Below are 70588 nucleotides of genomic sequence, written 5' to 3' on the forward strand. Positions count from 1 at the left end.
TGATGGAGGGGTTGAAGCACTTATACCCCTTTTGTTTGAGTGAAGACCCCAATGATACACTTCTCCAATTTTGGATCAAGCTTTTGCCGCTTTTCATCGGGAATGTGTACAAACGCGATCAACAGAATATCATGACGTGGGATAGATCCGACTTCTTCCCATAGAACTTCTCGCGGGGGGTGATATTGTGCACCACAGATGTTGTGCATCAATTCATCAAATAGACGATCGTGTTCACCTCTTCAGCACGGTATGATTTTGGCAGAATTTTCTCATTCATCATTACCCTTGCCGCCTCAAGGATATGCCAATCTCCTTCTCGGTAAAGGTTGGGAGTTCAATGACGACTCCTTTCGATTGCATTCCTTTGAGCTTCTAGAGATTAATGTGGCCAATTCTTTTGTGTCATAGCTCTATGTCGGCATTGGCTTTATGGCCCTTGGCAAACATTGTTGTTTTCATCTCGTGAGAATCAAGAATGAACATTCGGCCTTCTCTTTGTCCACGATCGATAATTCAACATTCTTTTTCGATGAAGCACCCTTTGTTGTTGAACCGAACTTGCATGCCTTGTTCCACAATCTGGCCGACCGAGACCAGATTCTTTGTTATTGTTGGAACATGCAGGATGTTCTTGATGTAGGTTTGGTTGCTCTCTTCTCCAAATGGGACATTGTCGACATGCTGAATGGGGTGAATTGTGTCATCCCATGTTTCCACATAGTTGGGTCGTTCGGGCTTTTGAAGCTCTCGAAACCAATCTTTATGAAACGTCATGTGATTGGATGCACCTAATTGGACAAACCTTACATCTTTTGAGTTAGAGGTGTTGGTTGGGTTGGAGGTCGACATTGAGTTCGCTCTGTGCCTAATTACAAACATTCCGCCACGATCGTCTTAGTTGGAGTTTGAGGCATAGTTGGTGAGTTGTTGGCCTGTGGAGGCCGACTCACTCTTCTTTTTGAGATACTCTGCATCGTAGTGGCCGAATTTGCCACAATACCCGCACTAGGCGGAATTGTTTTGTCGGTTTAGTCCGGCATGATTGCTCCCCCTTCTACTAAACGCTCTGCCTCACGCGTTTGAAACGTCTTGCCGATAGTACAAGTTGTGTTCTTGGGGTTGTTCTTGGTTGTGTCAGCCTTGGCCAAATCAACCTCTTCTTCCACGACTTTGTCCCCTTCCTCTATCCAAGTTTGAATTGAGCATTGTAGAAAGTAGCGTGCGGAAGCAAGTATGAAGACAGAACAGAGGAAGGAAACTCAGGTTCAATGGAGAGCTTAGGCTTACACGGTATACGCGGGAGAGACAGAGAGAGAAACACAAAAAACTATATTCAACAATAATACTCAATCTCTGTACATAAGACATGCTCAGTGAGCACTTTTATACAAGTCCTAGAAGGACTGACCGAAGTACTGACAGTACTTCAATGCTCATCAAGAGCCCCTACACTAACTCCCAAATATATTCCTCACGGAATATCTTTCCTAACGACCTCCCGGTTTATGTACTCGGCCTAACCGATCGGTCCCAACCGATCCGGTCCTCGGCTTCTTTGTTAACTCTTAGGGCCGGACAATGTCCTAACACAGGGTGTCTACGGAAGACACTTCCCCAAAGGGTGTTACGGCAACCGGATTAGACTTCAACGCTTAATCCTACTTGATTAAGTTACTTATTATGATCGTCTTTCAATATAACAATTAAGACAGAATGGCAATTAACACAGAGAGATAACAACGCTTAAGCTTTCATTAATTAACCGCTCCTGATTACATTGTATCCGGACTCCTTTGCCGGCCAGTAACACATGGCACGCCCGTGGGACAGTACCTTGTACGTCGAATCCACAACCGACCCTTGCTATTCTTCGTCCAAAATGTCCAGAATGCTTTGTTCGAGAGGCTCCAATGGTTCATTTGGAAGTGGTTGTTGTTGTTGTTGCTGCTCTGTTGATGTCTGCTGCGGCGGGTCCGTTGGTGCTTGTTGCGGCTGCTCCTCCGTTTGTGGCTCTGACACCAGCGTCTCCATCGTTGCTCCCTGCGTCGTAGTGGTCTCCGGTTGACTGGTTCCCAGCTGGCCCTCAGCCGGCGATGGTTCCTCATCACTAAGGTTAACCGTTGCCGCTTCCCATGCTTTTTCTTCCCGAACCCGGGACCGCTCGTAGCTTTCAAACTGGATTTGAGCGTCCAACCTATCATTGTCTAGCTGAGCTACGAGCTGCCTGACCTGCGCCAGTTGTTCATCTACCAAGACTTGGAAGTCGTCGGCCAGCTCGTCCCGTATGGCGGTGAAGTCCTCGGAAGTCAATGTATAACAATCATCTCCTTCCTTCCGCCGGTTTGCCACATCTGCCCGTAGCAACTGGAGTTCCGCCGCGTTTTGTGCCCACTTTGTCCACCATTTTACGGAGCTTTCATCAATTAAGTGTTTTGTCTGATTCAGCCATGCCCAGAGGATGGACTGAATCCGGCTCGTTCCCAATTGCGATTTGGTTTCCGCCGCTTTGCCGTTCCTCCTTCAGTTGTTTGATGATTTTGACGTTGTCCTCCGCCTGCGCCTTGTAATGCGTCAATTGCCTTTGATATGTGCTTTGTAATTTCTGCAATACTGTTGACGCTCTCTCTTTGTCTTCCTGCTGCTGCCTCTGGAGCTCCATCCGGACCTTCTCCACCTGGTCCAAGCGTCTTGTATTTTCCGCCCGTTCGTCGGCAATCGCCGTCGCGGCCCGATCAACTGCTTGCTGGAGCTCGACCATCCGTTCTTTATGCTCCGTTTCCAACCGTTTCTAGTCCTGGTGCAGGTGCTCAAAATCATCCGTCTTTTGCTTGAGCCGTGCGTTGATCTGACGACAGGCCCGGTCCTCGCGGTCCTTCTGCTAGCGGAGCTCTTCCTTTAGCCGTTCAATCTCTGTTTCCGCCGTTTTCCGCAGCTTGTCCTTTTCCTGCAGCACTTTGTCTTTCTCCTCCTTTAGCCGGTCGTACGCTTGATGGCCTTTCCGGAGGTTCTCAGCAGTCTTCTTTAATTCGGCTTCGGCCGCCGTCTTCAATTCTCGTTCACGGCTCCTTAGCGCTTCTTGTGCGACAAGTTCATCTCTCAATTCCGCAAGCTCCTGGGCTTGCGCCGCATCTCTCGCCGGAACGGTTTCCGTTGCCGGGGTCTTATTGCTATGTACAAGTCGTTCCGTTTCTTTATTCTGTACACTTACCGGAGTCACCGGTGATTGGATCCGTATTTTGGCCATCTCTGTCGTGACCTGATCCAAGTCTTTTTCAAGGCACCGGATGCTGGACCGGGCCGTCTCTAGTTGTTCGGTTGTGACGAGCAACCGTTCACTTTGCGCTCTTTCTTCCGCCTCAATATACCCCACTGCTTCGGCTATCTGTTCGCCTATCCACCGGAGCCACAGGCTACCGGTGCCTTGTTGTGCTTTCACGGAGGTTTGACAGATGGGCTCACTTATAGAGGGGTGGTCCCGCCTGGTTGCGCCGAGTTGCAGTTCCGTTTCTGCCCGTGGACCACCCTGCTGTCCTGGTTCCCCTTGCGCTTCTTCTTGGATGACCGAGGGAGGCTGCATTGACCTTTCCGACTCTGGCAGGATGGGACTTGCCGGTGTTGCCGGTGGTGCCGGGGCTTCTGTTTCCGGTGCCATATGCACCGGTTCCGGTTCCTTCCTTGGCGTGGGAGTCTCATTAAGGGGAGCCGGTGTTCCCTCCATCTGAGGGTCCGAACGTTTCCCGACTGTCTCAACGGTCCTTGCCGACGACCGTCGCTGGAGGTGCTCTGTGGGCTACTCCTCTATTTCCTCCTCCTGAACTCCGGCATTGAGTTTTGCCGCCAAGGGGTCCGCTTCTCTGTTCACCGGTCGGCGGAGTGTGACCTTTACGGGCCGTGCCGGTGGTTCCTCCTGCGTCTCCGTTGGGGGCTTCCGGCTGCCGCTTCCTGCTGCCGCCTATTCTGCATCCGCCGCCTTTCCCTTAGTGGCCTTAGAGGCCAACAGCTGTTGCCGTTTGGAAGCCGTCCTTGGGGTGCCGTCCGCCACTCTTCCTCGCTTCTTGGGCTGAACGGGCTGGACGGGTGGCACAAGCAAGGTGAGCCACTGCGTTACGGTGTGCCATATCCTCCGTCCGTCTTGGCCTTCTTTGCCGTCTTTGCCTCTGACGATCTCGATCGCCGCACACAACCCATCTGCGATCAATACCGGCCAATCCACCTTGATCCCTTCATAGGTGGCGATGATCATCCCTGCCCGGTTCTGCGGCATGACAGGGGGTCTAGGGTACACGTGGCCGTATTCATGGAGCACACGAGCAATTTCGCGGAACAGCATATCTCCGCCGCCCTGTGTCCGGTAGCCCTTGCTAGCTAGAGCCATATCCTCCGTCCGTCTTGGCCTTCTTTGCCATATCCTCCGTCCGTCTTGGCCTTCTTTGCCGTCTTTGCCTCTGACGATCTCGATCGCCGCACACAACCCATCTGCGATCAATACCGGCCAATCCACCTTGATCCCTTCATAGGTGGCGATGATCATCCCTGCCCGGTTCTGCGGCATGACAGGGGGTCTAGGGTACACGTGGCCGTATTCATGGAGCACACGAGCAATTTCGCGGAACAGCATATCTCCGCCGCCCTGTGTCCGGTAGCCCTTCTTTGCCGTCTTTGCCTCTGACGATCTCGATCGCCGCACACAACCCATCTGCGATCAATACCGGCCAATCCACCTTGATCCCTTCATAGGTGGCGATGATCATCCCTGCCCGGTTCTGCGGCATGATAGGGGGTCTAGGGTACACGTGTCCGTATTCATGGAGCACACGAGCAATTTCGCGGAACAGCATATCTCCGCCGCCCTGTGTCCGGTAGCCCTTGCTAGCTAGAGAGTACTCACCAAAATACCTGATGAGTTGCTTCGGGGTTGGATTGTCGATCGTGAGTATGCCTCCCTCCGGAAGGCCTGTTAACGCTCGAATCGCCTCTGCCGTTATGACCTCTGTATCAATTTCCTTGATCACTTTGTCGGCTTCTTTGTGTGGCGGTACTTTCATCATCATCAAGAAGCCCTCGAGCCTGTGTTGCTTCAGCCATGTCTTGGCGGCTTCTAACAGCGTTTGCGGGTCCATGTCTGTGTCGAGGTCGGATGGCGGTGGCGAGGTTGGATGGTGATGAGAGTGAGGTTGAGAAAGAGAGAGATCAGAAGGCGGGGGTTCTCTGTGCGTAGGTTCTCATCTGATGATCTTGCAGCGTCTTGGTGCTTCTGTGCTCCTTGGTTCGCGAAAGTAGAGGGTCTCTACGCGCAGTGGTTTTTGTTTGTGCATTCTGGCGCCTTTTTCGAGTGTGTGCATGTCGTGTACTAAAATAGCATTATGTCTTGTGGTGGCGCTTTAATGGCCCACTACGTACCTTTTCGCTCCTCGCTCTTTCATCCATTCATTCCTCGCTTTTGCATGATTGTTTTTTTTTTTTTTTTTAGTTATTATTATTATTAGTGTGACGTCACTTGTCCGTTGGTCCTCTCGGACCCTTACCGGCCTCATTCTCCCCAGTTACCGGCTCGCCTTCTCTGCCGTCTTGGTGGTTGCCGTTTCCCTCACTGGTGTCGGTCCTTTGCTCAAATGGGTTCTTAGGCATCGGTCCTCTAATGCCTTCAACCGGAATCCGTTGACCCATTTGCCTAGCACTTCGCCGGCAAGTGTCCCTAACTAGTAGGACCCATTATACTCCCGTGTTAGCCAATACGGTCCGGTCCATCTAAACCGTAGTTTACCCGACATCTTGCCCATCCGGGTTTGGAATACTAACACCGGTTTGCCGATTGCGAACATTTTTTCGTTACCTTTCCTGTGCCGGTCGACAAATGCTTTCCGTCGCCGTTGCTCCAATTCTAAATGTAGGATGCTGGCCAGTCGTTGTTCCTCGAGCTCATACAGCGTTGTCAACCTTATTGCCTCCGACTCCTTCTCGTTCAGCCGTTCTCGTAGCTGGATCCGTAAGCTGGGTACTTGGAATTCTACCGGCATTACCGCCTCGAGTCCGAACGCTAACCGGAACGGTGTTGTTCGGATGCTCGTTTTGTATGTCGTCCGGTATGCCCAAAGCGCGCTATGTAGCTTTGTGTCCCAATCCGTCCGGTTTTCGTTGACGATCTTCCGGAGGATATTCTGGAGCGTCTTGTTTGTTGATTCCGCTAAACCGTTCGCCTGTGGATAGTAAGGTGTGCTTCGTTTGTGGACAACGGCATAGAATGTCGTCAGGCTTTCCACTACTTGGCCAAGAAAGTGCCCCCCTTGGTCACTTATTAATTCAATTGGGCATCCGTAACGGCACCAGATGTATTCATATAGAAACTTCATCGTTGACGCAACGGTGTTATCCCGTAAAGCTTTGGCCTCCACCCATTTCGTGCAGTAATCCGTAGCAACGATAACGTATCGATTACCCGTTCTCATTGCCGGTGGCTTGAAAGGTCCTACAAAGTCCAGCCCCCACTTCTGGAATGGCTCGAGTGGTAGTACCGGCTGGTGTGGCATACGAGCCTGCTCCGTTGGCTGGCCCATTCTCTGGCATAGGTCACATTCTTTTGCGTACCGTACTGCATCTCTTAATGTCGTTGGCCACCATAGGCCACTTTGCCATATTTTTCTGGCCGTCGCATCTCCGGCATAGTGACCGCCGGCAACTCCGCAGTGGTTTTCCCTCAGTATCAATTCCTTTTCATCGCTGCGCACCGCCCGTCTCCATATGCCGTCCGCGCCCTTGTGGTACAGTGTGTCTTGCAGTAAGCAGAAATGTCAGCTTTGCACCGCCAGGCGTTTCCGTTTGTCCCGGTTCATCTCTTCCGGAGGCAGTCCTGTGCTCAGAAACTAGTGCATATTTGTCAGCCATTTGTCTTCCTGTGCCACCGTCTCATCTGCTGCCGTCTCCGTAGTGACTCGAAACATCTCTGCATCCGGAAACTCATCCGCTACTCCGTCACCCGTCTCTCCGAACTCTAATCGGCTTAAGTAATCCGCCACGGCATGACAGTAAGGTCCACCGGGCCAATTTTCCGGTGAGTGACGCTTTGGACACCAGGTAAAGGAGTGCCGAATGATCTACATGGAAGGAAAACTCCCTTCCCAATAAGTAATGTTGAAACTTTGTCACACTGTAGATCATCCCTAGAGCTTCCCGTTCTGTAGTAGAGTAGTTCCGTTCTACTTGGGATAGCTTCCGGCTGGCATAGTACATTGGCCGGTACCACTTTGGTTCCGTAAGCTGCATTAGTACGCTTCCGATTGCGATGTCGGAGATGTCCACGAACACGTGAAATTCTTTACTCCAATCCGGAGGCTACACTACCGGTGCCTGCAACAATAGTACCTTGAGGGCCCTATATGCTCTATCCTCGGTGTCGGTCCACTGGAATGGTGTCCGATGTACGGCGGCATGCAACGGTGTAGCCAGGTCGGCCAAGTATTGGAGCATCCGGTTGTGCCACCGGATCTGGCCTAAGAACCGGCTTAATGCCTTTGCCGTTACCGGCGCCGGTGCTTCTAATATGGCTTTCACTTTGTCCGGGTCGACTGCGATACCTTCCTGGCTCACAATATGTCCTAATAGAGTTCCACTGGACACGCCAAATACACACTTTTCCGGATTCAAGCTTAGCTAGTACGCTCTACACTTTTCTAGACAAAGACGGAGATGCTAAAAATGGTCCTCCTCCCGGCTAGAGACAGCGAAATCGTCAAGGAAAACCTGCATAAAAGCCGGTATATATTCACCAAAGATTTCCATGATGATTCGTTGAAATTTTGCCGGTGCCGTTTTGAGTCCGAACATCATCACCACGGCCACAAACACCCCCCATTCGGTGACGAATGTCGTTTTCTCTTGGTCGTCGGGGTGCATCCGGATCTTATTATACCCGTTGAATCCGTCTAGGAAGCTATAGACCTCATGGCCGGCGACATCATCCAACACTCCATCTGTGAACGGAAGTGGAAACGCATCTGTTACCGTAGCCGCATTGAGTTTCCGGTAGTCCACGCAAACTCGAATTTTTCCGTTCTTCTTCGGTACGACTACGATCGGGCTCAGCCATGTCGCTTTCTTTACCGGACGGATAAAGCCAACTCTTATCAGTTTGTCGATTTCCTCCTTGACCTTGGCGGCATAATTGGGATTCATCCGGTACCGTCTTTGTGCCACTGGTTTTGCGTCCTTGCTCAAGTGCATCTGATGCTGGTATAACTGAGGGTCGAGTCCTCGCATATCTTCGTATGACCAGGCGAACACATCGCGGAATTCCGTGAGAAGTGTGATCATCGCCGTTTTGTCTTCGGATTTCATCTCCTTGGCAATGTGCACCGGTTTTGCTTCGTCTGTGGTGCCTAGGTTCACCTCTTCCAGTTGCGACGCTTTCACACGCTATGAAACGGCCATTTCCCGTTCCAACGCTTCCTGCGCTTGCCGTAACTCCTGGATTGCGTCTTTATCTGGTTCTGCTTCAGCCTCTTCCGGTTGCGGTAAGTATGGTGCTACTGCTTCGGCAATGTCAATTTCGAAGAGGGGTATGATCTTCGGGTTTTCCTGTAGGTACTGAGCTTCTTCTTCGTTCGCTAACCCTTCTAGCATGTTGACGCATTCCGCATACAACGGTGTACATTCCTTGCCAGTGCTCGTCCTTGGTTGTGTTGGTACCCGTACCTTGGCTTTTCCTCACCGGAAGGTAATTATATTTTTTCGCCAATTCTGTTTGATATGTGCCGTTTTCAACCATGGCCGCCCCAGCAATAGCGGGTATGCGCCTTGTGCCTGTAATTGTAGCACTACGGCCGAGATGTGAAATGTATGACCGCCGACGTTGACTTCTAATTTCTGTATTAATCCTGTCGGCCGCACTGAGCTTGTATCGGCCATCCACAACCAGAACGAACACGGCTCCCACTCGTGGATTCCTAGGTCATCACACGTCCGGAGGCTTATTACATTTACCCCAGAGCCTCCGTCTATAACTGTGCCGGGGAGTTCTTTCCCTTTTACAATGGTAGTGATTACCGGACTACTGGTGTCCACCACCGTTGGTCCCTCCTCCGGATTCGAGAAGAGTATCGGTGCCGGTGATGGTTCTCCTGCCGTCATGGCCGTCTTCAGTCCTTCTGTGAATCTTGGCACGAGTTGTAGGAGTCTTCCTAGTGGTAACGTAATCTAGCATTCTTGCAACGCCTGCCATGTCTCGTTCTCGGAGTGACTACCGCCGGCAAGCCCTGCGGTGTTCTCCTTTTGCCGTTGTAAGTCTATGACATTCTACTCGTTTGCTTTCTTTACCCATTCCGTTGCTTGTTTCCGGATGGTCTCCTATGTCTCCCATTCTTTGGCCATGCCCTTCGACCTTGTGGTCACCTGCTGCAGATCTGCCACCTCAGGGACTACCATATTTACCGCCGGTCGTTTTTCATAGCTCTTCACCGGGCATTGGTTACTATAATGGCCTTCCTGTCGGCAGTAGTAGCAGTAGGCCTTCCGGGTATTGCTAGATTCGGCATTGTCTGTTGTACCCGGGGCAGGTCCTACGGTACGGGCGAGGTTTTGTACCGGTTGGCTGCTTGGAGCTCCTTGTTCCGGATCCCGGGGGTAGCCGCCTTTTTTAAAATGTCGTTTTTTGTTATAGCTCTTCTTATTACGGTACTCTTGACGGGGTTGCCCGTTATATCTGCCGTATTCCTCCTGTTGCTGACGATGCTCGGGGGAGTGCTCCCGGTCGTAATGTTCGTATCGTCTATTGTAATCTTGGTACCGATCATGCCGGTCATAGTTATCCCGCCGATCACCATACCAGACATCATTTTCCCGTCGATCGCCATGCCGGACATCCTGTGTTGATCGGTCGCAATCCATTCGCCGCCAGCGTTCGTCTTCTTCATCCCGGCTGCTGCGTGGCTCAATTTGTCGGACGAGCGGTGCTTGCCGGTTCAACAGATTATACTCGCACCTATCCGTTGTATAGCTCTTGGATTGACAGATTACACATTGCGTCCTCATAGTGCATTCTAGAGCCGAGTGCCCGGCATTCAAGCAGGTTGTGCACTGTATTGCTTGCCGAAACCGAAGGTCTTCATCGAACGGTAACGCCCGTTGAAGTGCTCCCAGTGTGAGCCAGGAGCTTGTCTTTTTCATCTCTCTCACCCGGTCAATGACCTGGTCGATGGTACTTGTGCGGAAGTCAATTACCGTGCAAACCGTGCGTAGGGGTTCCCGGAGCGCGTTTAGGAATATAGTCCGTAATTCCTCCTCCAGGGGTGCGCGAGCAAGCTGACTATGCATCCATTGAAACTGGATGACAAATTGGGGAATGCTCTCCCCTGCCTCTTGCCGGATGGTATAAAATAAGCCTACCATTATGGTCTGATCCACCTCCTTTTGAAAAAAATGCAAGAATTTAGCTTTAAATCTGCAAAAGTGTTGATGGTAGACGGGTCCTGCGTCCGGCGCCATCTTGCTGCCGGTCCCTCCAATGTGACGCCAAATTCCGCTATCTTAGAGCGTTCTTCTTCCTCCGGGGTCAATCGCTGGGACACATGGTTGGCTTCCCATGTCTGTTCAAAGGCGTGCACATGAGCTTCCGCGTCCGGATCATCTCTATACTTGGAGTACTGGAACGGCATGTCGTCGTCCGGTATCGGTGCGCAGGCTGGTAGTGTTGGTGCTCGTTCCAGAATTTTTTCCGGCGTCGGTTGTTTTTCCTCTTCCTTTGGTGACGGAGGCCTCTCCTCTTCGACTTCCGGTGTCAGAGGTCGCTCTTCCTCTACTGGTTCCGGGGGTTCCCGCGTTAGCACTTCCGGTTCCAGTGTCGGTAAGGTATCCGATCCTTCGTCCTCCGGTCTGCCCGAGGTTTCGTTGCTGCTACGGTAGTTCGTGTGCACGCTGAATTCCCCTTTGGAGTCCGATTCATATGCTAAAAAGGCTTCTGCTTCGCCTTCTCCGTTTGCCAACGCGTGGATAAGGGATTCGGTTTCCCGGAGGCTGCTTAGGCTGTTGTCGTCGTCCGGGTGCGATGTTTGCTGTAACCAGAGGGAGTCCTCCACTACTCTCCGGATTACGTTGGAAAATGAGCGATCCGTTCTAATTTCCTGCGCCGCTTGCTGGAAAGCCTCGCGTCTCCTTTGCCTTTCGGCAAGGCGTCAAGTTTGATCTGTAACCAGGTTGTGCGTTGATCTAGACATCCATCTGTGCTGTCGTTCGCTGCAAAAACAGGAATCGTGGTCGCCAAAAACTGTGTTAACTCTTAGGGCCGGACAATGGCCTAACACAGGGTGTCTACGGAAGACACTTCCCCAAAGGGTGTTACGGCAACCAGATTAGACTTCAACGCTTAATCCTACTTGATTAAGTTACTTATTATGATCGTCTTTCATAACACATGCGTAAGATATAACAATTAAGACAGAACGGCAATTAACACAGAGAGATAACAACGCTTAAGCTTTCATTAATTAACCGCTCCTGATTACAGTGTATCCGGGCCTTTAAATAGGTTTCCGGTCTGTATTACAAAATGGTGCCATCCACACCTGTTCGGGATCGGTCCGGATCCGGAACGGCATACCGTTCCGGTCCGTCCGTCCACACTCATAGCTTAATTACAACCACATTCCTACTACTTAACTAACTCTCCGTTTCCCACTCTGAACTCCTTTGTCGGCCGGTAACATTCTTCAGCCGATCCGGCCGATGTTGAGCTTGTCTCTCAACACTCCCCCTCAAGCTCAACTTGAGGCTCTTCGGGATCTTCACAGCACCGGTTCCTCCTGGCTTCTCGCCTCGCTCACGCTCCTCGACCTGTTCGACTCCGCGCTGTCGGGGTTGCTACGCCCTTGCGTGTAGAAAGGAGGAGGGACCACGGGGGTCTTGAACCGAAGAGCAAGAGAGAGAGGAGTAAGAGAGAGAGAGACCCGATTACACAGAACCGAAGATCCGATTGCGCAGAACCGACGATTGCACAGGGACACGGCCCAACAAACAGAGATCACAAATAAACGCCGACGCAGATGGACGCAACAACGAAAGATATGTACTTATGAATGCAAGAAAATAACAGACTAAAGTATTACAACCCACGGTGGGGCACGAAATAGATACTAACGAAAACGAACAGGGCGGCGAACAGATGCCGACCCCTGTATGTCGCGACGCACAGGAAGGGAAAACAGGTCGGAGGTGCTGCAGGACGCACTCGGGGCGTTCCACGGAACAGCGCAAGCCTCCTCGAAACCTGCACAGGTACGCGATGGAGCAGAAGACAGAGAAAGCAGGAGTGAGAGAGAAGCTCCGAAATCGGTTCGGCAGCACTTCGTCCTCTCCGCGCGAGATATCCCACTTCTATTCTTCCTCTTTCTTTTATAGCCCGTCAAGAGGCCGTTTGGCATTAACTGCATACCAACCGAATCTACCCACCTAGGATCCTCGTATGTACCTACTTCGCCCTTAGGTACTTCTTGGCGCGTGTGTGCGTGTAGAGCCGTTTCCCCACGCCTTGTTCCTCCGATTTCTCTTGTGGGCGGTTTTCTTCACGACATCCGCCCCCACCTAACCGCGCATCCACCGGCATGCGCCAAATTAAGTTGGCACGGAGAAAACCGGCCCGCCTTTACTCTTCGCCTGCCGGCCCTCCCTCGGCCTCGGATCGGTCGTCGCTGCTGTCCAGGAGAATCGGGTCGGGTTCGTCGTCGTGCCGCTTCTTGAAAGCTTTGATCCTCTTCCCGGCCACGGGTACTGCTATTCCCGTACCGTCGAGTTCCGCCAGATGATACGTCCCGTTTTCGTTGGCGCTCTGTACCGTGTACGGCCCGAACCATCTCCGTGCGAACTTCCGCGTTGCTCGGTGCTGGTTGTCGAGGCTGCTGTCGTAGACGAGCACCCAGTCACCTTCTTCGATCTTCTTCGGTCGGAGTCGGTGCGTTCGGTCGAACCTGGCTTTGTTCTTTATCCTCGCCACTCGGATCCTTTCTGCAGCCGTCTCCACGTCCTCCGGTCTCCGTTCGAGTTGTCGTATACGCGCTGCCAACAACTCCTCCCGGCTCATCTCGTCCCTCCAGTCGACCGTCGCCCATGAGGAGATTGTTTGTTCCACCGGCATGATCGGCTTCTGGCCGAACATGAGCTCTGTCGGCATGTACCCGGTTACCGAACTGTGCGTAGTCCGGTCGGCCCACAAAGCATAAGGTAGAAGTCGCGGCCAGTTACCGACTTGGCCTCCGCATGCCCGAACCAGCGCCTTAACGATCGGCCCGTGTCCGCGCTCCACCTTTCCATTCGCCTCCGGGTTGTACGCAGTGGTGAGCGAGAGTTTGACTCCCAGCCGATCGAACAGCTCCGCGGCTTCCTCGGCGTCCAACTCCCCCCGGTCAGCCACGATCTTCCCGACGCACCCGTACCGGCATATCACGTCCTCGATCAGGAACCGACACACGGCCGCGGTCGTCTTGTTCTGAAGGGCTCGGCCTTCCACCTGGTTCGTCAGGTCTTCCCGCGCTAGGACCAGGTACCGCATCTGTCCTACCCCCATCGGCATCGTCACTAGATCTACCATCCATTTGAAGTGGATAGTCGGAGGGTACGTAGGGCGAAGCCCATCCCGGTGTCGGACTATCGAGTGCATCTGACAACTCTCGCAAGTCGACACGAACCGATGCACGTCCCGGTACAATCCCGGCCACCAGTACTTCCCCTTCAGCTTCTCAAATGTCGCCCACGTTCCACGGTGTCCAGCCCAAGGGCTGTCGTGGTAGGCCGTCAGCAGCTCCTCCTGTTCTTCCTTCATCGCCACCACCCGGAGCGGAGCGCCGTCCCTCTTCTTCGGGTGCTTCCATAGGTAGCCATCCCGGAGAAAGAATCGATATGCTTTCTTCCGAATCCGGTTGGCCTCGTCCTTCGTCCATGACGCATCAGGCGTCATTGTCTTCAAAAACCCGTCGATCTGCAGCCACTCCCCGTCGTACTTGCTCGCGTCGAACTCGTTAAGCGCCGGAGTGCTCATCCCGTCGGTCGTTATGTATGCCGCCTCGAAGAAATCCACGCCGACTTCTTCGTCTTCCGAAACCATGCCGTCCTCGTCGTCGAACCTCGCCCTCGAAAGCATGTCGGCCATGGCGTTGTCTTTCCCGGAAATGTGTCGTATTTCCGGGTCCAGGGACTTGATGTACGCTATCCACCTGAGCATCGCCAGGTCCGGAGTCGCGCATCCGGAAACCATACCGAGGATCGGCAGGCAATCCGTCTCGATGATCACTGCTGTCCCTATCAGGTAGTCTTTGTCGGCCTTAACCGCCGAAACAATACCCCAGAGTTCGCGTTTAACCTGGGCGTATCCTCGCTGCCGTTCACTGAGGACTTTCGCGCCGAATCGGATCGGAAACCGATTGCCGTCCTCGTCTTCCTGGTTCACGACCCATCCGATCCCGGTCGGACTGGTATCCACCGTTATGAATACCGGGGTACCCTTCCCGTATACCGCCTTCCGGAGTGCCGGTGCCGCTGCAAGGGCCTCTTTCAGCTTCCGGACCGATTCCGCGTGCTCGTCTAGCCATTCGAACCTTCGCCCCTTTTTCAGCAACCCGTACAGTGGCTCCGCGACGTGTGCGTAATGCGGGATCCATATGTGGTAGAACGCGCATGCCCCCAGGAATCTCCGTACTTCCGTGACCGAGCTGCAGTCGGGCTTCATCGCGGAGATGGCTTCTACCTTTGCCGGAGACGGTTTCCGGCCATACGGTCCGCACAGGTGTCCGACCACCATGATTTCCGACTGCCCGAATGCTGACTTCTCCCCCGAGAAGGTGAGTCTCGCATCCTCTAGCCTTCGCAGCACCTTCTCGCAGTCGTCGATGTGCGTCGCCACGAATCGCCGGCATCCGTCCGGCCCGATCGTCTCGTCCTTCTCTTCTACCGGGCATCCCTTGATCGGGATGTCGTCCAGAAACGGCATGGTGATGTCCGGGATACAGTCCCTCAGAACCTTGTTCATCGCATTCACCATGTGGGCCACCGAGTTGGTCCCTCCTTGCGGCAGTGTACACATCCGAACTAGGCCGAGGGGAGTTCGCATCGTCGTAATGTCTCTGCTCTCCACGGCTAGCTGGAACTGGTCGTACCCTGAGTATAGATCCCCGACCGAGTAAATTGACCTTCCGGCGAAGGCCTCCGCGAACTCGTCTACGGTCGGTCCGATCCCTGCGTTCCGAATGGTCACTCGATTGACCGGCTGCAGGTCCTGGATGAAGCGCAACGAACCGTTTTTCTTCGGTACGGTAAACCATCGATTCGAATATGGGGCGCTCGACGGCTCGAGAATTCCCATATCAACTTTCTGCCTCAGCAGCTCCATCAACTTCGGGATGTGAGCTCTCGGAACCGGGATTGGCTTGAGATTCCATGGTACATGCAGTACCGTGAATATCACCATCGGCTCCACGATCGTCGGGTCAACGCATCCGATTTCCTCCGGCGAGAATGCGAAGGCTTTCCCGTGCCTTCCGAGCATTCTCCGAAACCGATCTTCCTCCGCCGGCAGTAGGAACCCGCCCCCACCGATTTTGAGCTCTCGGAGCGTCTCGTCGGTGAAGGTGTGTCCTATGCAGGCCGGATCTCGTAGACTAGGGTCCGATGCAACCCCTTTGATTCTCGTCGCGCTGTCCTCCGGTAGGGGTGCCGCGACTGGCCTTACCTTCCGGTCCACAGTCTTGTACTTGGTGCTTACGTGGGCCGTCCGAACTGACTCGAGCCCTCGACCGAAGTCCGCGATGACTTCGTACATCTCCTCGGAACACACCGGTATCGTCCGGTCTTCGTTAAGGCCTTCTTCGACTACCTTTCCCAGCATTCCCAAGGTGTCGTCGAATGAGACCGCCTCCACGGCTCCGTTGATTTCCTCGTCCGGGCCGAGAACTCCGCACGCTCGAAGTCTCCCCTCCGCCTTCGTCTTCTCTCGGCCGCCGATGCCGACTATCGTACACGCTCCGCTGTCGGAGAACAAAAATCCCCTACCTATGGTACAAGGTTCCTTCGGTTTTATCGTACAGGTGTGGGGTTTTCCCGGGGTGTCCGGACTGTCGCGGCCCCACGCCTTGGCAGCCCTCTCTAAAAATCCTCTCGGTTATCGGAACCGAGGGAGTCGCGGTTACGCTCGTGGTTCGGCCTAACCGTCAAAAACTGGACCGAATGGCGCCCGTCCTGGCTCTTGACCCGCGCATAGGCCGAACCGTTGTCCAGCACCTTGGTCTCCATTCGAGCCGCCGTGATGTACGGCTCTCCCAGTATGACGGGGTGCGATGACGACTCCTGCACGAAGAAGTGCTGGTCTATCTCGACATCGCCGATCTTGACCCGTACATTCGGGCAGGCCCCGTGAAGTTCCTCGGTGGCGCGCGTCGCCGCCCTTATCTTCCACCCGTGCTTGGTGTTGATCGGCCATTTGCCCTTCTTATAGAAGTCCATGGACATCAGGTTGATTTCCGATCCGTGGTCCACCAAAGCTACTACCGGTTCCTGGACATCGCCGATCTTTACCGGGGTTTCCGTGGTCGCTCGGGCCCAGTGTGGCCGCGAATAGTGGCTCTCCGCCCACTCGTCTTCCAGCGCCATGTCGTCCAGGTGCGCCGTCCGCACCTCTACCGGTCTTTCCGGTTCCTCCTCCGTCGACAGCCTCTTCCGCTTGACCAAGTCCACGATGGAGTCGTGGAACTCTTTCTTCGCGATTCCGAGCACCTCCCGTAGCGACAGCTCCACCTTGCTGTCGAGGATCCGTTCCTCCAGGACCTTTCGTAAGTCCGTGGTTCTTTCTATCTCCGTCCCCAGACGGTACCCGCCCTTCTGGGGTTTATCTTGCGTACCGGCCCCGCCGGCTTCGTCCCGTCGTGGCCCGGACCGGGTCTCGTATCGTTGTGAGGGCCCGGTCGTCCCGGGTTTCCCCACCCGCTTCTCTTCTACCAGAGCCTCGTAGTTCCGGCAAGCGGCTTCCACGAAGCCCGTCTTCTCCTCGACCGGGTCGCTCCACCCGGTCATCTCCCGTACCCGTTTCTCCGCACGGTCCGATTCCTCCCTCTTCATCCTCGTATCGGCAAGGCCTTCCAGCACCGTCGGCCAGAATCCGGCTTTGCTTCCTCTTCGGGCCTCGTTGCCCCCGACTCGAATACCGGCCGACGCCGAGTAGTGGACGGTTTCCGCATGTCGGGCCGCCGCCTCTTCCATCAACCTCTTCATTCCGCCTCGCCCGTCGTTTCGGTTTAGGGCCCTTCTCGTGTCGTTGGCGTGAACCCGGCCTTCCCATAGGTACACCACCCGGTTCCTCAGCGCCTCTGCGAAATCGCCGCAGTCTTTTCGGATGTGGCCGACCCCGTCGCACCACATGCACCTGTTCCCTGCCGCCGGCCGTCGGTCACGAGCAGGTCCTCCGCCTTCTCTGCGGGCTTGTGCGATTTGGAGGTCTTTTATCGCCCTCGTCAGTTCCTCCAACGCAGCTCCTCCAGTCGAGCCTCTGATCACGTCGGTCGTAGCTGAACCGGATTCCAGCCACTCCCGAGTCTCTTCCCTTCGCACCGGCTGCGCCGGCTCGAGTTTCCTCGCCGCGACTGAGCCCGACCCGGTTGCTCTGTCATCCTCCCATTCTCGCCGTTTGTCGAAACGGCCGCAGGCTCTCTTGACCGCCGCCCAGTCGGCTGTCAGCCCGTCTTCGGTTTCTAGCAGGGCGCCCACGTGACTCCGATCCCTCTCGTCAACCGATTTGACGAACAGCAGGACCCGGCTTGTATCCAGGACCATCCTGTCAAGCGCCGAAAGGCGCGCGAAGTTCTCCTCGAACTCCCGGAGGAGTGCCGACGCGTTTCTTCCTTTCCCGGGAGACTCCACCCACTCCATGAAGCTTCGCTTCGAAAGCCGGAGCGCGTCGTCCAGTCCGTATTTTTCCAGGAGCCGACCTTCGAACTCCTCCCAGGTACGGCTCTCCGCCCGCACCTCGAGCACCTCCGCATGGATGCTCGGCATCGCCACTCGGGGAAAACCGGCAAGACGCCTGTCTTCCGGAATGTCCCGCATTAACATTTCCGCACCGTAGGACGCCAGATACTTCGTGGCATCCTTCCCATCGAACCGGCCGATCGTGCCGACGACCGCCTCAATAGCTCTGTCGAGGGCACCGGTGCCCTCGCGCGCGTTTACAATCCGATCCACGGCCGAAGCCATGGCCTCTGCGAGATCCGACCCCCTCATCTTCTGCTCTTCTGCCGCCTCTTTCACGTCGGGTTCACCAAGATGTCGGGGTTGCTACGCCCTTGCGTGTAGAAAGGAGGAGGGACCACGGGGGTCTTGAACCGAAGAGCAAGAGAGAGAGGAGTAAGAGAGAGAGAGACCCGATTACACAGAACCGAAGATCCGATTGCGCAGAACCGACGATTGCACAGGGACACGGCCCAACAAACAGAGATCACAAATAAACGCCGACGCAGATGGACGCAACAACGAAAGATATGTACTTATGAATGCAAGAAAATAACAGACTAAAGTATTACAACCCACGGTGGGGCACGAAATAGATACTAACGAAAACGAACAGGGCGGCGAACAGATGCCGACCCCTGTATGTCGCGACGCACAGGAAGGGAAAACAGGTCGGAGGTGCTGCAGGACGCACTCGGGGCGTTCCACGGAACAGCGCAAGCCTCCTCGAAACCTGCACAGGTACGCGATGGAGCAGAAGACAGAGAAAGCAGGAGTGAGAGAGAAGCTCCGAAATCGGTTCGGCAGCACTTCGTCCTCTCCGCGCGAGATATCCCACTTCTATTCTTCCTCTTTCTTTTATAGCCCGTCAAGAGGCCGTTTGGCATTAACTGCATACCAACCGAATCTACCCACCTAGGATCCTCGTATGTACCTACTTCGCCCTTAGGTACTTCTTGGCGCGTGTGTGCGTGTAGAGCCGTTTCCCCACGCCTTGTTCCTCCGATTTCTCTTGTGGGCGGTTTTCTTCACGACAGCGCGCTTCGACCCTTCCGGTCGGCTTGTCTGCTCATGTGGCCCTCATCAGCTCTTCTGTTGTTGCAGTGTTGACGCTTCTTCTGCTGCCTTTTCTTCCGCTTGGGCCTCGGTTGATTCAGCGTGTCTGAATCAAACATCCGAACCGACTCGGCTACCTCCGATCGGTTTTCGCTCTCGTCCGAGTTGGCTGTCTCCAACTCGTCTTCGGTCTTCTCGCCCTCGATGGCGTCATCTTCCCCATGCGTGGTTGGCTTCGGCTCTCTCCTTCGGTTGCTCCCCTTCTGTCCTCTTCCGAACTTTTCCACGGGTCCGCCCTCGGCTTCATCAGCCGATCCGAAGTCGCCCTCGGCTTCTTCAGCCGATCCGTCTTCAACCGAGTCAACAAACGAGTCAACTGACTCAGTGTCATGGTCACCGCTCCTTTCCTGCTGCCTTGCTTGGTCGTTCGGGACTGTTCTCCCCCTCAAGTTCGGCACGTCGAGGTGACGCAACCCGAGCGCACCTGAGAATTGCCGCAACTTGTCCAGACCAAGAGGCTTTGTGAAGATGTCGGCAGTCTGCCGATCCGTCGGAACGTACTGAAGTTCGACTTCACCGGAAAGGACACGCTCACGGAAGAAATGGTAATGCACCTCAATGTGCTTGGTCCGTGCGTGAAAGACGGGGTTCTTCGCAAGTTGGATGCTGCTGAGGTTGTTGCAGTAGATCGTCGTTGGATCGGACACCTCCTCTTGCAGGTCCTTAAGTAGCCGCTTCAACCATATGGCTTCGCATGTCGCGACAGCCGCTCCTCGGTACTCAGCTTCGGTGCTCGACAGTGCAACTGTCGGCTGCTTCTTACTGCTCCACGCGATCGCGGCACTCCCAAGGGAGAACGCGTATCCAGACGTGGATCGGCGATCGGCGGCGCTGCTAGCCCAATCAGCATCGGTGTAGCCGACTAACTGCGCAGCTGCACCGGTCCGATATAGCAGTCCCCGGTCCTTAGTGCCATTGACATACCGAAGTATGCGTTGCGCACACTGAAGGTGCTCCTCGGTAGGTTGCGCCATGAACTGACTGATCACCCCGACCGGATAACTGAGGTCGAGTCGGGTGATGGTCAAGTATATAAGGCTTCCGACAATTTGTCAGAACCTCGTCGGGTCGCATACCTTTCCCGTATCGGGACGAAACTTGACGGTTCTGTCCAGAGGAGTCGAGATAGACTTACAATCGGCCATCCCGAGTTTAAAGAGCATACTCAGCACGTAATGACGTTGGCTGATCAATATGCCTTCGGGGGTACGGATCACTTCGATCCCGAGGAAGTAATGAAGGTCCCCCAGATCCTTCATGTCGAACGATGCCGCAAGCTGGAGCTTCATGCGGTCGATTTCACCGAGGTCGGCGCCGGTGATGACCAAGTCATTAACATACAGTAAAATACTAACCGGTCCGAGTCAACCTTTCCGGATGAACAGGGAAGAGTCAGATTTTGACGTGACTAAGCCCATCCGACGCAGTTGTTGCGTGATCTTTGCGTTCCAGGCACGCGGGGCTTGCTTCAGTCCATAAAGGGACTTCTTCAGTCGGCATACTGCCGAGGAGTTCGTTCCGGAGTGAAAACCGGGGGGTTATACCATGTACACCTGTTCCTCAAGGTCACCTTGCAGGAACGCATTCTTTACATCCATCTGATGTAAGTGCCACCCCTTGGCCGCGGCTACTGCGAGCAAAACACGAACGATCGTCATTTTTGCGACCGGCGCAAACGTCTCATCGTAGTCGATGCCGTGTTTCTGCACGTAGCCCTTTGCCACTAGCCGAGCCTTGTACCGGTTGATCGAGCCATCGGTGTTGTACTTGACCTTGTACACCCACCTACACCCATCGGCTTCACACCCTTCGGTGCGTCAACCAGGTCCCAGGTCTCGTTCTCCGCCAATGCGTTGTCGGGGTTACTACGCCCTTGCGTGTAGAAAGGAGGAGGGACCACGGGGGTCTTGAACCGAAGAGCAAGAGAGAGAGGAGTAAGAGAGAGAGACCCGATTACACAGAACCGAAGATCCGATTGCGCAGAACCGACGATTGCACAGGGACACGGCCCAACAAACAGAGATCACAAATAAACGCCGACGCAGATGGACGCAACAACGAAAGATATGTACTTATGAATGCAAGAAAATAACAGACTAAAGTATTACAACCCACGGTGGGGCGCGGAATAGATACTAACGAAACCGAACAGGGCGGCGAACAGATGCCGACCCCTGTATGTCGCGACGCACAGGAAGGGAAAACAGGTCGGAGGTGCTGCAGGACGCACTCGGGGCGTTCCACGGAACAGCGCAAGCCTCCTCGAAACCTGCACTGGTACGCGATGGAGCAGAAGACAGAGAAAGCAGGAGTGAGAGAGAAGCTCCGAAATCGGTTCGGCAGCACTTCGTCCTCTCCGCGCGAGATACCCACTTCTATTCTTCCTCTTCCCTTTTATAGCCCGTCAAGAGGCCGTTTGGCATTAACTGCATACCAACCGAATCTACCCACCTAGGATCCTCGTATGTACCTACTTCGTCCTTAGGTACTTCTTGGGGCGCGTGTGTGCGTAGAGCCGTTTCCCACGCCTTGTTCCTCCGATTCCTCTTGTGGGCGGTTTTCTTCACGACATCCGCCCCCACCTAACCGCGCATCCACCGGCATGCGCCAAAATAAGTTGGCACGGAGAAAACCGGCCCGCCTTTACTCTTCGCCTGCCGGCCCTTCCTCGGCCTCGGATCGGTCGTCGCTGCTGTCCAGGAGAATCGGGTCGGGTTCGTCGTCGTGCCGCTTCTTGAAAGCTTTGATCCTCTTCCCGGCCACGGGTATCGCTATTCTCGTACCGTCGAGCTCCGCCAGATGATACGTCCCGTTGTCGTTGGCGCTCTGTACCGTGTACGGCCCGAACCATCTCCGTGCGAACTTCCGCGTTGATCGGTGCTGGTTGTCGAGGCTACTGTCGTAGACGAGCACCCAGTCACCTTGTTCGATCCTCTTCGGTCGGAGTCGGTGCGTTCGGTCGAACCTGGCCTTGTTCTTTATCCTCGCCACTCGGATCCTTTCTGCAGCCGTCTCCACGTCCTCCGGTCTCCGTTCGAGTTGTCGTATACGCGCTGCCAACAAGTCCTCCCGGCTCATCTCGTCCCTCCAGTCGACCGTCGCCCATGAGGAGATTGTTTGTTCCACCGGCATGATCGGCTTCTGGCCGAACATGAGCTCTGTCGGCATGTACCCGGTTACCGAACTGTGCGTAGTCCGGTCGGCCCACAAAGCATAAGGTAGAAGTCGCGGCCAGTTACCGACTTGGCCCCCGCATGCCCGAACCAGCGCTTTAACGATCGGCCCGTGTCCGCGCTCCACCTTTCCATTCGCCTCCGGGTTGTACGCAGTGGTGAGCGAGAGTTTGACTCCCAGCCGATCGAACAGCTCCGCGGCCTCCTCGGTGTCCAACTCCCCCCGGTCAGCCACGATCTTCCCGACGCACCCGTACCGGCATATCACGTCCTCGATCAGGAACCGACACACGGCCGCGGTCGTCTTGTTCTGAAGGGCTCGGCCTTCCACCTGGTTCGTCAGGTCTTCCCGCGCTAGGACCAGATACCGCATCTGTCCTACCCCCATCGGCATCGTCACTAGATCTACCATCCATTTGAAGTGGATAGTCGGAGGGTACGTAGGGCGAAGCCCATCCCGGTGTCGGACTATCGAGTGCATCTGACAACTCTCGCAAGTCGACACGAACCGATGCACGTCCCGGTACAATCCCGACCACCAGTACTTCCCCTTCAGCTTCTCAAATGTCGCCCACGTTCCACGGTGTCCAGCCCAAGGGCTGTCGTGGTAGGCCGTCAGCAGCTCCTCCTGTTCTTCCTTCATCGCCACCACCCGGAGCGGAGCGCCGTCCCTCTTCTTCGGGTGCTTCCATAGGTAGCCATCCCGGAGAAAGAATCGATATGCTTTCTTCCGGATCCGGTTGGCCTCGTCCTTCGTCCATGACGCATCAGGCGTCATTGTCTTCAAAAACCCGCCGATCTGCAGCCACTCCCCGTCGTACTTGCTCGCGTCGAACTCGTTAAGCGCCGGAGTGCTCATTCCGTCGGTCGTTATGTGTGCCGCCTCGAAGAAATCCACGCCGACTTCTTCGTCTTCCGAAACCATGCCGCCCTCGTCGTCGAACCTCGCCCTCGAAAGCATGTCGGCCATGGCGTTGTCTTTCCCGGAAATGTGTCGTATTTCCGGGTCCAGGGACTTGATGTACGCTATCCACCTGAGCATCGCCAGGTCCGGAGTCGCGCATCCGGAAACCATACCGAGAATCGGCAGGCAATCCGTCTCGATGATCACTTCTGTCCCTATCAGGTAGTCTTTGTCGGCCTTGACCGCCGAAACAATACCCCAGAGTTCGCGTTTAACCTGGGCGTATCCTCGCTGCCGTTCACTGAGGACTTTCGCGCCGAATCGGATCGGAAACCGATTGCCGTCCTCGTCTTCCTGGTTCACGACCCATCCGATCCCGGTCGGACTGGTATCCACCGTTATGAATACCGGGGTACCCTTCCCGTATACCGCCTTCCGGAGTGCCGGTGCCGCTGCAAGGGCCTCTTTCAGCTTCCGGACCGATTCCGCGTGCTCGTCTAGCCATTCGAACCTTCGCCCCTTTTTCAGCAACCCGTACAGTGGCTCCGCGACGTGTGCGTAATGCGGGATCCATATGTGGTAGAACGCGCATGCCCCCAGGAATCTCCGTACTTCCGTGACCGAGCTGCAGTCGGGCTTCATCGCGGAGATGGCTTCTACCTTTGCCGGAGACGGTTTCCGGCCATACGGTCCGCACAGGTGTCCGACCACCATGATTTCTGACTGCCCGAAGGCCGACTTCTCCCCGGAGAAGGTGAGTCTCGCATCCTCTAGCCTTCGCAGCACCTTCTCGCAGTCGTCGATGTGCGTCGCCACGAATCGCCGGCATCCGTCCGGCCCGATCGTCTCGTCCTTCTCTTCTACCGGGCATCCCTTGATCGGGATGTCGTCCAGAAACGGCATGGTGATGTCCGGGATACAGTCCCTCAGAACCTTGTTCATCGCATTCACCATGTGGGCCACCGAGTTGGTCCCTCCTTGCGGCAGTGTACACATCCGAACTAGGCCGAGGGGAGTTCGCATCGTCGTAATGTCTCTGCTCTCCACGGCTAGCTGGAACTGGTCGTACCCTGAGTATAGATCCCCGACCGAGTAAATTGACCTTCCGGCGAAGGCCTCCGCGAACTCGTCTACGGTCGGTCCGATCCCTGCGTTCCGAATGGTCACTCGATTGACCGGCTGCAGGTCCTGGATGAAGCGCAACGAACCGTTTTTCTTCGGTACGGTAAACCATCGATTCGAATATGGGGCGCTCGACGGCTCGAGAATTCCCATATCAACTTTCTGCCTCAGCAGCTCCATCAACTTCGGGATGTGAGCTCTCGGAACCGGGATTGGCTTGAGGTTCCATGGTACATGCGGTACCGTGAATATCACCATCGGCTCCACGATCGTCGGGTCAACGCACCCGATTTCCTCCGGCGAGAATGCGAAGGCTTTCCCGTGCCTTCCGAGCAGTCTCCGAAACCGGTCTTCCTCCGCCGGCAGTAGGAACCCGCCCCCACCGATTTTGAGCTCTCGGAGCGTCTCGTCGGTGAAGGTGTGCCCTATGCAGGCCGGATCTCGTAGACTAGGGTCCGATGCAACCCCTTTGATTCTCGACGCGCTGTCCTCCGGTAAGGGTGCCGCGACTGGCCTTACCTTCCGGTCCACAGTCTTGTACTTGGTGCTTACGCGGGCCGTCCGAACTGACTCGAGCCCTCGACCGAAGTCCGCGATGACTTCGTACATCTCCTCGGAACACACCGGTATCGTCCGGTCTTCGTTAAGGCCTTCTTCGACTACCTTTCCCAGCATTCCCAAGGTGTCGTCGAATGAGACCGCCTCCACGGCTCCGTTGATTTCCTCGTCAGGGCCGAGAACTCCGCACGCTCGAAGTCTCCCCTCCGCCTTTGTCTTCTCTCGGCCGCCGATGCCGACTATCGTACACGCTCCGCTGTCGGAGAACAAAAATCCCCTACCTATGGTACAAGGTTCCTTCGGTTTTATCGTACAGGTGTGGGGGTTTCCCGGGGTGTCCGGACTGTCGCGGCCCCACGCCTTGGCAGCCCTCTCTAAAAATCCTCTCGGTTATCGGAACCGAGGGAGTCGCGGTTACGCTCGTGGTTCGGCCTAACCGTCAAAAACTGGACCGAATGGCGCCCGTCCTGGCTCTTGACCCGCGCATAGGCCGAACCGTTGTCCAGCACCTTGGTCTCCATTCGAGCCGCCGTGATGTACGGCTCTCCCAGTATGACGGGGTGCGATGACGACTCCTGCACGAAGAAGTGCTGGTCTATCTCGACATCGCCGATCTTGACCCGTACATTCGGGCAGGCCCCGTGAAGTTCCTCGGTGGTGCGCGTCGCCGCCCTTATCTTCCACCCGTGCTTGGTGTTGATCGGCCATTTGCCCTTCTTATAGAAGTCCATGGACATCAGGTTGATTTCCGATCCGTGGTCCACCAAAGCTACTACCGGTTCCTGGACATCGCCGATCTTTACCGGGGTTTCCGTGGTCGCTCGGGCCCAGTGTGGCCGCGAATAGTGGCTCTCCGCCCACTCGTCTTCCAGCGCCATGTCGTCCAGGTGCGCCGTCCGCACCTCTACCGGTCTTTCCGGTTCCTCCTCCGTCGACAGCCTCTTCCGCTTGACCAAGTCCACGATGGAGTCGTGGAACTCTTTCTTCGCGATTCCGAGCACCTCCCGTAGCGACAGCTCCACCTTGCTGTCGAGGATCCGTTCCTCCAGGACCTTTCGTAAGTCCGTGGTTCTTTCTATCTCCGTCCCCAGACGGTACCCGCCCTTCTGGGGTTTATCTTGCGTACCGGCCCCGCCGGCTTCGTCCCGTCGTGGCCCGGACCGGGTCTCGTATCGTTGTGAGGGCCCGGTCGTCCCGGGTTTCCCCACCCGCTTCTCTTCTACCAGAGCCTCGTAGTTCCGGCAAGCGGCTTCCACGAAGCCCGTCTTCTCCTCGACCGGGTCGCTCCACCCGGTCATCTCCCGTACCCGTTTCTCCGCACGGTCCGATTCCTCCCTCTTCATCCTCGTATCGGCAAGGCCTTCCAGCACCGTCGGCCAGAATCCGGCTTTGCTTCCTCTTCGGGCCTCGTTGCCCCCGACTCGAATACCGGCCGACGCCGAGTAGTGGACGGTTTCCGCATGTCGGGCCGCCGCCTCTTCCATCAACCTCTTCATTCCGCCTCGCCCGTCGTTTCGGTTTAGGGCCCTTCTCGTGTCGTTGGCGTGAACCCGGCCTTCCCATAGGTACACCACCCGGTTCCTCAGCGCCTCTGCGAAATCGCCGCAGTCTTTTCGGATGTGGCCGACCCCGTCGCACCACATGCACCTGTTCCCTGCCGCCGGCCGTCGGTCACGAGCAGGTCCTCCGCCTTCTCTGCGGGCTTGTGCGATTTGGAGGTCTTTTATCGCCCTCGTCAGTTCCTCCAACGCAGCTCCTCCAGTCGAGCCTCTGATCACGTCGGTCGTAGCTGAACCGGATTCCAGCCACTCCCGAGTCTCTTCCCTTCGCACCGGCTGCGCCGGCTCGAGTTTCCTCGCCGCGACTGAGCCCGACCCGGTTGCTCTGTCATCCTCCCATTCTCGCCGTTTGTCGAAACGGCCGCAGGCTCTCTTGACCGCCGCCCAGTCGGCTGTCAGCCCGTCTTCGGTTTCTAGCAGGGCGCCCACGTGACTCCGATCCCTCTCGTCAACCGATTTGACGAACAGCAGGACCCGGCTTGTATCCAGGACCATCCTGTCAAGCGCCGAAAGGCGCGCGAAGTTCTCCTCGAACTCCCGGAGGAGTGCCGACGCGTTTCTTCCTTTCCCGGGAGACTCCACCCACTCCATGAAGCTTCGCTTCGAAAGCCGGAGCGCGTCGTCCAGTCCGTATTTTTCCAGGAGCCGACCTTCGAACTCCTCCCAGGTACGGCTCTCCGCCCGCACCTCGAGCACCTCCGCATGGATGCTCGGCATCGCCACTCGGGGAAAACCGGCAAGACGCCTGTCTTCCGGAATGTCCCGCATTAACATTTCCGCACCGTAGGACGCCAGATACTTCGTGGCATCCTTCCCATCGAACCGGCCGATCGTGCCGACGACCGCCTCAATAGCTCTGTCGAGGGCACCGGTGCCCTCGCGCGCGTTTACAATCCGATCCACGGCCGAAGCCATGGCCTCTGCGAGATCCGACCCCCTCATCTTCTGCTCTTCTGCCGCCTCTTTCACGTCGGGTTCACCAAGATGTCGGGGTTACTACGCCCTTGCGTGTAGAAAGGAGGAGGGACCACGGGGGTCTTGAACCGAAGAGCAAGAGAGAGAGGAGTAAGAGAGAGAGACCCGATTACACAGAACCGAAGATCCGATTGCGCAGAACCGACGATTGCACAGGGACACGGCCCAACAAACAGAGATCACAAATAAACGCCGACGCAGATGGACGCAACAACGAAAGATATGTACTTATGAATGCAAGAAAATAACAGACTAAAGTATTACAACCCACGGTGGGGCGCGGAATAGATACTAACGAAAACGAACAGGGCGGCGAACAGATGCCGACCCCTGTATGTCGCGACGCACAGGAAGGGAAAACAGGTCGGAGGTGCTGCAGGACGCACTCGGGGCGTTCCACGGAACAGCGCAAGCCTCCTCGAAACCTGCACTGGTACGCGATGGAGCAGAAGACAGAGAAAGCAGGAGTGAGAGAGAAGCTCCGAAATCGGTTCGGCAGCACTTCGTCCTCTCCGCGCGAGATACCCACTTCTATTCTTCCTCTTCCCTTTTATAGCCCGTCAAGAGGCCGTTTGGCATTAACTGCATACCAACCGAATCTACCCACCTAGGATCCTCGTATGTACCTACTTCGTCCTTAGGTACTTCTTGGGGCGCGTGTGTGCGTAGAGCCGTTTCCCACGCCTTGTTCCTCCGATTCCTCTTGTGGGCGGTTTTCTTCACGACAGCGTGCATCTCTTCCTCCATCGCGGCGCGCCAATTCGCGTCTTTAGCCGCTTCTGCGTAGCTCTCCGGCTCACGCACTTCCGCTACACGGGTCATGTACGCATAATGATGCGCCATGTACTCGTTGTAACCGAACCGCACAACTGGGTTCTTCTAGCGGGTAGATCGGCGTAATCTCACATTAGCCGATGTCGAGGCCTTCTCGGTCTACGCGGTCTTCATCTTTAAAGACCTGTCACCGGTTCTCTCGGAGTCGGACTCGCGTCGGTCTGACTCGTTCCTTTCCGTGCCGGAATCCGACACCTTCTTCTTCCCTTTCTCTTTGCGCGTAAGCCGTCTCCTCGGCTTCCTGCGCGGGGAATGCACGGCCGAGTCTCCACTACTCGCCGGCTCTTCATCGGACTGGTCATACCGACTCAGTCGTCCAATTGGTCCACTTAACCGGAGTGAAATCGGACTCTCTTCGCGGGTCTTGATTTCTGGCTCATCCGGAGGCATCTCAGCCTCGCTGACCTCATCGTCAGAACTCGTATTGGAGTCGGGGTTCCGAGTCGAGGGCAGGTACCAGGACGCGGACTCGTCAAACACAATGTCGCGGCTGACACGCGCTTGTTTGGTGCGAGGGTTATAACACTTATAACCCTTCTGCTCGTCCGAGTAACCGACCAAGATGCACTTCTCGGCCTTTGCGTCCAGCTTCCTCCTTTTCTCCTTCGGTACATGCACATATGCAATGCTACCGAACACCCTCAAGTGTCGCAAGTTCGGCTTCGTTCCGAAATATAGCACGTGCGCCGACACTTTATCTCCGATCCGGTTTTGGATGTATACCGCGGTCCTTACCACCTCGGCCCAGTAGAACTTGGGCAAGCTCTTCTCCTCCAGCATCGCCCGTGCTACTTCCACAATCGACCGATTCTTTCTCTCGGCCACGCCATTCTGCTCCGGCGTGTATCTACAACTGAATTCGCGGCGAATTCCCATTTGTTGTAGGTAACCGTTGAATTGACCGGAAAAGTACTCTTTTCCGCCATCCGACCGCAGGCACTTGAACTTTCGTCCCGTTTCGGCTTCCACGAACCCTTTGAGGTCCCAGAAACAGTCGAAGACTTTGCTCTTCCTCTCAATGAGGTAGATCCACGTGTGCCGCGTGTGGTCGTCGATGAAGGAGACGAAATATCGGCTCCCGCCAAGACTAGCGTTTTGTGTCGGCCCCCACACATCGGAGTGTATAAGGTCGAGCTTGTTCCGGCTCCGGTTTCGCTCGTTGGGGAAAGGAAGTCGGTGTTGCTTCCCGAGCTGGCAAGCTTCACAAATTTGTGCCTTTCGGCCACTAAACTTGGGCAATCCGAACACTGCCTGTTTCGATTGCAGATCTTGAAGCCGCTGGTGGTTGACGTGGCCTATCCGCTTGTGCCACAAGTCGATGTCCGACTCGGTCTTTTGTCCCTTCGCGAACATTGCGGTGCCGCCGTCAGTGGAGTCGAGGATGAACATCCTCCCGTCTCTGCGCCCTTGCGCAATCACATGGCCTTCTTCCTCAATGAAGCACCCGAGGTGTGTAAACCGAACCTCCATCCCTTGGTCGACGATCTGTCCAACCGAGACCAAGTTCTTTGTGATTGTCGGAACGTGCAGCACGTTCTTGAGTTTCCCTTTCTGCCCCACATGGCTAAGGGGAACTTCTCCGACATTCGCGATCGGATGCGGAGTGTCGTCTCCTGTTGCGACTACTCCAGGTTGTATCGGTTTTTCAAGGTACGAGAACCACTCCTTATGGCTCGTCATGTGGTTTGACGCGCCGGAGTCTACGTACCACACCTCGTCCGATCTCGGGGTGCTCTGTTTCATTGAGTTTGCTTCGTGTCTCGTCACGAAGACAGACCCTTCTCCGGCTCTCCCGGAGTCTTCAGCGTAGTGCGATCGCTGCCGATTTCCCTTGTCGGTATGTCTAGAGCCGTTCCCGGAACCAGTTCTCTCCGAATCAGCGCGCTTCTTCCAGCACTCACTTTCCCTGTGGCCTTTCTTGCCACAGTACCAGCACTCCGCGATGGCCTTCCCTTGCCGGTTCTCATCGCTTCGACTCCCCCTGTTTCCGGAGGGTTCGGAGTTGCTATCGGCATCACTTCGGTGCCTTCTTCCTTGATCACGTCGGCCGCCTCCATTGCGCGCCGACTCGCCTCGTCCGCCACGACCACGGGGCCTTTCTCCCTCCGTGTACAACATCTTGTTGTCGGTATGCGTGCTCGTCGACGCACCCGCGTGGTTCTCCTCTACCAGGAGCATCGACTGTAAGTCGAAAAAGGACGGCGTATTCTCCCGAGTACACACAGCCGTTCGGAACGCTCCGAACTTCGACGCCAAACCTCTGAGACAGATCTGGACCATCTCGCTCTCCTCGATGTTCACCTCTATGGAGGCGAGGGAGTTGCAGATATCCTTGATCTTCGAGGTATAGTCCGCCACCGACAAGTCGCATTGTCGTAGGTTGCTCAACTCCTGTCGGAGCTGCAGCTTCCTAGCTGTGGTGCTCGCGGCGAAAATCTTCTTCAGATTTTCCCACGCACCCTTCGGCGTCTTTGCATCCCGAACATAGCTCAATAGTTGTTCGCCCACACACGACGCGAAGCAGTATAGTACCCTGCTCGCTGATTGCTCCCACGACGGGAAGTCTTTGTGTGTCGATTCGGGTGCCGCGTCATTAGCTCCTTCGACATAACTCCAGTAGCCATGCCCGAGCAGGTACTGGTGCATCTTGTAGGACCAAGACGCGTAGTTGGTTCTGTCAAGCTTCTCTGTTGGAAGCGATCTCGCCATGCCTCTATCCATCGTTCTTCTTGTTCTTCTTCGTCAAGCTGTGTCGGCTGCAGAGAGGTTCTCAACCCTCGCACTCTGATACCATGTAGAAAGTAGCGTGTGGAAGCAAGTATGAAGACAGAACAGAGGAAGGAAACTCAGGTTCAATGGAGAGCTTAGGCTTACACGATATACGCGGGAGAGACAAAGAGAGAAACACAAAAAACTATATTCAACAATAATACTCAATCTCTGTACATAAGACGTGCTCAGTGAGCACTTTTATACAAGTCCTAGAAGGACTGACCGAAGTACTGACAGTACTTCAATGCTCATCAAGAGCCCCTACACTAACTCCCAAATATATTCCTCACGGAATATCTTTCCTAACGACCTCCCGATTTATGTACTCGGCCTAACCGATCGGTCCCAACCGATCCGGCCGATGTTGAGCTTGTCTCTCAACAAGCATGTGTTCGGCTTGCACATTGCTCCTCGTTCGAACGTGATTTTCTTCGACCCGTAGCATTGACTGGAGATCAAAGAATGAGGAAGGATTCTCCCTTGCGAGGATGACCAACCTTATCGCGCCGAACCGTTACAGGAAACAATAAAACTTATTAACAAGGAGTAAGAATGAACCAATCAACCATTACAAAGAGGAGGAGAAGGTGCTTACGTAGTCACCTTCTCTCTTTGTTCTCTTACTACAACCACTACTTACAAAAGAGGTGGAGACTTAATTATCTACTAAATATGTGTCATAGAGCCTTAAACTTCTATGACACACTAGTTACTATACTTGGAGGTGGGGTGTTCACACACTTGAGTATACTAAGGTGTGTTCCCACACTAGGGAAGTTGAGTTTGATTCTCAACATTGACTTATGAAAGTAATCTATAACAACTCAAACAAAGGCATCAAAAAGTTTGACAAAGATTAATGTTAGTTAAGCTTATAATGATTATAATCTATAATATGTCAAGGCCATTCATGACAATACTACCAAAACAATAATTTGATGTCAAAACAAGTGATGAGGATCAATGCTACATTAACAATGAAGATAATCTATAACAATCCAAAGTCATACATGAATATTACCAAAACAATATTGTGGTGCCAAAACATTGATGAGGGTTAGTCCTAGTTTAACCTACATAGATAAACTACATTAGCTCAATAATACACAGGAGTAATTAAAGAAAAGGATATGGTGGCATTAAAAAAACTCGACAATGACCTACAAAGGTAGTCTATAATATTTCAAGATCAAACATGACTTTGGCTATAAATAAATGATATGGTGACATCAAATAACATGGTTTTAGATAGAAGATACATATATTATTATGATAGCAAGGATCAACACTAGACTAATATATGCATGCTATTATAGTAGCCAACTTTACGATTATAGGCACCAAATCCCACTTACCACTAAAACAAAGAACAACGATTCCAAAAGCATGATTTCAAATAAAAGAAGCACACCTAGGCGTGTGACTAAGGAAAAGGAAGTAATTGGGTAACGATAGCACCTACAAGCACTTTTTTAAGCATGACTTCAAGTCTAAGACTCATACATAAGCATTAAGAAATTATACATAATAAGGCACTAAAGAAAAGGAAGCAATTGGATAAGGATAAACACAAACATGACCCTTCATTATCAAATAATTTTTTATTAATATAACATTGTATGCCGATTTTGCTTATATATTAATTACTATTTGAACTTTTAGCAAGGTGAAGTGAGGCTTTCATATGTACCAATATTTGGTTAAATTCAACAATTGTATATTAGTTAAGGTAATGAGATATTTGAAACATTAGGCTATGCATGAATCCTCTAGTGCAAGTGGGTTCATTAATAATATACTCCACAATGGTTGGTCTTGTTCACAAATAATAGATTTTACCTCCTTAATGTGTCAAGCACATCATGCACTTGCATGGGATCAATGCTATGGTCTTATGACATCAATGACTACATTCGAGAGATACATGAAAATTAGAATTTCAACAGAGAATGTCCCCGTGTATTCATGAGAACCAACGATGATACTTCACAATAATACTTTATGGATGTTGACAACCTTCACGATCACCCTTTTTCTTATTGACTTTGTATGGATAAAGCTATAGAATGACTTAATGCTGATATATCCATGTTAAGCTAAAACAATGGCAACCTTTCCTAAAAATCAACCCTATTTCCAATTCCATCCTATTCATTTGTTACTATGGTGGTGATTTCTATCTATGTAATCATCTCAATGTTTTCGTGGATGAATAGATGCAAGATTTGATGGATGCCATGCTAAAGTTAAGAGACATCCAGCCTGTTAAGGATGAACAGAAATCATGAATGGAAGTGTGATAGGTAGGATGGAATCGAACCATGGAATCGAACCAATAGCAATCATGTAGCCATTGGGGCACCTTTGGATGTTTGGGAGTAGATCATTAGATGGTTACGACATCTTTTTCTTTCTCTCTCTCTCTCTCTCTCTCTCATGTTTTGCGGGTTCATGAACAAACTATAAAATTATATCGGGTTGTGTTGTTTAGTCAGGTGAGGATGTGTGCGAGTCACTTGTCGGGGAACATTTTTGGGTGGGCTTTCGTCAATATAGATAGGTTTGTCTGGGATCGCGGCATGCAAATATGTTTTATTGCCCCACCAGAGTTCAAATCTCCGCGGAGCGGAGCCACTCCAAAAGCCACAATAACATTCCCAAGTGAAGATATATGTATGCATAGTAATGTTAAGTGAGGATATTATCGCATGGGCCCCTGAGAGAACTAGCTACTGGAAATTGGATGAGATGAGATGAAGCATGGCTTCTTCTTCTTCTTCTTCTTCTTCTTCTACCTCCTCCTCCTCCCCTTCTTCTTCTCTGCGAGTTCTGTGTTTAACTCAAGGGGCCTTAGACGCTATATGTGCCCTTGGTCTTCAAGATTGCCTTGTTGGGCGAACACACGAATGCACGCAACCCCCCTCTGTTCTTCATCTCCCCTGTTTCTCCTCATGTGAAAACAGCTCCTCACGTAAGGTAAATCTCCTGCAAGTTTATAGATGATAAAACCCACCATGAGCGGATAAATCTCCTGCAAGTTCATAGATGATAAAACCCACATGAGTGACATGGCATGTATGCGTGTAAGGGTGTGTGTATGTATGTATGTTTGTATGCGTGAATGTATTTATGTAGCTACACATAATGCATGTACATATATAGGTGTGTATGTATGTATGTATGCGTGAATGCATTTGTGTAGGTATACACAATGCATACATGCACGTATGTCTTTATGCAGGTTATGTAAGTGTGAATGTATGTAGGTATGCATGTGAGTGTATGTATATTTACCCGTCTGATCTTTAATGAGTGTTGCTTGTTTCAGCTTGGACTCAGCTTGAACTGGGAACTGTTGAAAGATTTAAAACCAGATGTGATCTTTACTCAAAACCAGATCAATTCTGATGATGCAGACTTTCATCGACAGATTCATTGGAAAGACATTAACAATTGTAGAGTTGTCTATCTTCAATCCAGTACTGTAGGTTTCATCCTTTTATTTGCATTTCTCAAGCGTGTTTGAGCAAGTTTCCTCTGTTTAAATACATCTTTTGAAATAGTTTTGGTCAATTTTTCCTTTTTTCATCTGCATTTTCGTCAAGGATGATTGATCATCTCATAATGCCCCAAATTTTTGAAAGGTAATGTACGTCCACTCTCAAAATCTAGACTGCACATCTTAATCTGCATTTTTCCCATCACAATTGAACATCTCATAATGGGTTAAAATTATGAAACAGATACATGTCGATTTTGATTCACTGGTTACTGGCATAGGATAGAGTTCATGAGTTAGAGACAATTGCACATGATTATTTGTGTTGTGTTGACGATTTTGAAAGAGTACGTTTGCTACTTTTGATTTTCAGGTGGAGGATATATTTCATAATCTAGAAACCATTGCACAATATTGTGGGGTTGGAAAGGAGGGAGGAAAGCTGGTGTCGGCATTGCAATTAAAATGGAAGAGGATAAAGCAAAAGACTCCACAATGGGCCGATGGCATGCCTCGGGTCAATGTTGCATGCATTTCTTGTGCAAATCCATTAACTTCATCAGGTTACTGGATTCCAGAGATAATAAGCTCTGCTGGGGGCTTGAGTTTATGTAGTAAAATAGGTCACCCAAACGAATCTATGACTTTAAAAGACCTTGTGGGAAGTGAGCCAGATGTTATAGTCTACCTATGTCGAGGACTTCATTTCGGGATCATAGCTAGAGAGTTGTCTCGGCTTGTCACTTCAAATGAGTGGAGGAAAATCAAAGCAATTAAGGCCAACCGATTCTTTGTAATTGATTCAAATAAGTATGTGACTAAATCCAAGCATTATGGTTGCGTCTGACATCAGTCATCCTGGTCATTGTGATTGCACGTCATTCATCCCATTTGGTTGTTATGGCTGCTTGTTTTGTGACTCATTGTATGCCACCATTATGGTTGCTTGTCAATGGTCTGTAATTCGTCGTATGTGGTCGTTACATTTGCTTGCAATGTCCACTCATCCTATACTTGTTTCTGCAGGTTTTTTATAGATTCAGCTCCAAATGTGGTTCTCTCCACAGAAATAATGGCAGAGATTTTGCATGGATTTGAGTATGGTCATGCTGGTAAGGGATTTTTAAGATGGACAGATCCTTCAGTTACGAAACAGTGGCATGCTCACAAGAACCAGTTTCAAAGCATGCCTGAAACCTGCCCAAATGCACATGATCATTCAAAATGTGTGACAAAAATGCCTGTTTTTGCAAAAGGAAAAGATCAGGATGTGGTTGGTTCTAATCTTGAGATTGATGGATGGGGTAAAGATGAAGTTGTAGAGACAATAAACAAAGGTATGTTAATCAATAGAGCTGTAATAACTGAAGTGAGTAATCCATCAAGATCATATGATGTAAATAGTGTGTATTCTAGTAGTCCTTGTGACAAATGGCCGAATCCAGTTATGGAAATGCACTCTTACAAACCACCCACAAGACTACCAATTCGGAAGGCAGTGAGCTCTCTCAGTTCTTTTTATGTGTGTGAGCATGAGGAAGTCAAAGAAGAGAAAAAATATGCACAGAAAGTTTGTGGTTCTTTAAAGCAACCCTTTATTAGCAAGAAAATAGAAGTATCTGAGAGATATCTATATGAACAAGAAATCATATCAAAAGTATGGGCAATTACGCAATCTGCAGCAAAGAATCGGGCTATAATTGCTACAAGTCTGAATTCTAAAAGTTCAATCCTGATGAAATTTTCTGGAGCCAGTTCAATATCAAAAAACGAAAGACCAAAGCTTTCATCTGGTAACATATCTGTGGACAGTTTCAAAGATGATGTGAACAAAAGGAAGAAAATCTCTTGTTCCCCACCCTTAAATCTAGTATTGCAAGGCATGCCTAAAATGGCGAGGCTTCTTAGAAACTCTTTTCTTAAAACACTTGCTGACTTGCAATCTGTGGAATGTCTTCTACTTAGTGGAGGTCTAGCCTCTAGTACTCTTTATGAAATAGTTCCACAGGTTAGTTCAAAGTGTTTCAAGATGGGTTTTACAGTATTGGCTGGGCCAGAAGCAATGGACACTGCTTATGCGGGAGTAGTTGCAAAGCATAAGGCCATCGACCATGTGATCGTTGGTGACAAGAGTAAAGAATCCGCTATACTTTTGCTTGCAAAGGAGCTCCCATTTGTTGTTGAGAACGTGAAAACTTTTGATCCATTTCAGGTATGTGTGTCTTCACTGTTTTTCAATTCCAATAGCCTACACCCAAACCTTAAATCCCGAATTTGTTGTTGTCAAGTTCTTACGTTTAGAATTTTTGGTGATTAAATCAGATACGTGGGTGTGTACCAATATCTGCAGCCTTGAGAGAGGCTAAAATCAGAGGATTTAAGTGTGTCGTTACAGGTGATGGATTGGATGAGCTCCTTTTGAGGTATGTGCTTTGCTTTAGTGAATTCTAGACAAATGTGGAGCATTTGTGCTTTCTACTGAATCAAAATTTACATTGTAGGGATGGACCTGTATTGACAGAGGCACAAGTTTTCCAACTTGAAATCTCAAATATTCTCTCTAAATCAGTGGTACTCTTGGGTGAGGCCTTAGGTATTAAGGTGAGTTTTAAGAACCCTTCTAGATGGATATCTCTAAAACAAGAGAAAACACTTCCCTTGTGACTAAGGTGTATTGTAATTGTGTATTTTCCTCTGTAGGTGATTCAACCTTTTTTGGACCCTAAATTTGTAGAAGAATGCAAGGCATTGCGTCCTTTTGGAGCCCAAACTTTTGAGGGTGCAAGATCAATGTGGAAAAAGGCATTTCCGGAAGTATCTTACTGGTGCAAAAGGAAGAACTCCATTGAGGTAATTTCCATTACATACTAAAATATTATTCTAAGCTTATGTTCTGAATAATTAACTTATTTAGTTAGAGGCAGGACTATTTTCTGATTCTTTTGCTAAGCCCCAGGCTTATTAATGATGAATATTACAATATTACCACGAGAGGCAACACTCGTCCTTTTAAAGTATATCATGTTCATGTTGGTTATTAAACATTTAGGGATGCAATTGATCTGTTTTTTTTGTTGTTATTTTAGTTTGGAAGTGGCATGCATTATGTAACTGAGTATTTCACTTCGGCAATACCTACCTTTATTCTTGCAAATAAAGCAAAGCTTGTCCACCTAAAAGAGAGAGTACACATTCACAGCACTGAACAATTGGTCTATTACCGAGCTTTCAAGAGGATCTTCAAGGGGAAGATACCAAAGGGCATGTTGCGCTGGCAAAGGGATCCATGTTCCCAATGTGGTTATCAACTCTCGTTGGATATTAATTGGTATTGTTTAGTATGTGGATTTTGCAAAGCCCATCAAGGTAGACCATCACATACAAGAGAAGTGCTTCAACTTACTCTCCCAAAAGAGCTGGATAGAGGAAGCTTCCCGAACATGACAATGCGTATGCATGAAGAAACTGGGGTAGAAAAAGATAGTGGTAGATGTGGAGGTATACTAACTAATGAGCCAAGGAAGATGGATTCCCAATATCACAAAGAGGCTGAAGCTTTTCTGAAGCATGATGATGGAGAAGCCAACAACAAGGTTAGCACAAAGAAAGGTAATAGCTTATTAAAAAAAGGTAACCAATGTGTGAGTAGAACTAACAATCTGGTTGGAAAATCCACAAATCCAAAACTTTTGCCAGAGTCTCGTCAAACATATGACAAACAAAAAAAGCAGAGGTATGTAGCTCTTTTAGGAGCAGCTTCAGCTGGTTTGCTCTTGCTTCTACAACTATCCAAGGGGTAATATTTGTTGGGAAGATTTTTGTCCAGGAAGGTAATTCCATCAGTGTGATGATTCATATCATCTAATCTTAACAGTGAGCATAGGAAACAACCAAAATAAATGGATTTATTATTCTTCAAATTTGACAAGATTAGACTATTGAGGTACTTGGATTGCCCTGTTCTTATTGAACATCATTCTTTCCATTAGATGTGGGATTGATCTGACTCCTTTTCATCCATGAGACATACTTGGTCAATATGAATAATCCTTGTCACGTTTCTTCCATTTGCAATGTACAAAGAAAAATTACTGTATTAATTGCAATTTTGTTAGGTTTATCTATGTAGTCTCAATCTAATTCAGTTGAAGTATTATTAAAGCTAACTGTAAATGATCCTCATATGCAGAGAATATAACCATCCACACACACCATGCGGAAAATATCTGGAATAATAAATCCAAAAACACTTTAAAGTCTGTCCATTGTTTTGCTAATATTGTTACTTGGCTGGCCAAACATAAAATGTTTAACTGATTCTAAATCATTATGACTTCTTTTGCAAAGGCATTTCAATTTTGGCTGCAAAACATTTAGCACTCTAGTATCTATATGACATGAGTGAGTGTCATGGGTTTCCATACTTCAGTTCTTGTTACAAGATTGTATTTTCGAGTTTGCTATTGGTTGGGATATAATCTTGGCTTACTGACCATCATTCTAGTGTCTGTCCATAACATCAAGTAATTGTTTGTTTTCCAAGTAAAAAATGGCACCTGGTAGTTAATATCAATTGTTGGAGTGGGATTTGAAGGTGTCCGGCATACAATTAATCCTTGTTTTGAAAGTGACATTGGATTGCCAACATTTACTGTGTGCAGACTAGCTCGGGGCATGGTACTTTGAATAAGATTATGCATCCTTTTGCATAGATCTAAGTGAAATAGTATTGGCCAAAATAGGTATGTACAATCTAACACGACAGTGTAATTCAATAGGATGATGCATATTGAAAGGCATCTTATGATATTTGTGATGCATTCATTTCAATAGATCAGACTCCTGCATTTATGTACAATCTATTTAAAGAAAAACCTCAATGTGAAGTGAAAATCCACAAAATAACAAAGAGAATTGTATGTGTCGAGTAGACAAGACACCAGGATACGGCAGAATCTCATGACCGGCCTCAATGGGGATTAAACAGCCATGATTATAAAGAATCAATGCTAACTACAATTTTTATGGAACAATGAAGTGCTGACACACTCAAAGTAAAGAATGTAAGTTTGACATGACATGACCGTAACTTGTATACAATCATATGGAGAATCAAATAGAAATTGTATTGGGGGATTTCTTGAAAGATGTGATTTCATATAGCTGTTTTTTACCAAAGACACCAATTGTAGGCCATCCTAATGGTCCAAAGTGCCCAAAATAGTCCATTGGGGCAAATAACCATTGCTTGATGTCTTGTTGACTTTGCTTGAACAACCAAAATCCTTTTCTAAACCTTTGCTCAGGAAATCTGGATGAAGGTGATGCACATATTCTTTGTATAAATATCCTTTAGTGTTAAGGTTGCTTCATCCTCCTCCACATCATGCCCAATGTGATGAAGCTATCTTACTCTTGTAAATTAAACCCAATAAGATGCACATGCAAAAAACATCTTCATAAGAAAACCTTTTGCTTATAAGCACAAAGAGTTCCATGATTACAAGCTTCTTGCTTTCCATTTTATGTTTTATAATGCTTTTTTCCAATCCTTCTACACAAAGGGGTGAAGTCCATAAGAGTACGGGTATCATATGCATAGACTAAATTGATATGACGATTCTACAACCCCTCTGCAAGTTATGTGCTCATATCTCATCCTAACAGATAAGAGCATACTCTGCATACATAGATTAGCATAAAACACTTTCTATTATTGAGAAATTTCCTGGTATATTAAAGCTCGAAGGTTTTAAGCATCATCATTTTATATTAGAGAATGCCGTTAATCAATTATCTGCAATGGAAAAAATGCATCCACCTGTAGAAGTATTTGGATACCTTTAGAACTATTCATGATACATGGAACTCTTTCTACAAACTAATGGTAGAGCATCGATTAGAAACATCATAAATACTTTTGTTTAGTTAGTGGGTCGTGTAGCACACAACCATTCTCGAGGAACATCAATATCATTGCCCCCCATTTGAGGTATATGCCAAGAACCATGTTGGGATTCCTGCACGTATTTCATTGATAAGGAAAGTAGTTATAAGAAGAATGAATATCAAAGCTTTGAAATACTTTACCTGAATAATAATCGAGTATGGAGGCGGCATGTGAAGCTCTAAGCCTTTAGGCGAGAATGTAAAGTGGACCTATTTATATGACAATAATATATCAGAAACTTTTGACAAGAACATTGGGTTACATGCACTTCTTTTGTATTACATTACATTACTAGATATATGCATACACTGCACAGACAATATATACAAGCATACACGTATATACCTGGTGTCTTTCTTTCCATTTGGGAAAGAAATCCGTTCCTAAAAGCTCAAAAATATGATCTCGCATTTCATCATTGGTCACAAGAAGACATTTGCACTTGACTGCAGCATATAACCAGTACCTGCCAAACATAGCATGTTAACAATTGTTCCACATTCAAAATGAAACTTAAGCAAATAAAAATGAAGCCAGTGGAGTATAGCTATACCAATCATCATTGGATCCCTGAGGTGTGAAATACAGTGCCTTTTCCTTCTTCCACTTATTTATCATTGCTTCATCAGATGCGGATTGGGCTATTCGAGTTGAGTGTCGGTTATGTAGAAGTATCAGTGAGGGACTTTTATTGGAGAATGCCGCTCCTGCTTTATTCATAATAGTGGAAAGCTGAAAAAAAAAGGATTGAGATCATCAGGATGTGTGGTTTATTTTCCTATTTTGGAAACCATACAAATCAGCATTGTCGGTAGCATTATATTGAAGTAGCATTCATTGAGTCCCTTAATAAAGAATATTATAATGATCAATTCTACCTGAAATTACATTTCATTATGCAATGCTATTTTAAAAGACTCATTTCTCTTGTTATAGCCATCACCGCTGTACCTTGGAAGCTTAGAGAATCTATGGATAATCAACAAATTAAAGTTGTTGAGGAGAGCCAGGTTGTGTCTTCAATGAATTCCTATTTTGGATATTTTTCCCCTTTCTAGGTTTGGTTCTCCAGTTTTCAGAATCTATTATTTTCTTTAACATGTGTCAATTATCTTTACTTTGCAATCTTATTTATTTTTTGTTCCTTACAGTTGAAAAAAATCAACAAAAAATTTACATGGGGATTCCTTGAGAAACACACATACCAGTTTAAAACTAAAACCCCGAAAGACTTGAGGATTGTATAAACCGATATTTGCACCATCCAAGATTGCCCCATAAGGTCCATTTCTATCCAACCATTTCTGCCAAAGACTGTGTGGTCAATCTCGGTTAAAGTATCCTTGGTTAACAAAGAACACAACAAAAAAATCCGCCTCGTACTAAAATCATTATTCAAGGTTAACATCAAACCTGAAATTCTTTAAACTGATTTGGGAGGTGTTCCCGTTCACAAGCAAATTGTGCTATAGTCTCTGCAAACTGTGTGGTTTCTATAGGATCTAAATCGATAGTACATAACTTTTCGCCACAAGCCAAGCATAACCCATTTTTGCTTACGTTTGTTCTCATTACTTTCCATTTCCCCTTTCCCACCCAACCCAAACCATGCCAACCCCCACCGTTGGCGTCTATAGCTTTTCTAATCACTTCAATCTGCAAGTTGTTGTTCTCTAACTTTCCTACTGAAGACGCATCCTCGCTATTGAACCAAGACTCAATAGTTCTCACAGTTGTGGGAGAGAGGTCTCGAAACCTTTTCCGTAGTCTATGTAAAAGACAATATACTTTCTCCTCATGACCAGCTTCTATGCTGACCTTCAAAAGGTTTTCTAGAATGTTTTCATCAGGAAGGACACTTGCTTCTGCCATATGTTTATCCACCTCAAATGCCTTGTATATCTCACTGTTCTCACAAAAACAGATGAGCGCTGGACCATAAGACCTGAGCTTAGGAGCTATACCTTGAGAAACCATCTTCTTCACTATATCAAAGGCCAAATCACCATCCCCCTTGGCAACAGCTAATCTAGAGAGGGAAGTGAATATAGCTTCATTCAAGGGTGCTTGAACCTCAAGCATATGCTCATAAATTTCCATCCCCCTTCTGGCTGCTAATTCCATGTCTTCTGGGCTGAAACTTATTACTTCATTGCTAGTTTTTGATGATTGATTTGATATCATGGACACTGAGTCACTATTCTCTTTTAATCTTATTTCTTCAGGTTTTTTCTCACTTCCACTCTTTGATCTTGTCAAGGTTCCCGATGCAGCACCAGAGCAAATGTATAATAAACTGCTGTAGAAATTTATATTCAGTTTTACAATTCCCTCTCTTTTTACTCCATCATATAACTCAAGTGCACCATGAAGATCACCATACTTCGAACATGTGTGAAGCTTTAAAAGGGAAACCATTTCCTCAGGATTCTTTTTGAATCGTCTTGACACCTTAATATTTCTGATACCTCTAGTATCACATGGCTTTTCAATGCTCTCAGATGTTTCCTTGCTTGTATCTAACATCCCTATGGTCTCATCATTCTCGTCATGCAATGCATTCAAAATAATGCCATTATGGTTACTAGCTATTTGATCATCCTTGCATAGGTACTTCTGATCTTTGTTTACTGCAATATGTTCTTTATTCTCCTTTTTTTGTTCCATCTCCAATCCAAGAACCTTACCTCTTTTCCTGTTGTTCGCTTCCATCAGGATTAGTTTTAGTGCAGCCTTCTCTTCCTTTACATGAACCTCGACCTTCGTATTTCTTTTTGAACTATCAATGGTTGATGGAATCCCCTCTACAACTGGCTGACTTAATAACTTACTCTTCTCAACCTCACTACTTTTATGAAAACCAGTCGAGGCCTTACTACAAACCTTGGCACAGGTTGTCTTTCTTGCACTTGGGCTGGTCAATTGAGCATTTTGGAGAAATGTAACCCCAGAGGCATCCATCTCATCATGCGTTTTCATACTAGCCTTCTCTTCCTTTACATGAACCTCAACCTTCATATTTCTTTTTGAACTATCAATAGTTGATGGAACTCCGTCTACAACTGGCTGCTTTAATAACTTACTCTTCTCAACCTCACTACTTTTATGAAAGTCAGTTGAGGCCTTCCTACAAACCTTGGCACGGGTTGTCCTTCTTGCACCTGGACTGGTCAATTGAGCATTTTGGAGAAATGTAAGCCCAGAGGCATTCATCTCATCATGTGTTGTCATACTAGAATCAATAGGACCTAGAACATCATTAGTTCGAGCCTCCACATGACGTCTTTTCTTTGTTCTTGTACTTGCCAGTTGAGGGCTTTCAGGCATCCAGAGGCTCGAATCTTCAACCCCTTCTCTCTCATTTTGGACAGAATTCTGATCATCTTGTACAACGGCTACCTTCTTCGGTCGTGAAATTTTCTGTGCACCTTTGCATTCTAATTCAACACGTTGGAGCATCACACTACTGCATTTATTATCAAGGTTTAGGCTGGAATTCACAAAGTCTTCAATGTCTTTTTTGTTAACCTTGGTACGGGGTGATTTTCTTGCACCTCTCGCTAATTGAGCACTTTGGAAAATTGGCAACTTTGAAGCATTGCATCCATCATCAGCACATCCAAGGGACTCTACAAGACCTTGAAAGTTATCATTAGAAACAGTAACATTCGGCTCATTTTTCCTTCCACCTTTGCTCACAAATTGCACATTTTGGAGCGATGGCGAACTTGAACCATTAACCTGATCATCTACATCTATACAAAGCTTGGCAGAGTTTAGAGGGCTTTCACTGCTACCATCAGAACTCTTGACATTGAGTTCCTTTTTCCTCCCATTTTTATTCCTAACTTGCACATTCTGGAGTGAGGAAAAGCTCAAACCCTTGATCCCATCCTCTTCAACTCTACAAACCTTGGAAGGAGGTGATCTTCTCAAGTGTTTGGCAGAAGGTTGGACAGTTTCACCAGTAGAGGAGCTAATAGAATTCTGGGCATCTTTGTGATCCACCAAAACAGAGCCATGATGGTTTTCTTCTTCCTTTCGAAGATTTGAACATTTCGGCCCAGTCTTCGAATCCCGAAGCATTCTGTGTAAAATGCCCTTTGTGGGCATGCAAATTTCTTGAGGTTTTGCATTTGTACTAAAATACGATGATGCACAGCTTCTTCTATTTTTTCGAGATGAAGACGAAGAATCAAACCTAATCGCACCATATTTTGAGAAGGGAAAGAAGAATATACCTGAGGCAATGGTGTTCTTTGTATGCTCCAGAAAAGGTGGAGAGCGCCTCATAGCATAGCTCTGTTGAACCCACCATAAACCCATTAATGGGATTTTAATATACCAAACAATGCTGTAACCTGATTATTATTAGCACATAGCCGGAATCCATAGCTTTCCTCTGTTAGATTACAGAATAACATTCCTATGTTAATCCATAGCGTCCTCTGTTATTATCCATAAATTTCCTGGGTTTTATTCAAAACCATGGTCTAGTGATGGGGGCTTTTCTCTAAAAAAACTCCATCTCTCCTCTTCATGGCTCTTCAACTCTCAAATCCTCATGTTGGAACTTCGCCTGGCGATATTCAAATCCGAGCGGCCCTTAATTTTCCTCGATCTAAATATCAATCGTTTTCTTATGACATTCAGACATACAAACATACATACTAGATAGAGAGTACAAGTTCAGTTCATCCCAGGAATTTCTCTTCATTCTAAAATGTTCAAAAAACACACTATGTGATACCCTAGATCTTTTTGGCGTTCATTAAGTGTTCAAATTATCCATTAAGCAGCTTCCTTTCATTTAGATGATAAAAATCCTTTGCGTTCCGATCTTTGATTTCATTAGGGGACGTTGTGCTAGTGATGCCAAAACATCATATTATACTTATATATGGAATAACCACTAGCTTAAGAGAAAAATAAAAAGAAGAGGCCATGCCCTTACAAGTGGTGAGCAATCTATGTACATGGAAACAATGGGATTGGTTTGCGGGGTTTATATAGGGTATTTTTCATTCAATGGAACCCAACTTTATTGAATGAATAGCTTTGTTCACAAAACAAATTCAAGGTCAAAAAGCTCAAAACAAGGCATAGTTAGAAAGCATGAGGATTAAAAAGGATAGGACTACTAATGCTATCCCTTTTCTAGATCAACATTTTGATTAATGATAGGTAGGTAGATAGATACTTTGTAGGTATGCTTAATACTAGACCCAAAATCTTCACCTTCAATCTAGCATCGTAACTTGACATGATTGATCATGTTAACATCTTATCTAGTCTGATTATGTTAATCTACCCTTATCATTCCTAATCTCTTCACTAGCATGACATGTTCATGGTCGTGACAACTTCAAGTTTTTGAATTTTTTTCCTCTCTTTTAGTTTTCTACATTGAACTAGCAATATATAGAGATTTAGGCGTGAGTTTTTTTAGATTGTAGACATTGATTCAATCAAGCATGCCGAGTCATCACCATATGTTCCATAAAGCCCTAGTAAATATATGTGACATTGTTTTAATTGATGAGCAAAACCAATAACATCAACCCTAAGTCAATAACGTTCTCCACATAAAATAACTCATACCTTCATCAAAATTATTTCTGTTTTTCTGGCACAAAAGATAAAACATTGACATTTGGGTGCACATGTTTAGGAAAGATAATGTACATACATGAAGGTCATTGATTTGGCAAAATCATCAAAACAGGGTTTTGATGGATTTGGATGGTTGATATATCCAGAGAATGTCCTTGGCAAACCCCCCCTCTATAGTCTGGATCAATTTTATATATCCCTTTTCTCAATGTAATGTGCAAGAATCCAATACCTTTCAATCCAGCCTTTGTTGTTTAGGTAGGAAAAACAGGCCAATTGGGAAGAAACTAAATTGTTGAATGAATGAAACAAGGTTGGGGCACAAGAGGCAGAAAAGAAGTGACACAAAAGACACTAGAATGGAGAGACACAAAGTATTAATCAAGAAGTCCATTGAGAGTGTTTTCTTGTCGTCTGCAATGAGAAAAAAAAGGGGGAGATGATCGATGAGCTTCTGACATACATCTCATGAGCAAGGAGATCCGGAATGTTGTTAACACAGTCAAAGCGAAATTCCACTATCGTTTGGAGGAGATCCGGAATGCTAACAAAAAAAATTTAGGGAAATTCTGCTCGTGTTGGAGGAGATCGGAATGGAATGCTAACAGAAATTAGGGAAATCAGACTCGTGTTTGAGGACATCATCGGAAATGGAATGTTCACAGAAATAGGGAAATTCCCCTTGTGTTGGATTGGAAGAGATCGGAATGCTGTCCAAAAATTAGGTATGGAGAAAGTCGGAGATTCATGAGGGGGAGGGGGCGGCAGATCGATCACTTGAACAAGATGAGCGAACCCTAAAGTATCAAAACCCCCACCAGAAGCAAACATCGATCACTTGAACAAGATGAGCGAACCCTAAAGTATCAACACAGAGCTCTGCAAGAAATTCGATGGCGGAATTTCTTTGATTCCTCGCTGGCTGGCAGGAGAACCAGAAAAAAAATAGATTCTTTTCCACTGGCGATGGAGGAGAGAGATCGGAATTTGACCAAAAAACAGGGGCGGGGGAGGAGATTGGGGGGACACGTGCGAGCGGAATCGTCTGATCAATAACGAGGGCGAACCCTAACGATCAAACCCCAGCAAACACATACACACCAACACAACCATCTTCGAGAGACAGAGACAGAGAGAGGCTCGGGCATCGGAGTTTCTTTTTTTTATTTCTGACGGTGGGGGGGAAAACCCCGGAGAAACATACCCCCCCATTTTCGCTGTTTCTTTCTCTCTTGAACATTTGGCAAGGATCTGATCTCTCTCTGTCTCTGTCTCTGTCTCTTCCATGGAAGAAGCAGAGACAGACAGAAGGTCCTTGCCTATGCATCAACCGGTTTAGGGTTTGTGAGACTAGCACCTCAAGAGATGAAAGACTGCTAGCACATCGCAGAGCTCTCTCTCTCTCTGTCTGTCTGTCTGGTGGACCTTCCTTATGCCCCTCTCCAGGATGAACACGGTCTCCCATTCTTCCTCTAATTAAACCCTAATTTTGATTTAGGTTATTGGCATGTGGGATAAAGAAAACATACATATATATGTCTTGCCTTTTTTAACAAAAATGAGCTTATTACTTTGGCTCACCTCCCAAAAGGATAGTCAATAGAATTGAAGGATAGTGACCGGGTCAGAATATCATCAGATTAATGACCTTTCCATCCAAAGGATTGCCGATATTTGACCCTTGCTACCTATCGTGCTTATACTAGGTAAGGATCATATTTATCTCGAGTTTACGAGTAAAAAAGGGAGTTTTGAGATATAACTTTCCTCGATCTGTCACATTAGTATATTCGATTATGGAAACCACTCCAATGGCCATTGTATGGATAGTTTATATTGACCTTACTCCACCAGCTAAATCAGGATAGTGGAGACGAAGCTTACCTAATAAGCATGGTCTTATCATAAAGCATTAATCATGGACTCTAATTCAAAATTACACATGAAGCTCCCCAAAGGACCCCCAAAACCCCTTCCTTCTCGACAAAGATCCGTATTAGTTTGGATCCTTCTTGATATTTTTGCGAAAGAGGGAGTATATCATATTGTTCAAAAATCTAGTTGTATATTGTTGGTATTAGTTGTATTGAATAAGACATAGCTAGAGTAGTAATATTAATAGTCTAGTCTCATTGTTGGGACTGAAAATTATAGTGGGGGAAATGGTTGACAAGAGAATCAAGGAAGCAAAGGTTAATGACGTTTTTTAAAACAAACCTCAATGATCATCAATGTTAATCCCATTTATGATATTGATGAACTTTGAAACTAAAACTAATACTCTTTTGTAAAGAAAATTCAATGCCTCTTTATTTTAGTGTCATCGAGTACACAACTTATCTTGTCATCATTTCTTTTGTTTGTGAGTTTTGTCATTCATTTGGAATTGGCAATCCTAAAAGAAGTATTTCTTTTCCCTTTCTATCATCATCGAATTAACATCGATGAATTTTTCTTGCACTTTCATTATGTTGTCGAGCAAATCCGATGAATGTAACCATGGATATCAAATGAACATAACCTTCTCCTAATTATTATGTTTCACAATAAGAAAATGAAATCTTTAACAAGACTTCATTGCAAAACATTATAATTAAGGGGAAATTTGCAACCACACCATCTTAAAATTACGCATTAATGTGAAAAAAGTATTAATTTTACTTGAAATAGGTGAAACATAATAATTAAGGGATGTTTTGCAACCAGACCATCTTAAAACTACGCATTAATGTGGCGAAGTATTAATTTTACTTGAAACCATGTCTTTCAAAGAAATAATCAAAAGTTGTTTAAGTTAAACATAATAATTAATGGGAATTTTGCAACCAAACCGTCTTACAATTACACATTAATGTGAAAAGAAGTATTAATTTTACTTGAAATCATATCTTTTAAAGAAATGATCAAAAGTTGTTTAGAATTTAATTCCAAAAATGTTGGCCAAAACTCTAAAGAGCAGAGCCCTTCGAACTTTTGAGTATGAAATTGAAACAGATTACAAAGGTTTTCATTGCAATTTATGAATTTTAACTTCCTTGAAATTAATGAAGCAATATACCTACTACCCATGAAGGTACACAATATCCGTCATTGAGAATGTCTTATAGTGCTACTTCAACAAGCAGCTAATAGATCAAGACTTATCAAATCATTGAGATCTGCATCTTTTCCCAAACCAACCACTGGAAGAAACAATGGCTGAAGAGAGCTGAAAGCTGAGCTCCTTACAGAATTGCAAGATAATGCATCTGGAGAACTTAGAAAATCATCAACCGCATGCTTCCAATCTTCAAATATAGCGCGATAAGATATCCTCTCTGCTACAAACATGACTCGTAATGCCTGCATGGAGAAACAGGTAAAAGCAAAATCAATACACAAACAAACGTTTATGTCTAAATTATGTTTCATCGGATCAAATTAGGTCACACCAAGAAACTCTCATAGTTTGCAACAACAAAGCATGAATGTAGGTATAATCTGCAGAATCATCTGACTGAGACACCTTGATATGCTTGATAGTTACAAGTCCACCTAGTTTCAAGACTTAGAACTTGCAGAAAATGATAAATCTGATCCTTCAGAACAGAGTAATTGAGTCCAAAAATTTATAGCAACGACACCGCAAGCAAGGAGAGAGAAACCAATTCTAGAGTGTAGAGAACTTACCAATGCATTCTCCCAGTTCAAAGAAGCTTCTGAAAGTAGTTCAGAGAAGGTTTGTAAGCATAACTTCAATTCATCGTGTATGTGTGCCGAAGATTCGTGATCATTGTAGTTGACATGGTCTGTCTTCTTTACAGAAAAGAAAGCCCTACACAAGTGTCCGGAAACAATTGTGGCCCTACAGGCTTTGTTAGGTAGCATGATTTTGATACTCAATTTACCATTTGCATTTCCTTCACCATCATAGCCATCATCATTACCTGGCACATAGACAAAAGGCTCTACCTCAACTGCCGCTCTGCAATTGAATCATGTTTGAGTTTAGCCCGATTCCATGTTCATCATGCAAAAACAAAGAGCAAAGAACAAGAAAAAAGAACCAAAATTCAGCAAACATACCCTTTGGGCAGTGCCGGAACATGGACAAACAGAATTGGCAGGTTTTGCATATCATCATTTCCTTGTGCTAGTGACTTGACCAAAACAACTTCAGCCTCTTGTCTCTCAACTAAGTCTACCGATGATGAACAATATATTATGAGGCTTATCAAAGAGTGAAGGAGACTTGTTGAGAATGCTTCAACAACTGCTTGACAATTATGAACAGCTTGTTTTGTCTGCAACCCAGCTCCTCCAGAAACAAGATCCATTGTGGGAGGATCAAGTCCAAGTTGACCTGCCATGAAAAGCATGCCATGTTGAAGTGTAGCCTGCAACATTGTATAGATGTTCACACGGTATGCCATTATAATGAAAAACCATAAGAACTCAATAAGGTTAGCAATAAACCAAAAACAGAACATTTAATCATCACTATATGATGCATCTGATTTACGTAATCAATGGCAAAGAAAGACGAAAAAAAAGTAAAACATTATTTCAGCAATTACAAGACAAAACAGAAAAGCTACTCTTCACTGTATGATCCATATGGTTTACCTTATCGTTGATAACAAAGCCAAACAAAAAATAAAACGAGAAAAGTACTTTGGAAAATTAATAAGCAAGTAATTAGAACAGAAAATATAAAACTTATTCTTCAAATAATGCATAAGTTTATCCAAAGGAAGCAATAAAAAACTGGAAAAAAATATTCCAGCAAGCAATTGACAAACAGAATAGAAAAACTATCATTCACTTTATGATGAATATTGTTCACATCATCATCCACAAATAAAGATAACAGAACTAAAAAAGTATTTCAGAGAAATAGTGACGAGAGTAATTAAGAAACAATATAGAAAAACTATTCTTTACGATGCATATGGTTTAGTTCATCTTTAGCAAAGAAAGGCAAACAAAACTAGTAACATATTTCAGGAAACAAACCTGGCTGTATGGACCGATACAACTGGGTGCCCAGCATGAGATGCTCTGAACATGAAGCACTCTCTTATCCAAATTTTTGGCGGCAATAACCTCTACTATAACCCTTCCCATACCACTATCGAATAAACCCAAGCCCACAGTGCTTCTAGATGGTACCCCTCTAGCACATTGCTTTTCAGTAATAATTTTCATATATGTCTGATTTATCAGTGGAAAAGCACTCATCTCATTAATATAAAGGTGGATATACATTACATTCCCCCATCCAATTTCCTCCTTCATAAGTTCATCATTGATCGAAGCTAATATAAAACCTAGCTCTTGTTCAATGCCTGTTATTCCCATAAGTGTAAAGAATTAAAATAAACCCAGCCATGTGATTGCAAAAATTAAATAGCTACTATTCAAGTTCACCATAAGCATCAGTATATGATCTCCTTTGGCAACTGACTGTAACAAAATCTCCATTTCTCCGTGATGCAGAGCAACATTCTAACTTAAAGTTCTCGTAATCCTTGTGAGGGAAATGTGAGTCATAAGTATCAGATTCACTCTGACGCAGCTCTTCAGAATTGACTTCAACTTCGTGAACATGATGTATCTGACCTAGATCATCAACAGATTGTCCAATATGTTTGTTTTCCAAGTGAAATTGAGAAGGGTGCAGTACACCGACTGGTGCTATATTATCTGGTGAATGTAGCACTATATCAAAAGCATCCAATACTATTCTGAAGTTCTGTCAAGAACAGATGACTTGTTAGACAATTTCAATTCAAGAAATATCTTTTTGGATTTTATCACATCATTAGTGTTTGATATTACCAATAAAGAAATAATCACAATAAAAGTTGGTAATGAGAAACTCAACCGTGATGACATTGGAGAACAAAATAGTAAGGTGGGGAAGATAAATTATATGATAGCAAAGTAAATACAAATCTACGCATATACAAATGATCGCTTTTGGATATAAGCACAATGTTACCAGTGGCAGCGAGTGGGTAAAAACTAGATCCCAGAGAGGAAATGGGCTCAGAATCATCGGTGCAACCAATGCCTCCTTGATGATTATACGGAATCTAAATAACAGTATAACAAGCTATAAAGTACTGTAAACCCTAACTTTCCTTCTGCAAACCTTACTACCTCAGGAGACAAGTGTACATATAATACCCAGGTTCCACATTCATATCTTTCAACTGGGATGTGGTAATCAACCTTAACTCTACACCAACCAAACATACTGCATATTGTTACAGGTTCAAAATAATTTATACCATGGAATGTAATATTTGCATTCTTCTGCTAAAACATTCATTTTCATACGTTTGCAAACGAATGCATATATTATGAAAACATACTTATGAAATTTTTTTGGCGTTTTTAATATTTTTCACTTTTTTACCTTAAAAAAAGTTTTACCTTATAGTGAATAATGAATACAAAAGTATGGTATTTACCATACTCGAATGCGAATGCACATATGGTACGTATGGTTCATACTATGATTTATACTAGATGAAAGAGTATATATTTGAATCATGCCTTGAATAGAGGACAATCGAGTGTCAGAGTTTCATATTCACCACCTTCACCACACACGTTGATACCATATAAACTGCAAAGTTATATAATAAGCAGATGACTAACCACCCCTTACCAGGGACAAATAAACATAAATTATGAATCATTGTCCATATAATGCACAAATATATACCTGTTCAAGTGTATTAACTGTGGTTGCATTTCAGCCAATGTTTTGCCAAGATGGGCATGTGGTTTCAGCCCCATAGCAGCTACCTATGATTGTTGAAAACTAAATATCAACTCCAATAATGACAAAAACTAGCTCACAATAGTAATATGAAAGGCCCTAAAATTCATCGATTAACCTTCACAAGCACAGCTTGGATCCCACTCGATATCTGTATTTAGAAAAGAAAGGAAACTACCAGAATCAAGTATTGGAATGGCAATCTAATCAAACGTAATAGTTTTGGAGCTTATTTGTATCCTTATGTTCTTGCAATAGATGGAGATATATTATCACATAGTAATAGTTCATATAGAACAGTAGTTCCAGAAGAAACTAAACATGCAAAGATAATAGGTTACCAGTTAATCACCATTTTCTGTAGTAAATTATCCTGTTCCTGTTTCCAAAGGAAAGCCAATGACACTAACCCTAACCTTGAACAAACATTCTCAACTCTCATTCTCTGATAATCAGATGCAATTGCTCCAGATGACACTGCACCAATGGTTGGAAAATGCTTCTGGACTTCTTTGAGCAAGAGAAACAAATCTTCAACTTCATCACCAAATGTTTGCATGTATCTCAGACCTTGTGCTCTGTAAGAAAAAACAGTAATCGGAATGTGAACAAAAAGTTAAATAAGAGACAATCATAGTATTATATTTTTAATATAAAACGTGTAGACATTAAGCAATACACCACAGATTGTTTTTATACTCTTAACCAAATATCCTAGAAGTTTAGAAAAATATGCCTCGAAATCCCCCTGATTTGACGTCGAAATAAGGGCAAGCCCATGCATTTAGCATATGCCATGACAATCTGATGCCCAACCTGGTAAATAAGAACGAAAGTTACGAGCTTCATTTTACAATATTTATTTTGCATTGCTCCTTAATATTGCGGTATTTGAAGTAAAGCATACTGTTTGGTACATAAAGCTGTCAAGCTCATCAACTGACTCATCCACAGGATGTAGATTTGCCAGAGCCACTATCTGAAATTGTTAATAATAGAAAATGATGCCTTTGTAAGACCAACAAAATGGTTGAGCTAATAAATCAGAAAGTTCATAAATACAAACCCAAAGAAAAGAAATATAGTGGTAAGAAAGAATATTATGAATATTGAATAGAAAGACAATTGCAAGCATAACAACTAGAATGCTCTGGTAAGGAATTCAGATTTTCCTACTTGACAAACCCACAATCTGGACGAAATTTGTAATGTAAATGCCTATAGTATTGTGGCAAGGATGGAAAGGAACCTCATGGCCATAGTCTAGGCATCGCATCATGGCATAGCAGCTGTCTTTGCCGCCACTGATCAATGCCACGACTTTCATGTTTCTCTGTAGCAGCACCACACTATAAACGAACTTCAGCAATATCTATTGCCCTGATTAGCAAAATAGTTTTTTTAAATTGAATATGTAAACAAAATAGAAACAAAGTTATGGAAGTACAAAAGCATAAAGATATAAGAATTACTGAAGGCAGATATAAGTTGAACCAATCAACTAACATGTCAGAACTACATATGAATTACTGAAGGCAGATATAACTTGTGAGTTTACTGTTACTATGTAATCATTCACAATATTACATAACAGTAAGACATTTCTCACTAAACCTTAAGAGTTTTAGAAAATGCTAGTTGTTGCTAACGTTAGAATTTTGGGCCTCAGTAAGGAATTCATTAATATTATGTGAAAGTAAAAGAGGCAGCTCAAAACTCCTCGTATTATAACCTTAACAATAACCTATCTCCCCTATATGATAGGTTATCCATGAATCCTGAATCAGTAACGGGTTATAAAGGCATATAGATCAAGCCATGCATGTATAACAGATTTTTTTGTGCTAGCAATTTTCAATCCAAATACCATGTTGATTGCATTCAGTCACGAATTTCCTATGCGCAGTTCCATTCTCTCTCTTCCTCTCTTGGAGGTCATGCACAGCCCCTTCAGTTGCAGGAAATAATATCAAAGCAGCAGAGTAGACCGTATTTCAGGTCACATCTTCTCATTCCCACCGATAATAAATGTCAAACTCTGCTGAGACATTTCCTGAGAAACTGGGATTTGTGCAGGAAATCTTAAAAGTTAAAGCGAAAGAGCAAGCTGCATATGGATTATGTTTCCTTCCATTTTTTAACACCATCTTTCACCCTTTCACAGACTTAGAAAATAGAATGAATTTTTCCACATACAAATTTGCAAGCATGATCAAATTTGTCTAGCAGAGATCTGTGGGGTGTGTTCCAGAGAATGAAGAGAAAACCCCTCTGTGCAAGTATGGAAGAAGAGAAAATTTCGAGCCTGGACAAAAGTGAAGCTTCTTACCAGAACCTTGGATGAAGAAAGTGTGTCTGTCCCCTGAGTAGATCCTTCAGAGAATCAATGGAAACATGGCAAAGCAATCAAACAAAAGAAACCGACATAATCATAAACTAGGGGATGATCGTCTCATTTTAAGAAGTCCTCAACCAGTATGTAGTTTAGTAACTCATGTAGAAGAACCCCACCATGGGGAATGAAATGGAAAAGTCTCCGATGAATTTATTCATGTTCAGGAGCCCAAGCTCGTATGTATGTCCCAGTGATCCTTGGCTGCATTGCTTCTCATTTTCGATGAAATTCCTTTGTTAATCTAGGGGGAACGTTAATCGTGTGGAGAGTTGAGATATTGTGTTTGCGTGTGATTTTACAAGCCTCTCGAGTTAAGTGTGAAGGTGGTGATAATCGGGAAGGTGGCTTTTGCTTCATCTGTCAATTGATTTGGGTAGATGCCTTCAAAGCTTTACATTGGGTTTGTTCTTAGAGCCATCCCTTTTTGTGCTTGATGTATACAACAACTACAAAACACATTGTCTAGAATGTCACTTTTCCATTGCGGTGATGTGCCCACTTTGTTTTGTGTGATATTATGACATGGGAATGAAGGGATGATGCATGCCATCATCCCATATAGGATCTTCTTCCTCTTTGTGCCCATGGCATTGTTGCATTCATGAGGTGGAGAAGAGTCGATGTATAAAAACCACATCTTTGTCATTATGGTTTGAGGATTTGTAATTCGAGACATGGTAGTGGTTCTCAACATCTGTGTCCAAAACATATGGATCATCAATAAGAATTAATGAGTTTAGGTCCTCGAGTTATCGATGCGTTGTGCACGCCCCGCGGCTTGACTCGTGAGCTAATTGTAGAAATCCCAATACCTTCGCATCCATGCACACATGCTTGTATCTCTTTTTCCCCGTGCGAGAAATAGCATGTCTCCACGGTTCATACTACATAATATCTCCCGATTCCAGCCGTACACAAAAGTTGTTAGTTTGTCTTTCGTCGCACCCTATGCTCGATATTGTATCATATGTTGTTCAACGATAGAGAAACATAAACTACAAAAGGCTAGGGATTCAATATAAAATGCGTGTTCGTGTACTAATATACCGTTTTTATTATTATCACTTGTTCCGTTCGTTCTGGAGCATTTTCCAAGCCCTCGACAAAAAAACCCCATCGTGGCACCACCTATATGACCTATCTAGCACCCACCACCCACAATGATCTTTGAGAAGTGTCAATGTGTAATGTCGGTCAGTGTTTCTGGGTGTGAATGAGCCCCCACACAAGACTGGTTGGGTTGGTTGGTTCTCTTGTTTAATGAATTGTGGCGTGTGCCATTTGCTGCTCTGCTGGGGCGGCTGCTGAAGCAAAAAAAAAGGGGGTACTCTGTTTTATTTTGTTTGTGTTATTTTGTTTGGCCTTTCCCACGCAGAGCTGCTTGTTCTCCCTCCCTCCCTCCCTCCCTCTGTCTGACCCGCGCAGAAGAACTCCACTCGTTCACGAAAAATCAAGGGTAAGATTCGACCTTTTTCCTTGTCCTGGTTGTATATGTTTTTCTTTCCACATGTCCCGGACTGGATTTGTATTTCCCGTATTCAGATATATGTATATATTCTTTAGAGAGAGAGAGGGAGAGAGAATCCGGTTTGGATCCTAGGTATGAATAATCATCCATTCCAAAATAAAAGCAAAAAAGCACGAGTAACAAAAAAACCCAGATGAGGTGAAAGAGAAGAGAAGAGAAATTAGAAGAGAAGAAAGCGTTCCAAAATTGTTGATCATAAACCAGGAGAAATTTAATATTTTTGATCTACGTAAAATCCTGATATTGTATTTTTGCCAGTCAAAATGATGTAAAACATGCATTTCTAAACCGGTAAACATCTTTGTACTTCTCCACACTTAACTAGATTTTTTGCGGAATTTCTGTTCAAACGAATATTGGAAGATCTAGAATAGGATGTATTTTTGTTGGTCAAAAGGAAAAAGGTTTTCCATGAGTTCTGGGACAAGAGCTATACGGTTGACCAATGTGTTTACTCTCTGAGACAGAAAAGAATTCTCAATATATCAAACTTGCATATACTTTGTTGTGGGTTTCAAATTTAAGTAATGGATATGATATGTATCTCCAAAAAACTAGAGAGGATATAATATTAGGGGTAATATTGTGGTCATTGCCCATTATGATGTGAAGTGAATGCTGTAGATTGAGGACTACCTTCCATTGTAATAAAGGCCACCTATATTGAGAATCTACTAAATTTCATGCAGTTAGATCGTGTGGCATTGGGCTAAACTGTTAGCAGTGCCACCAAAAAAATGGAACTATATATTGGAAATTAATGTCCAAATGCAAATTTTGAGTAGATCTCCTTTATTTGTTTGTTTAACAACATTTAAAGTTTTAGTGATCCAGGACATATAACCTATCTGTTATATGTGAATGGTAGGTTATATCAAGGCTGTATAAGTAGGTTTGAGCTACATGATGTTAATCATTTTATTGCCGAAGCTCAAATTGTTCTAGATGATAAACATGTAACGATTCGAAGCCTACAGTAGGGTCAGTGAAATATTTCTTGTGTAATGAATTGTCACACAATCCTGTTATTATCTAGGTATATATGTGATATAATCTTTAAAACCAGTATAGCGTTAATGTATGGAATCTGCCGTTTACCTTTCCTGCACATCGATCACTTCCTTGCATGTTTGCCCTTCCTTGTATGCATGTGTATGTTTATTTTGTTATCGGTGCATTATGCTCAAAATTTCCATGTCCTACTCTCAAGCCACCCACTTAAAGGTCCGATGTGAACATTCAAGTAACTCCCACTAACTGTATGCAATGCTCATGTTGAGCTTTGCCAAGACTTTTAGTGAGAATATCTGCAGGATTATCCTGTGTTTTGATCTTGGTCAATGTGACTAGACCATCCTCCAAAACTTGTCTGATAAAGTGATGTCGCACATCAATGTGTTTGGTGCGCGAATGAAACATGGCATTCTTAGCCAGATACACAGCACTCTGGCTATCACATCCTAACACAGGAGTACTAACAGACATGCCAAGATCTTCACCAAGTCTGCTGAGCCATATAGCTTCCTTTGAAGCTTCTGTAGCTGAAATATATTCAGCTTCAGTAGTACTTAGTGCTACAATCTTTTGCAATTTGGAGCACCAAGACACTGCTCCACCAGCAACTGTAAATATATACCCGCTAGTAGACTTACGTGTATCCAAGTCACCTGCCATGTCTGCATCACAATATCCCTGCAAATTTAATGCACCCTTCCCATAGCATAAACATTTTCTCTGTGTACCCTTAAGATACCTGAAAACACACTTGACAGCCTCCCAATGTGCTTTCCCGGGATTAGACATATAGCGACTAACAACTCCCACTGCATAAGCAATATTTGGACGAGTAGCTACCATAGCATACATTAGAGAACCACATGCTAATGCATAAGGAATTCCCTTCATAGCATTGATTTCCATCTCATCCTTTGGACAATCAGCCTTGCTGAGTTTAAGATATGACGGCAAAGGAACTCCAAGGGACTTTGCTTCTGCCATATTAAATCTGTTAAGCACTTTTTCAATGTACTTTTCTTGTGACAAAAACAACAATTTGTCTTTTCTGTTTCTACTGATTCTCATGCCCAAAATATGCTCTGCATTTCCCAAATCTTTCATAGAGAAGACCAATTTCAGTTGATCTTTTAGAGCATCAAGACTAGTCTTTCTTTTCCCAGCTAGCAACATATCATCCACATATAGAACAAGTATGATAGGACTGTCATCGATATCCTTTTTCGTGTATAAACAATGATCTGCATAGCTACGATCAAAGCCTTGAGAAAGCATAAAAGTATCAAACTTCTTATACCACTGTCGTGGTGCTTGTTTTAGGCCATACAAGCTACGTTTTAGTTTGCATACCAAATGCTCCTTGTTAGAGACTACAAAACCCTCAGGTTGTTTCATGTAGATCTCTTCATCAATATCACCATGCAAAAAAGCGGTCTTTACATCCATTTGGTACAACTCCAAATTAAGCATTGCAGTGAGAGCAAATAGCACACGAAGTGTGGTCATCTTCACAACAGGAGAGAAGACCTCTTGGAAGTCAATACCTTCCTTCTGTGCATAACCCTTGGCAACTAATCTTGCCTTGTATTTTGGTTTCCCTTCAATTTCCTTTACCTTATAAACCCACTTATTTGGAAGAGCTTTCCTTCCTTGAGGTAAGGACACAAGATCCCATGTATCATTTGCATATAAAGATTTTATTTCTTCTTGCATTGCAAGCTCCCACTTACTACTAAGTTCACATGACATTGCCTCCTTATAAGTAAGAGGTTCACCCTCATCTGACAGCATGACATAATGCAAAGAGGGGTCATATCTATATACCTGCCTCCTTGAACGATTAGACCTACGTACCCAATGATCAGTATTTTCTGGGATTGGTTCTAAATCTGGAGGAAAATCATTTTCAGCACTTTCTGGCTGTTGCGAACCATGTCCAGCATGTTGTTCGACATCTATATTTTGTTCTTCAGTACCTTCATCTCGTTGACCAATATCTTCATGAGCATCTCTTTGCTGTCCAACTTCTTCTGGCTCAAAGATAACCGGTTGACCATCATATTCAACCCTTGGTATAGCATCATGAGGTTTATTTTCAGATTTTGTGGATGGCTGTAATTGCTGAAATGTAACGCTCTTAGAGTTCCCAACAGAGGAACAAGCATTTTTCAGCAATTTTTCTTCATTAAAAACAACATCCCGGTTGCGTACAATTTTTCTGGACTGAGGTAACCAAATCCTATAGCCCATTTCACCTTCATCACCATAGCCCATAAAAATGCCCATGGTGGACTTAGCATCGAGCTTATTTCTCAGCTCACTTCTAATGTGTACAAACGCATCATCACAACCGAAAATTCGTAAATGGTCATATGAAGCTGGTTTGCCAGACCAAACCTCCTCAGGGATTCCATTTTTTAAGGACTTGTTGGGAGAACGATTACATATATGAACCGCGGTTTTTAATGCTTCTCCCCAAAATTCATGAGGGAGATTAGCTGTGGACAGCATGCATCGTACTCACTCACACAAGGTCCTATTATACCTTTCTGCCACCCCATTTGATGAAGGGTTATATGGAGCAGTAAGCTCTCTTTTAATACCATGTAAGTCACAATAAGACTTAAATTCTGCAGATGTAAACTCACCCCCATTATCTGTTCTGAGACATTTCAGTTTTGTCCCTTTTTGAGTAGTCACAAATGCATGAAAAGATTTAAATGCATCAAATGCATCACCTTTTCTTTTCATCAAGTACACCCAAATCTTCCTAGAATAATCATCGATAAAGGAAATAAAATATGCAGCACTGCCCAAGGATTTTACAGGCATGCTACATACATCAGAATGCACCAAATCTAGCACATTTGGTTTACGAGAGATACCAGAATAATAAGAATTTCTCACTTGTTTGCCAAATAGACAATCATTACAAAAAACCAGCTTTGATCCTTTAACATCAAATCTTTTTAAAGCAGAAAGGACTTCAAGTCCTTTTTGGCTCATATGTCCTAATCTCTTATGCCAAAGCTCTAAACGAGAGTCGAATTCAGCAATAGCAAGAAACTTTCTAGGTAAAGCTTTGCATTGCAAACAGTACAGAGTGCCCTTTTTGCAACCTTTCACAATAACCATAGATCCTTTCTTTAGTTTCCATAATCCACCACCGAATAATGTGGTGTAACCATGCAAATCCATCTGTCCTACAGATAACAAACTTTTCTTTATGCCAGGTACATACCTAACATCTTTGAGCATAAGCTCTTGACCATTATCCAAAGACAAGTGTATGGTTCCAATACCATCAATATTGCAAGCACTATTGTTACCAAGATAAACTTTTCCATAACTGCCTGCATCAAATGTGGTAAAGCACTCCAAACATGGAGTAACATGAAAAGAAGCCCCAGAGTCTACTATCCATGTCTGTGTCAATCCATCATCGATTGACAATAAAGCATCAATAACATCTGTTTTGGTGATTTGCATGTCTTGAACATGAGCTATAAAGGCATCACCTGTAATACAAAGTACATCACCATCTTCACCAGATAGGTCTTCAATGATAACATTTGAAGCCATATTAGCTTTCTCTGTTGTATTAAACTTATCCTCTTTGTTTTTCTTCTCTCCGACATTCTTCTTCCTTTCTAGTTCCATCTTCCAATATCTACAATCAGGTTTCTTATGACCTTTACGGCCACAATGATAGCAAGTGATATCTTGTTGTTTTCCTTTCCCTCTACTCTTACTTCTATTTCTTTGTCCTACATTTGGGTTCCTCTTATCATATCTCCCCCTAATATTGTATGCTGAACCACTACCTTCTCCGCTAGATTGTCTTCTAATCTCTTCACTGAGAATAGAGCCCCGCACACCATCGAAGGTCAAGGTGGGGCTATTAGATAGTGAAACAACTAATGTTTCCCACGAATCCGGTAAAGTCATAAGTAGGAAGATAGCTTTGAGCTTGTCATCAAAAGCTGGTAATCCTGAATCTTGTAGTTGGGAGAGAGTACCTGTGAATAAAGATAGATGCTCTGTTGCACCTTTCGACTCATCAAGCCTCATACTGACAAGTTTACTCACCAACAAAAAGAATGGAGGCTATAATTCAAATTGATTTGAAAGGATTTATTGCAGGATCAAGCGAGTGAACTAATTGCACTGAAAATTATTTGAATGGAGATTATCCACCTCCCCCATAATAATGTCTAGACCACCTGATATTGTGATAATATATACTAAGTTCATTCTGTTTATGAATTGAGATAGAACCTGTAGATTTGTAAAGACAAGCGAATGGATCTTCCATATCCTGGGAAAAACACTATTGTCTTGGGATTATGCCTAATTCATCTTTTGGAACCTCTACTCTCACGTAATATTCTTGTTTAGGTAACTTAAGTGTTAGGGGATTTTTTTTACTAGCAAGTTGGTAATTAAATTCATTCCATTATGCCTCTCTGTCTAAATTTCGTACAAACCATTGAGAGATAATTTTGAATGCTTGCTGAATAAAGATCCATACTTATAATAACAGCAGCATACCTGTGACTGTAAGTGGAAACACATCATGCATTGATGGGTGGTGAGAACCCATACAGTAATTGGATCCACTTGAGTCTCTCCTTTTATAGTTGGTTATGTTCTTTAGGAAGGAATTACCTGCTTCAGCCAATTATTTGTTGTGATTCGACATACTGAACATTCCTAATTGTAAGTAGGCTTGTGCAGGAATGGTGAAGGTTTGTATGCTACAATGACTCATTACTTTGTGCATTGTAGATTCAATTAATTGTGAATTGTATTGAAATTTTAATATCTCAAGATTGTGTCATTCTAAATTTGTGGTGTTGCATTTAGAGCTGGAGGTTTATTTCTACTTCAGCACAATTGAATTTGTACTTCACAGGGTCCATCAATCAAGAAGATAAATAGTGTGCTCATCAACATTTTTATACATAGGTAAATGGATTTCCTCTCCGAATTGATCTAAATAAACAATTACCCATGTGCAAGCTTACTATTGGGCTGAGTTCCAAATTCACAATATGGTTATGAGGCTAACTTTAAGTATTATTTCTATTGAGTCTTCAGTGAGTGTTTGAGATGGCTCTTGGGAAAGAGATTATGGTCAGTTCTGACTCAGCAAATATGGTCCCAGAGAAAGAATCAAAACCCAAGAAGAAAATATGTTGCGCATGTCCAGATACAAAGAGATTGCGCGATGAATGTATTGCTGAACATGGTCAAGAAAGCTGCTCTAAGTGGATTGAAGCCCACCTTAGATGTCTTCGTGCAGAGGGCTTTAAGGTAAGCTTGCATTAATGTTGCGAGTGGTAAAGTTCCAATGACGTTGATGTTTGTATTCAACCTATTGTTTGTAACTTCATTGCCCAACATAGTTTGTGGGTGTTCTAAATGTTTTTATTTTCTGCTGTCTGACTTTTTCCTATTATTTCTAAATTTCTTGCAACGTATTTTTTAACATGCTTGGAACCTGTTTTTTAATAATCATGTCTCAACCTCGTTATGTCAATATCTGTATATAGTGACAGAGGATTCTTGAACCAATTAGAGATTCTGAGTGGTTAATGGGGGCTACTGGGGAGATAGTCCTTAGTCCACTTTAGAACATTAAAGATACATAATATGATAATAATGGATGATATATAGGGGCGAGTTAAATCATTACATTGTGTCTAGTGCAGAAACCCCATAGTTGAAAATTTCTTTCAAAACTTCAATTGATTTTATGGATCTTTTGGTATGAATTAGCCTTTGGCTGATGTTTCTCATGACACCAGTTGGTTGGAACATAAACAAACTTGTACAGATTAGTAAACGTTAAATCCTGTTGATGCATACAGTATTGTGGCCAATAATTTAATCTATTGCCCAAAATGTTGGCTTGTTTCACTTTATGCTTAGATATACAAGAGTCACATTTGAGAGAAATGCATGATTTACAGTTGGATAAAGATATGCTCACTTTTTACATTGCCTATAGCTTAAATGCAAACTTAAATTTCAAATTAGGGAGAATGATAAGAAGATTCTAGTCACATTTTTCATTTATCCATTAGCTTTGATGGTCAGCATTCCACATGCTATATATTACATTATTTATCACTTTTCTTAGAAGTTGAATTTCGGTGATTACTAGCTGCCCAATTTTCTTACGCGGCTGCTTTTAGAATGGACATTTCAGCTCAATCAGGTGTACTTTAGATAGAGTCAATAAATCAATTTATGATTGAGGGAGAGTCAAATTGCTAATCAAACATTTGGGCCAAGTATCCAATAGTCTATTTCGTATTCTCTCCATTTGATGGGACACTCAGAACCTTCTTTCTATCTTTCAACCATAGCTTCCACTGTAATTTCCGAAGCGGATGATCCTATTTTTAATCCTAGATGATTATATTTTGTAAATATCTCTAAATGTTTTCCGATGTTCTACTAGTCTACTTAGATACACCTTTATTTTTTGCCGGTTTTATTACAGCTTTAATGCAGCCCAGATTTATGTTAAGCACTGTGTCTTTGAAATTGAGTATTTCCTTCAGAATGTAGACTCAGTGATTCTGATGCAGTTCATATAAGCCCAATTCTCTTTTAGAAAAGAAAGTATAAGCCTAGAAGGTAGCAGTGCTATGATGTAGCTAGCCAGGCACAAGATGACAAGTTGTCTATAGCGCATGAGTGAAAGCCTCTATGACATGACCTTATTGGTGATATCGGCCATAGCTACATGCATGTGCCATTTGTCAAGATTCTACCCCTCTTGTGAGCTTTAGACCATGAACGTGCGTTAATTCATCTGAACCCCACTGTGTGTACACCCTTGTCAGAAAATCTGAACTTTCTCTTTCGTCAGGGAAAGTCGGGAATGAAGGTATGTGTTCTATCATCAGGAATTAAGATATGAACACTTAAAGATTTAGAGCGAAAAACTTGAGAACATTAATTACTATACGTCCCAACTTTCCTTTGATTTACCTTACAAGAAAAGTTATAATTATGACTGAAAGTGTTAAGCCTTCATTTGGCATCAAGAAGGAAATCAATCATAGAAGCATGAAAGTTTATAGTTGTCATCGAAATCTAGAGTTACAAAGGTTTCATTTAACTCACATAATCTCGCCTAAAAGAAATATTTGCTACATACAAATTCAGTGGAAACCACATTACTCACTATGTTGATACGAAGAATTCTTGTCCCATGAGATTGGATTCAACTTCCCAATTGTCAAGAGCAAGCATGAGGTGTTTTCATGCTGCCTTGTATATATTATTTGTTTGATGTTTGTCATTTACATCTATTAAAATCTGCTAGGGTACTCTCAAGAATTTTGGTTGCTTTTAACTCGCCATTCCCTTGTTTGGAAGGTTGCATTTTTAGCTTATCTGAACTTTCTTGTCTCTTCTGTATTTATTTGTTTTTGCAGGTCTGAATCAATGTAAGGTTTCATTTTTTTGAGGGGGTGCATGTACAAGAAGAGTTCCAATGTGGCATTTAGTTTTACGAAGCTTAACATGTTCTTTTGAGAAACTAAACGTACAGAAATACATACCATGATAGATTGATGTTAAAATAATGGTTCAAACAGATGTTATTCATTTGCTAGCATCTATGAAGATTCAAGATGCTTGCAGTGTAATGAGGGTATATGCATAAATTGTGAACAAGAGATTGATTTTGTCTATACTAGTCAATGTGGTTCATTGCTTATTGCAGCTGCTATAATTTGAAGTCCACAAATTATTCATACAACTTTAAATGTAAAAGATTGTTTACTGAGCAAAATGGTATTGAGAAACACATTTTTAGTGAAAGGCTCAGTTACATTATATTTTTTTATAGAACCATTATGAAGCAAATTGCGATCATTTCAGCTGTAGAACTTCTATTAATTTGGGGAATGGGTTTCTTTTGTGAGAGTATTTATAGGATCCCCGAAAAATGTTGTAATCTGTTGCCATTGTTCTAGATTTATTGGTTGATATTGTGGTCACTCAATGATATTGGTTCAAAATCAATTATGTTGTGATTTTATGGTTGTGGGGCCCTGTGCTTTTGTGGTCCAGGAAATGAAATTACTTCTGATGTCGCCAATTACTGTTACCACAAGTGCACCCACTTTTTTGGTTGGCAAATGCGTATGACTTTATTCGGGGTGCCCTTGTCCTTGTTGACTTATTTCTGCCACACATGTAGGCCCCTATTTGCTGGTGGTGAGTTTGAAGGTAGCCTAATGTCGCCTTACCTGTACAATTAGACCATGTGGCACCTCCACAAACCTCCACCAAATTAAACATGACCATGCAATAGATCGTAGTCTATTATAAGTTTGTTGTTTTGCCTTTAATCTCTTGATGTGTGGTGAAAGTGTGAAATGATGGTTCTGAAAGAATTACCTTGACACTATATGTATTTACTATTTTAGTTGTGACTTTCAATTCATCATGCACTAGTTTGATTTTAATATTTGCCTTGGTAACTGGAATTGGTAGATAATCTAATACATGTTTATGTTTTCAAACTTATAGATAGCCTACATCATGCATCATGCATAGAGACTTTTTTCCGGTTTTGGTTCCATAGGCTAATGCACCACCATTTCAATTGGTTATAATATCTTGGTGCATTAGCCATTGGATGCCAAACATTACAGGGGGTCATGCACGTATGGGCCCTTTGGACCCAAGTCTCGACAATCTTCTCAATCGTAAAAATATGTAAATGTAGGTGAGATGTGAGACTAGCAAATTCTAACGTATGTGAGCAATGAGAATTGACAAACTGGGAAGGGTCTAAAAGTAAAAGTTAAAATGTAAAATAAATTATGCATAATGTGATCGGTCCATTCATTTATGGGGCTCTTGAATAAGAGGTGAGAGTCGATAACTAAAGAGCAATATTTTACCTCTCATCTTCACAAACTCTATTGTTTGCAAAACATCGACCTATTTAGATTCTCTCTCTCTCCCTCCCCGCTGAAACGTGTCAAGATCCAATGTCAAGGTCAAAGCATCAATAAATTGTGTTTTACTCGTTTGTTGCATATCCGAAATAACTATTGGACAACCATGGCTTGGTAATGCAGTTGTTAGGGGAAGGTTATTACACTCTTGTTGGAGGAAACTTTTATGTGTATAATGACAAACATCATGCAACATAAAACTCTTTGATTGAGACTTGACTATATAACCTTAGTTTATAAGTAGAATTTATTTTTTGGAATTGAAAGTTTTGTTTCATATAAGATTGTGAACAAGCCACCATTAATTTTGCTCAGGCATATTGGAGAGCCTCCATAAGTAAGATCAGTTAAATGTATTCATGAGGCTTGAAGTTTACCAAGTATCTAATATTGAAGCCTCCCTAATAAAATTGTTATGCTTCATTTTTGTGCAACTCAACCAAATTTTTTGTGATTTCAAGTTTCAACCCAAGATGCATCTTTGGACAATTTATACAAATAATGTGCGGTTATAACCAATGCATCTACGAAATTTTCTTAAGTTATTCTTTGATATTGTGCTTTAACATGTTGGTTGAATGATTAAGGTACAAATAAAAATATAATAAACAAGACATTACCTATCAAAATTTATTCACTTAAAGCTTCTTATGCTTAGGTTACAACGAATATATGAACATTATGCAAAGTGGTAAATCATGTGCTTTGAACATTAAGGGTGTGGGCAACCAAAGGGTTGATGTTGCATTCATTATAAAAGCTTCTCAATATCTTTATTTCTAGATCATGCATACTAATACCCCACTTGAGGTGGCTTCACAACATTGACATTGACATTTTTTTCACGATACAAATTGAAGGCAATGCTAACAACATGCAACAAACCACTCCTAAAAAATGGCTTTAGAGCATAGCCATTGATGGTGCCATGTTTTCCAAAATGCAACGAGTGAACGTGGCCTTTAATAGACAATGGGAATAACACGTCTACTACACACACACACACCTAAAAATATGTGCAAAACATGTTTTTTTCTAGTATTCTCACACTCAAGAAACCCTACCTAAATTTGGAAGAAAACAAAACATTGATGGTTTCTAAAGTATGTATGGTATCATATAAGGGGTTAGGCATTGTAGCATAAAAGAAGGTTTAAGGATTTAAATGGAGCAAGAAGATATATTTCAATAAATGCTACCATAAATTTATTGTACATGTTGTTAAGCCTTACGCTTGGCATATATGTGTATACCTACACCATATGGACAAAACATGCGAACAAATGAAGATCGTGCTTGCTTGGATTCTTTTGGGTACTTGATGAATTTATTGTTGTCTGTGAGGCAGTGACAAAAAATAAGACTGAATTTAATTGGCGTGGATTTGGATGAGTAATGTAGGAGGAAAACGCCACACGACAATACACGAATTGTGACAGACACACTTTGAAAATGATGAAGAATATTAAATAGTTGGCTTTTGCTAGGCTTGAGCCTCATTATGAAATTACCTTTGCTCTTGGTTTATAAAAGTCAAAAACCAAAAAGACATTGGTATCCAGAACTCCTTTGATTCATATTTACATGTGCACCTTACCTTTAGGCTCACACCTCGAGCAGTTCTCGGGAAGCTTCAATGAGTAGCAAGATTCAAGAAAAACATTGATTTTCCTTGGGTTTCCATTTACAAGGGTGATTGTTGATTATATCGATTAACCAATTTGAACGACGACGATAATAAGTGAAGCAAATGAAACATGGGTTTATAGAAAGGAGTGAAACAAGTGTGCACTACTTACCAGGGTTATGTCTTATGATGTCCTACCTCATGAATGTACATATATTTTTGCACGAATAACATCATAATATATATATATATAATGTATGTGAATAAACATGACTACGATCGAGGGATCGCCAAAGATCTCCATAGTCTTGTATAAATTACCTAGACGCATAATGATAATAAAAAGCAAGGGAAAGTTTAAAATAAAGAGAATAAATAGCATGTTTTCATTATAACAACTATCATATTCCTTGGGCATATAATGTCTATACATTCACATGAATAAGCGACTCGAAGAAAGTCACCCACTATTGTTCATCATGCTAGATGACTAGTGTAGGTTCATAATATGAAACATGTAACATGATTTGGTTGCACCTTATGTGGTGACATGTGAAATTCCAAGGAGAATAAACCTCTACCATCATGCATGATGTTGGGGCCTAAATCTGGTATAAGGTTTGCATCTAGCTTTTGTATTATATGCTTTGTAACCTCACCTATAATTTTTCGTGAATTCCTTATTTAAGTTTATTTTAGGCTTATATAATGTTTGACGGCCTTTGCCATTTGCAAACATTTGCATGCCTTGCATAGCTTTGAGACATTTGCAGAACCATCACATTGGCTACAACTTGATGTAAATGCCCTTATGGACAATCCACATCTCTTTGCCCAACACCAACTTTGATGAATGGATCACAATAAAGTTCATTGGTGGCTAACACGGTCTCAAAGGCATGGCACTTTCACATGCGATGGATCGAAAACAACATCTACTACAAATTCAAACAATTTAGCTCGCTTCAAGAGCTCACCATGTCCAAGAAATCCATGGGCTGTTCTAGCTTTCTCCATATGAAAAGAAACGATGTCTTTGACAAAGCGTGAGTGGCACGAGCGTTTGATCTTTTTTTCTCTCAATTATGACTTACATTCCTTCCTTTCGGACTAGGATAATGGAATGAGCAAATGACACATTCCCATTCGATCGCTTTGGCTCTTCAATTAGATGGAAATTAGTGTACGAATGTCCTAATTGACAAAACTCAGTGTCCTACTTAACGCGTTGTGATTACCAAACCTTTTATATAACCACCCATATGTATTTTGGAGCACGTAAAAAGCGAGCCCAATTTTGATTTACATAATGGAATCATGTACAAATACAGATTGTACTGATACTACGCAAGTAACGCATACACGCATATCTATAAGACTATATAAATATATGCATAGCAGCATATGTATGTATGTATAATATATACTAATACATTATTTGGATGAGTATGATAAAATTATTCATATATTTTATAGTTTTGTTGAATGGAATGGAGATTGAAATACATATGGAGTATATAAGTATAGTTTGTCTGGATTGGGTATGTGTCCGTATATGTGCGTATGAACGTATAAACTTCATACATTGTGGGTGGGGTGTTCTTAATAACAAAATTTGTACGTGTTATTATTATTAATTTTAAACTTACGTGTGGCGGGAGATAAGGAGAAATTCAAAGGGCGTGATTTTTGTTTTTTTTTGTTTTCTGGGGAGGCTGGCGTGGCCACGTGGCTTGGAGTATAGATAGTACGGTTCGTTCGGCTGGGGGCGCCGCTAGAATTAGCGGAGGTGGACACTATGGGGACTTATTATATATATAACATGATCTGTTTTCTCTGTCTTGGTCTGGAAGTTTCGGTCCGCCTGGATAAGGAAGGCGTCGGGATTCAGGAACGTCCAGGACGTGGCAGCTAAAAAAAAAAAAAACAGCCCTAGCCTCCTCCTCCTCCTCCTCCTATAGTTCAAAAATAAAAATAAAAATAAAAATAGTAAGAGTCGGAGGAGGCGGAGGCGGAGGAGCGAAATAACGTACACATTGCGGCGCTGCGTTTGGAGGCCGCGCCGCGCCGCCACGCGAGGCGGCGGAGGCGCCAGTGCAAACAAACCACCAAAAAATAGAGAGAAAACCAAAAACACGACAAAAACCAACACCTTAAAAGCTAAAAAGCTTCCTTCCTTTCCTTTCCTTTCCTTTCTTTTTCCTCTCTCTAACC

At 45.2% G+C, this 70588-nt stretch overlaps 4 protein-coding genes across 9 annotated transcripts; 2 read left to right on the forward strand and 2 right to left on the reverse strand.

Annotated features, from left to right (window-relative positions):
• Positions 1-33731: 33731 nt before the first annotated feature.
• LOC147858242 (uncharacterized) lies at positions 33732-38552 on the forward strand. 2 transcript variants are annotated; one of them, XM_087327202.1, is made up of 9 exons: positions 33732-33962; positions 34315-34470; positions 34859-35295; positions 35512-35728; positions 35777-36697; positions 36808-36908; positions 36987-37086; positions 37186-37335; positions 37572-38552. In XM_087327202.1, the coding sequence occupies exons 1-9, from the start codon at positions 33747-33749 to the stop codon at positions 38283-38285; spliced, it is 3012 nt and encodes a 1003-aa protein (XP_087183328.1). In that variant the 5' UTR covers positions 33732-33746; the 3' UTR covers positions 38286-38552. The 2 variants fall into 2 exon arrangements, with proteins under 2 accessions (XP_087183328.1, XP_087183327.1); XM_087327201.1 differs by having other exon boundaries at positions 35512-36697.
• A 1681-nt stretch (positions 38553-40233) lies between these two features.
• LOC147858243 (uncharacterized) lies at positions 40234-45029 on the reverse strand. Of its 2 annotated transcripts, XM_087327040.1 has the most exons (6): positions 41849-45026; positions 41641-41739; positions 40989-41167; positions 40781-40901; positions 40576-40644; positions 40234-40505 (listed from the first exon to the last, which is right to left on the reverse strand). In XM_087327040.1, the coding sequence occupies exons 1-6, from the start codon at positions 44759-44761 to the stop codon at positions 40410-40412; spliced, it is 3477 nt and encodes a 1158-aa protein (XP_087183166.1). In that variant the 5' UTR covers positions 44762-45026; the 3' UTR covers positions 40234-40409. The 2 variants fall into 2 exon arrangements, 1 of the variants encoding a protein (XP_087183166.1); XR_015530455.1 differs by lacking the exons at positions 40234-40505; positions 40576-40644; positions 40781-40901 and having other exon boundaries at positions 41030-41167; positions 41641-41749; positions 41849-45029.
• A 3867-nt stretch (positions 45030-48896) lies between these two features.
• LOC147858244 (endoribonuclease) lies at positions 48897-55247 on the reverse strand. 2 transcript variants are annotated; one of them, XM_087327079.1, is made up of 13 exons: positions 55150-55247; positions 54070-54169; positions 53728-53799; positions 53557-53636; positions 53173-53398; positions 52939-52971; positions 52764-52846; positions 52592-52664; positions 51458-51782; positions 51044-51375; positions 50114-50424; positions 49718-50012; positions 48897-49390 (listed from the first exon to the last, which is right to left on the reverse strand). In XM_087327079.1, exons 2-13 carry the CDS (start codon positions 54145-54147, stop codon positions 49163-49165), a joined length of 2136 nt encoding a protein of 711 aa, XP_087183205.1. In that variant the 5' UTR covers positions 54148-54169; positions 55150-55247; the 3' UTR covers positions 48897-49162. The 2 variants fall into 2 exon arrangements, with proteins under 2 accessions (XP_087183205.1, XP_087183204.1); XM_087327078.1 differs by lacking the exon at positions 55150-55247 and having other exon boundaries at positions 54070-54200.
• A 7005-nt stretch (positions 55248-62252) lies between these two features.
• LOC147858245 (cytochrome c oxidase copper chaperone 2-like) lies at positions 62253-65495 on the forward strand. Of its 3 annotated transcripts, none has more exons than XM_087326725.1 (3): positions 62253-62725; positions 62851-63089; positions 65229-65495. In XM_087326725.1, the coding sequence occupies exon 2, from the start codon at positions 62870-62872 to the stop codon at positions 63086-63088; it is 219 nt and encodes a 72-aa protein (XP_087182851.1). In that variant the 5' UTR covers positions 62253-62725; positions 62851-62869; the 3' UTR covers position 63089; positions 65229-65495. The 3 variants fall into 3 exon arrangements, with proteins under 3 accessions (XP_087182851.1, XP_087182850.1, XP_087182852.1); XM_087326724.1 differs by having other exon boundaries at positions 62254-62725; positions 62858-63089; XM_087326726.1 differs by having other exon boundaries at positions 62256-62725; positions 62858-63073; positions 65212-65495.
• The last annotated feature ends 5093 nt before the right edge of the window (positions 65496-70588 follow it).

This window comes from Azolla caroliniana, unplaced genomic scaffold, assembly GCF_043228905.1.
Source record: "Azolla caroliniana isolate FFs.n. ecotype wild unplaced genomic scaffold, voAzoCaro1.0.p SCAF_11, whole genome shotgun sequence".
In the NCBI taxonomy this organism is placed as follows: Eukaryota; Viridiplantae; Streptophyta; class Polypodiopsida; order Salviniales; family Salviniaceae; genus Azolla; species Azolla caroliniana.

Coding starts and splice junctions, on each gene's coding strand:
- LOC147858242 (XM_087327201.1), top strand. CDS start 33,747: ATGGCTTCTTCTTCTTCTTCTTCTTCTTCTTCTACCTCCTCCTCCTCC. Junction 34,471..34,858: donor TCTATCTTCAATCCAGTACT/GTAGGTTTCATC, acceptor TTTGATTTTCAG/GTGGAGGATATATTTCATAA. Junction 36,698..36,807: donor AAACTTTTGATCCATTTCAG/GTATGTGTGTCT, acceptor TGATTAAATCAG/ATACGTGGGTGTGTACCAAT.
- LOC147858243 (XM_087327040.1), bottom strand. CDS start 44,761: ATGGGTTTATGGTGGGTTCAACAGAGCTATGCTATGAGGCGCTCTCCA. Junction 41,740..41,848: donor ATCAGTTTAAAGAATTTCAG/GTTTGATGTTAA, acceptor AGTCTTTGGCAG/AAATGGTTGGATAGAAATGG. Junction 41,168..41,640: donor GGGGTTTTAGTTTTAAACTG/GTATGTGTGTTT, acceptor TTTTTTTTTCAG/CTTTCCACTATTATGAATAA.
- LOC147858244 (XM_087327079.1), bottom strand. CDS start 54,147: ATGAAAGTCGTGGCATTGATCAGTGGCGGCAAAGACAGCTGCTATGCC. Junction 53,800..54,069: donor GCCTAGACTATGGCCATGAG/GTTCCTTTCCAT, acceptor TAACAATTTCAG/ATAGTGGCTCTGGCAAATCT. Junction 50,425..51,043: donor GTATCGGTCCATACAGCCAG/GTTTGTTTCCTG, acceptor ACAATGTTGCAG/GCTACACTTCAACATGGCAT.
- LOC147858245 (XM_087326725.1), top strand. CDS start 62,870: ATGGCTCTTGGGAAAGAGATTATGGTCAGTTCTGACTCAGCAAATATG.